This window comes from Dendrobates tinctorius, unplaced genomic scaffold (assembly GCF_039654945.1).
Source record: "Dendrobates tinctorius isolate UK_male_01 unplaced genomic scaffold, ASM3965494v1 ptg000036l, whole genome shotgun sequence".
NCBI lineage: Eukaryota > Metazoa > Chordata > Amphibia > Anura > Dendrobatidae > Dendrobates > Dendrobates tinctorius.
Window position 1 is genome coordinate 29,300,672 of NW_027361704.1, and position 72,089 is coordinate 29,372,760.

The window sequence follows — 72,089 nt, forward strand, 5'->3', positions numbered from 1 at the left end:
CAGCGGTCAGTATCTCGGCCTTGGGCTTTGGCCTTCCCGTCAACGTCCGTCAGTGTGATCAGACACTCTTTAGTCTCCACCTGTTTGCAGTGCGCTCCGTCACCCGACCTTTCTCTCACCGGCCGGCTCTCCCAGTTCACACTGTCATGAGTCCCACGTCCAGCTGGGCCAACTGGCTGGTCTGAGTCTGACCCTCTGTCACTATGTCCACCACCGGGTCTCGTGCCTATGTTACTACGATTAGAACGGCCACTTGCGGACTCTCGACGTTCTTGCCTTCGACTACCTGTCCTTTCATTCCTTGGAGGATCCCTTCGGGTCCTTACACCTTGGGTTGGAGGTGGACGCCACCTGACGTTCTCTATCTGCTCATTCATCTGCAGTCGATCCTGTCTTAGCTGCTCAATCTCCTTCAGGTACGCTACCCGATATTCCAGGAGCATGCGAAGCTTCCCAATGCTTTCCACCGAACCAACCACAATGACAGGAACCATGTCATCTTCAATAACGACTTGGATTTCACCAGCAGGTGGGATCCTCACTCTCTTCACACAGGATCGATTCACCATCTCCTGCATCACCTTTCCAAGTCTGCCAACGACTTTCCCCACCAGATTTCTGGGTACCGGAATTATGTCTTCCACAAAGCCCAGCCGACTTTGTGCTTCCCTTGCAAGCTCCAGACGTCGAGCGGCTTTCCTATTACGCTCCACGAGCATCTGTTTCGTGCGGAGACATTGTAGGTGCATCTCCTTCAGGACAGCCACCCTTCTCTCTGTGTCTTCCGTTTCTGCCAGTATCACCAACTGGTCTGTTTCTGGTACCCAGCTCACACTATAGGCCTTTACTGCCTTTTTAAAAGTCTCATGCACACCTTCGCTGGCACACGCTTCTCGCACGTCTTCGGGTACCTCCATCACGCACTTGAAGGTCATGGACTTGCTCTCATCCTGGACAGATGGCTCTGGGTTCCCCACGGACACTTCCCTCAAGGTATCTGCCAAGACCGGGTGACTGTCTTGTGCAGCTCTTGGTTCACCATCATCCTGAGATTTACAGTCTTCAGGACCCTTTTCCAAGATGGGCTTTGGCAGTTCTGCCTTGCTATCAGTCGGGCACGGCCGCTGTACGTCTTCACCCATCCACTTCTTCTGCAGAAGACCTTTTACTACTCCACTGAGTTCTTGCAGAACTTTATCTCGCTCCTCTGCCAGGTAGCGACGCTGATCCTCTCTCCTGAGAATCTCCTGTTGATGCTTCTCTTGGGCCTCTCTGAGCACCTCCATATCTTCCAACAGGGTCTTGTTCATGGTTTTACATGCTGACAGGTGACCTCTGAGCTCAGAGACTTCCTTCTCCAGCTCATCCACTCTGTGCTCAGCTGCTTGCCTTAGGACTCTTTCCCGTTCGACATGTTCTGTTACAGTCTCCTTTATCAGCTGTATCTCATGATCTTGTTCTCTTTTGGCCAGCACGTGTCTCACCACTACCTCTTTAATTATATCATCAAAGGGTACCACTGGGTCAGTCACACCAGTCGAGTGAACCCTCCAGTTACCGTCCAGCACCAATGTGTCTAGTCCAGTAGTCTCATCTCCCAGCCCACCATCTGTCTTATCACGAGACGTCAGGTCCGTCAGTTGGGCAGATGTACTTCTTCCTCTGGTCAGTTCTACCTCTGACCTGTCCATGTCAGGAGCCGTCACTGTCTCAGTGTCCGCTGGCCCCACAGTCGAAGCATCTCCATCATCCGACCAAATGTCATCAAACAAAAGAAAGTCCCGGCCCCTCTCCCAGGCATAGACTAAGTCCCGTGGTATCCCTCTACCTTGGCACTCACCACCTTTGGTCCCCTCAAACACTACTGTGTCTACTGCGTAGTTCACCGTGACCCCGTGTTTACAGTGAACCCTGACGTTTTTCTCGGTCAGAGAGAAAACGAGAGGAGTTCCTGTCAGAGTCACCTGACTCTCTGAGTCCAGCCGACCAAAGGCTCCTTCCCGGTGCAGCATCACTGTACACATCTGTGGCCCGTCATTACTACCTGGAAAGGATATTCCACATTCTGAAAAAGACCTGCACATACACTGCGGTACTCCAGACATACCTACTGAGTCACCCAGTGCTGTCACTTCTTCACACTTGGCCCCTTTCTGGACCACCACCCCGCTTTGGGTTGCCACCCCAATTTTGGTCACCGCCCCCTTTTGGAACTCCACCCCTTTTTGGGTTACCACTCCAATTTGGGTCACCGCCCCCTTTTGGGACTCCACCCCTTTTTGGGTTACCACTCCAATTTGGGTCACCGCCCCCTTTTGGGTTACCACCCCTTTTTGGGTCACCACTCCAATTTGGGTCACCGCCCCCTTTTGGGTCACCGCCCCCTTTTGGGTCACCGCCCCCTTTTGGGTCACCGCCCCCTTTTGGGTCACCGCCCCCTTTTGGGTCACCGCCCCCTTTTGGGATTTCCCCATGTCCGGCCTGCAGAACCTCTTAGGCCACAGTTCACACAGTACAGTTTGTCTTTTAACGATACCACACAAGTCCTTGCTGGCACCACCACAGCTCCTGCTGTCACTGATCACCGGCACCTCCGGCTGCTGTTCACACACATACACAGCGGCTGGTGTCACTGCAGCTCCTGCTGCGCCATCTTCGTGGACCCGCCGATCCACCGGAAGCCGCTTGTCACCTTCGTAACCCCGCCGGGTTACTGGAAGCCGCTTGTCACCCTCAAAGATAAAAAAGCCACAAAAGTGCGCCCATAGGGCCTTACCAGTGCAGGTATAATGGGTTATGCAGCAATAATACAGGGTACTCACCCTCAATAGTTGTGTAAAGCCACAACTACTGTATCCGCTTAGTCACATGCAATAAAGCTGCAGCAGGATGGTGTAGACAGACAGCGTCTGCTACCAATGCTCCCAGGGCAGATCCCTTAAAGAAAACACCAGGTCCCTGTGCTGCGAGACCTTCGTGACCCCACTGAGCCACAGCAAGCACCTTCAGGTTTTGCAGAGGAAAAGAAAAAAAAAGAAAAAGAAAAAAAAAAACACATGCACAGTCTCTCACATGTCCTGTTCGTGTGCCACTCAGGACGTACCGTCTCCACCTGAGACCGTCCAACACACAGGGCACACCGGGTGCTATTCAGGGAGCCGACCCTCCTCCCAGGGTCTCCCAACACACCAGCCTCACCAGGTCCAGGGGCTCAGCGGGTGCTCTTCAGGACATCCGTCTCCGCCTGAGACTGCCCAACACACGCCTCACCAGGTCCAAGGTCATAGCACGTGTTCCAGGGATCCGATTCCTCTCCCAGAACCTCCCAACACTGACCCTCCAGGACCTTGCTCACTGACCCCTCCAGGAACACAGTCTCTCACTGACCCCAGTGCAACACAGACTCCTGTCTGTTACCTGTGTCGGCCACACAGGTTCCTGGACGCCTCTTCTCCTCCAGAGGTATCCCACAAATTTTAATACAGTCACTTTCTCTGACCTCGGTCAGTATTACTCACGGTTGTCAGACCGTCTGCTCTCCTGGCTCAGAATCGCCAGCGCTGCCACACGTGCTTCTGGGAGTCGCTGCCCGCAGTCTGTCACCAATTGTAGGGATTTGACTCGCTCAGGTGCAGCGGGAGACAATCATGAGGCAGGTTCTTCCCAAAGTTCATAAGGTTTATTTGCTCCATAAACCATAGACAGCATAACACTGAAATGTAACCTTCACTTCAGGCAAAGGAACAGAAATGTCCGTGGCTTCAGACTCGGACTGAGAGTCTCAGCACATGCTGGGAGCTGTAGTCCTCCCCATATACACTCTCTGTAGTGTCCCACCTGGACACATGGAAGTCTGTCCACACTCTGACAGACTCCCTCCACTCTCTCTCACATGTGCCAAACACCTCAATTACATAGCCCTGTAACCACACCCACAGGTGATCACATGGCTATGACATCACCAAAGGTTGTATAGACACACAGGCTTCCCTGATACAGTGTAACAGAAAGATCAGCAGTACCTCTGCTGATCAATACACCCTGGAGCCTGCATCCCAAGGCCACCCACCTTGAGACCCACAATGGTCATTTAGGACCCTGCTCCTGTTACCACACTGAATGTGCCTGTACACCCGTCCTGGGACACCCACACAGCGCCCCCTAGCCGACACAGTGGTAACTACACCACACATGGTACGTGCCAGGTGGCACGCCTGGGTACAGGTGAAGGCACAATGGCATTGGACTCTGGACCGCTGGCAACGATCGACACGATCAAGGCATCAGGCTGCGGACATCAGCTCCGGACATCAGGCCGCAGTCATCCAGCTTACGATCTCTGGCAGCGATCGGCAGGTTCCGGGCATCCGGCAGGCAAACCAGGGTTCAGGCAAGGAGGCACGTCAGATATCCAGGCATGGTGCGTGTTAGGGAACACGCCAAGGTCCAAGGCTAGGTGCAAGGCTAGGTACGTGTGTAGGGGACATGCCAGGGTTCAAGGATAGGTGCAAGGCAAGGTGCGTGTGTAGGGGACACGCCAGGGTTCACTAAATGAGACAGGGTGCGTGTGTAGAGACATGCAAAAGCACAAGGTAACAAAGTAGAGTCGTGCACGTGCAAAGAGGCACGCCAGGGTCAGGCGAGGCAGAGTCCTGCGCGTGCAGAGAAGCATGCCAGGGACAGGTGAGGCAGAGTCCTGCGCGTTCAGAGAGGCACGCCAGGGACAGGGTTCCAGGACAGGGTTAGGGCCTGTGCGTGCAAGAGGGCACGACAGGGGACATGGCAAAGCCTGCACGTACTTTTACAGAAGCACGGGGAGGTATGCCATGGGCAGGCGAGGGCCTGCGCGTGCTTTAGAGAGCACGCAGAGCACAGTGCGGAAACAGCGTGAAGTGCAAGGGAGCACAGAGGGCACGGCTGGGGCACTGGCTAGCTGATCGGGCTGCGGCACTGACAGACGGGCAAGACTCCAGCGAACCCGGCTGAGGCATGGCATGCGACACAGCTGTCACTGACCGACGAGCATGGCTGAGGCACAAGCAGGCGGGCATGGCTGAGGCACAAACAGGAGGCTAGGAAGGCCAGGCGCATGCAAAGAGCATACGAAGAAACAGAGCAAGGGAAGACAAGACGAGAAACAAGGCAGAGCTTAAACAGAGTACAGAACCAGGGACGGAAGCATAGGCAAAAACACGGAATCAGGTCAGAGCAAGAACACAGCTAGCAGCGGAGCGTAGGCCGAATCCCAGAGCCGGGCCAAGGCAGAGCCTTGGGACTAGACATGGAAAAGAGCACAAAAGGAAAGAAAGGAGGGATGGTGCGTGTGCCAGGGAGCACTACAGAGCACCATAGGAGAGAGCGAGGCAGAGCAAGCAAAGACTGAGACCATATGGAGGAACAAGGCAGAGCAAGGCAAGGTACTAAACAAGGCATAGCGAAAACAGGCAAGGCAGAGAATAACAGAAGGACTACAAGTCCAAGCAGGACAAAGACGAACATGGCACAATGGACAAACATAAGACAAGGCACGGGACAAGAGATGGAGTACGAGCACGGAGCGTGTGCAGAGACGCACGACAGAGCAGAGTGCAAGGGCATAGAATAGAGGGAGCAACCCCACAGACCAAACAGCCATGCAGGGACACCACACAATACTCAGGCCCTGAGCATAGGAAGGGGCGGTCTAATATAGGGCATAGCACCTCCTCTTCCGGGTCAGGACCAGGGGAGAACTTCCTAGTTCAGATGCTCCAGGATCACAGAGTGCAGTCACATGATCAGGGCTTCAGACATGACGAGACGATCACAGAACCAGACAGTGCAGGATCTTAGGAAGCATCACATGATCAAGGTTTCAGACATGACGAGATGATTGAAGAACCAGACAGTGCAGGATCCTAGGAAAGGTCACATGATCAGAGTTTCAGACATGACGAGATGATTGCAGAACCAGACAGTGCAGGATCCTAGGAAAGACACATGATCAGGGATTCTAGACATGACAAGAAGATCACAGAAGGGAAAGCAGAAACGCAGGCATCTTGCAGCTCAGCAGACATGAGGTGAGTGTGCACACTGCTCTAGGGAACAAGCAGGAGAGCAGACATGAGATGCGCGTGCACACCGCTCCAGGGTCATGAGGTAAAACAGACATGGCAGACATAACAGACATGGCGATCATGACAGCACCAATACGTTGTCCTGTTGTGTTGCGGTCGGGTTAGCCGACTCTATGGTGCCTGCAGTTTAGGTGCTTCCTAAGTGGGCTGCGGGTTCTGGCAATAAAGGCTGGTTCCGTAGTGCCAATAAGACAAGCACCCCCAGTAGGACTGTGGGTTTCGGTAACTGTGGCCGGCTCGTGGCCTTGCAACTTTGTTTTTCATGGGTACCTTCTGCTACCCATCCGGGTTCCAACAACGTCAGCTGTTTCTCGGCAGTGCCTTTGACTTAGGTGCCTCCTTCTCAGTATCCGAGTTCAAGCAATGTCTGCTGGCCCTTGGTAGTGCTTTCTAGCACAGGTACCTCCTGCTTAGTAACCGGGTTCCAGTACCATCAGCTGGTCCTCGGTAGTGCCATTAGCTCTTGTTCCATCTGCTACCCATCCGTGTTCCAGTACCGTCAGCTGGTTCTCAGCAGTTCCTCAGCATTCTTGTACCTTCTGCTACATTTCCAAGTTCAAACTTTTTGAAATGGTTTTTGGTAATCACTCTGGATCTCCCTGACGACGACCTTGAAGACCACCCCAAAGAAGACCAAAAAGATGACCCTGATGGAGATGACCAAGAGGACAAAGAACATGAAGACAACCACCAAGATACAGAACAACAAGAGAGAGAAGACCAAGAAGCAGAAGAACAAAAAGCAGAAGAACATTAAGCATAAGACTAAAAATCAGAGCAAAAGATATTATCTAAATTATAAGCAGAAGAAGACTAAGCAGTGTATGCGAGTGAGTCCGTTCCTCCTCGTGGTGCCCCTGGAAAATGCCTGCTGCTGCAGGCCAAACTGAACGCGGACAAATCCTGTTGTAAATTATAGATAACAACTACAGGAATGCCTTTCACAAATAAGAATATGGTGAAGAAGAAGAATAGGAAGAAGATGAAGAAGTAGAATATGAAGAAGAATAATAGTTGAAGAAGAATATGAAGAATGTAAAAAAAGAATAGGAAGAAGGTGAAGAATAACAAGATGAATAAGGTGAAGAAGAAGTTGATGAAAAAGATGCTGCTGCTGAGGATCATGAAGGAGAAAGTGTGGGAGAAGTAAAAAAGAAGGTGAAGAGCATGGAAGTAGTGAAACATACATATCTGGCAAAATATAAAAATGTGTTGTGAGTTCATTTTCCCCTTCACCATTGAGGTCTGATGAACTCCCTCTTCTGGTGAAGGAAGGTAGTGAGGCTGATTACCAAGCACCTGAGCAGGATGATGATGACTGGGTGACTGGAATTGCTGACTGGATATAAGGCAGCCGACGCCCTTCTGCCTTGCTGGTGATTTCTCAGAGGGATTCTAGGAGACAGTCTTATTCCTGCTCCTCAAAAGCTAAGTTTTCTTTTCTGCTTTTTGCATTTGTGTTTTGGTTTTGTTTTGCCTTGTTTTTCTGGATGTCTGCCATTCCCTGCTGGGGTGAGCTGAATTCCTTTTTGCTCTGTCTTCAGAAAATACCTGAGTACTGATATAAAGAAAAAAGAGGGGGAGAAGCCAGCGCTGCTTGTGGTCAGAACGTAATACAAAAAGTGTGAAAACACACATAGGTTTCAATCTGTATTCAAAAATGAGACATTTAGCAAAAAATTGATCAATTGTTTGAGCTACCCCGCCACGTCAAGGCAGTCTCGTATGGGGAGTCCTACTCTACGTTTTTTATATTCGCTGTGCCATTACGGCCTCCTAAATGTATAAAAGCAAGACCTCATTACATGCACACTGTACCTCAAGCATTTCAGAATCGCTTCTATGGCACCAGAGAGGACAAGCGCAGGTAAAGATTAGCCAGGTCCATACAGACATTTCAGGTCCAACCTCCACACTGCCCGTCCAGCACCACATGATAAAGGACGATCCAGGCCCAGATACAGGTGCGTAATCAAATAAAGCCTAGGGCAGGGCAGGGCTGCCGTTTAATGTGAACAGCAGCCTAGATCAATCACTAAGAAAACAGAAAGAATGGCGTACATGACCCAGCGCGCACGGCTACAGTGGTGGTCAGCCACAAAACCAATATCAAGAAAAAAGAGGGGGAGAAGCCAGCGCTGCTTGTGGTCAGAACGTAATACAAAAAGTGTGAAAACACACATAGGTTTCAATCTGTATTCAAAAATGAGACATTTAGCAAAAAATTGATCAATTGTTTGAGCTACCCCGCCACGTCAAGGCAGTCTCGTATGGGGAGTCCTACTCTACGTTTTTTATATTCGCTGTGCCATTACGGCCTCCTAAATGTATAAAAGCAAGACCTCATTACATGCACACTGTACCTCAAGCATTTCAGAATCGCTTCTATGGCACCAGAGAGGACAAGCGCAGGTAAAGATTAGCCAGGTCCATACAGACATTTCAGGTCCAACCTCCACACTGCCCGTCCAGCACCACATGATAAAGGACGATCCAGGCCCAGATACAGGTGCGTAATCAAATAAAGCCTAGGGCAGGGCAGGGCTGCCGTTTAATGTGAACAGCAGCCTAGATCAATCACTAAGAAAACAGAAAGAATGGCGTACATGACCCAGCGCGCACGGCTACAGTGGTGGTCAGCCACAAAACCAATATCAAGAAAAAAGAGGGGGAGAAGCCAGCGCTGCTTGTGGTCAGAACGTAATACAAAAAGTGTGAAAACACACATAGGTTTCAATCTGTATTCAAAAATGAGACATTTAGCAAAAAATTGATCAATTGTTTGAGCTACCCCGCCACGTCAAGGCAGTCTCGTATGGGGAGTCCTACTCTACGTTTTTTATATTCGCTGTGCCATTACGGCCTCCTAAATGTATAAAAGCAAGACCTCATTACATGCACACTGTACCTCAAGCATTTCAGAATCGCTTCTATGGCACCAGAGAGGACAAGCGCAGGTAAAGATTAGCCAGGTCCATACAGACATTTCAGGTCCAACCTCCACACTGCCCGTCCAGCACCACATGATAAAGGACGATCCAGGCCCAGATACAGGTGCGTAATCAAATAAAGCCTAGGGCAGGGCAGGGCTGCCGTTTAATGTGAACAGCAGCCTAGATCAATCACTAAGAAAACAGAAAGAATGGCGTACATGACCCAGCGCGCACGGCTACAGTGGTGGTCAGCCACAAAACCAATATCAAGAAAAAAGAGGGGGAGAAGCCAGCGCTGCTTGTGGTCAGAACGTAATACAAAAAGTGTGAAAACACACATAGGTTTCAATCTGTATTCAAAAATGAGACATTTAGCAAAAAATTGATCAATTGTTTGAGCTACCCCGCCACGTCAAGGCAGTCTCGTATGGGGAGTCCTACTCTACGTTTTTTATATTCGCTGTGCCATTACGGCCTCCTAAATGTATAAAAGCAAGACCTCATTACATGCACACTGTACCTCAAGCATTTCAGAATCGCTTCTATGGCACCAGAGAGGACAAGCGCAGGTAAAGATTAGCCAGGTCCATACAGACATTTCAGGTCCAACCTCCACACTGCCCGTCCAGCACCACATGATAAAGGACGATCCAGGCCCAGATACAGGTGCGTAATCAAATAAAGCCTAGGGCAGGGCAGGGCTGCCGTTTAATGTGAACAGCAGCCTAGATCAATCACTAAGAAAACAGAAAGAATGGCGTACATGACCCAGCGCGCACGGCTACAGTGGTGGTCAGCCACAAAACCAATATCAAGAAAAAAGAGGGGGAGAAGCCAGCGCTGCTTGTGGTCAGAACGTAATACAAAAAGTGTGAAAACACACATAGGTTTCAATCTGTATTCAAAAATGAGACATTTAGCAAAAAATTGATCAATTGTTTGAGCTACCCCGCCACGTCAAGGCAGTCTCGTATGGGGAGTCCTACTCTACGTTTTTTATATTCGCTGTGCCATTACGGCCTCCTAAATGTATAAAAGCAAGACCTCATTACATGCACACTGTACCTCAAGCATTTCAGAATCGCTTCTATGGCACCAGAGAGGACAAGCGCAGGTAAAGATTAGCCAGGTCCATACAGACATTTCTGGTCCAACCTCCACACTGCCCGTCCAGCACCACATGATAAAGGACGATCCAGGCCCAGATACAGGTGCGTAATCAAATAAAGCCTAGGGCAGGGCAGGGCTGCCGTTTAATGTGAACAGCAGCCTAGATCAATCACTAAGAAAACAGAAAGAATGGCGTACATGACCCAGCGCGCACGGCTACAGTGGTGGTCAGCCACAAAACCAATATCAAGAAAAAAGAGGGGGAGAAGCCAGCGCTGCTTGTGGTCAGAACGTAATACAAAAAGTGTGAAAACACACATAGGTTTCAATCTGTATTCAAAAATGAGACATTTAGCAAAAAATTGATCAATTGTTTGAGCTACCCCGCCACGTCAAGGCAGTCTCGTATGGGGAGTCCTACTCTACGTTTTTTATATTCGCTGTGCCATTACGGCCTCCTAAATGTATAAAAGCAAGACCTCATTACATGCACACTGTACCTCAAGCATTTCAGAATCGCTTCTATGGCACCAGAGAGGACAAGCGCAGGTAAAGATTAGCCAGGTCCATACAGACATTTCAGGTCCAACCTCCACACTGCCCGTCCAGCACCACATGATAAAGGACGATCCAGGCCCAGATACAGGTGCGTAATCAAATAAAGCCTAGGGCAGGGCAGGGCTGCCGTTTAATGTGAACAGCAGCCTAGATCAATCACTAAGAAAACAGAAAGAATGGCGTACATGACCCAGCGCGCACGGCTACAGTGGTGGTCAGCCACAAAACCAATATCAAGAAAAAAGAGGGGGAGAAGCCAGCGCTGCTTGTGGTCAGAACGTAATACAAAAAGTGTGAAAACACACATAGGTTTCAATCTGTATTCAAAAATGAGACATTTAGCAAAAAATTGATCAATTGTTTGAGCTACCCCGCCACGTCAAGGCAGTCTCGTATGGGGAGTCCTACTCTACGTTTTTTATATTCGCTGTGCCATTACGGCCTCCTAAATGTATAAAAGCAAGACCTCATTACATGCACACTGTACCTCAAGCATTTCAGAATCGCTTCTATGGCACCAGAGAGGACAAGCGCAGGTAAAGATTAGCCAGGTCCATACAGACATTTCAGGTCCAACCTCCACACTGCCCGTCCAGCACCACATGATAAAGGACGATCCAGGCCCAGATACAGGTGCGTAATCAAATAAAGCCTAGGGCAGGGCAGGGCTGCCGTTTAATGTGAACAGCAGCCTAGATCAATCACTAAGAAAACAGAAAGAATGGCGTACATGACCCAGCGCGCACGGCTACAGTGGTGGTCAGCCACAAAACCAATATCAAGAAAAAAGAGGGGGAGAAGCCAGCGCTGCTTGTGGTCAGAACGTAATACAAAAAGTGTGAAAACACACATAGGTTTCAATCTGTATTCAAAAATGAGACATTTAGCAAAAAATTGATCAATTGTTTGAGCTACCCCGCCACGTCAAGGCAGTCTCGTATGGGGAGTCCTACTCTACGTTTTTTATATTCGCTGTGCCATTACGGCCTCCTAAATGTATAAAAGCAAGACCTCATTACATGCACACTGTACCTCAAGCATTTCAGAATCGCTTCTATGGCACCAGAGAGGACAAGCGCAGGTAAAGATTAGCCAGGTCCATACAGACATTTCAGGTCCAACCTCCACACTGCCCGTCCAGCACCACATGATAAAGGACGATCCAGGCCCAGATACAGGTGCGTAATCAAATAAAGCCTAGGGCAGGGCAGGGCTGCCGTTTAATGTGAACAGCAGCCTAGATCAATCACTAAGAAAACAGAAAGAATGGCGTACATGACCCAGCGTGCACGGCTACAGTGGTGGTCAGCCACAAAACCAATATCAAGAAAAAAGAGGGGGAGAAGCCAGCGCTGCTTGTGGTCAGAACGTAATACAAAAAGTGTGAAAACACACATAGGTTTCAATCTGTATTCAAAAATGAGACATTTAGCAAAAAATTGATCAATTGTTTGAGCTACCCCGCCACGTCAAGGCAGTCTCGTATGGGGAGTCCTACTCTACGTTTTTTTTATATTCGCTGTGCCATTACGGCCTCCTAAATGTATAAAAGCAAGACCTCATTACATGCACACTGTACCTCAAGCATTTCAGAATCGCTTCTATGGCACCAGAGAGGACAAGCGCAGGTAAAGATTAGCCAGGTCCATACAGACATTTCAGGTCCAACCTCCACACTGCCCGTCCAGCACCACATGATAAAGGACGATCCAGGCCCAGATACATTTTTGAATACAGATTGAAACCTATGTGTGTTTTCACACTTCTTGTATCATGTTCTGACCACAAGCAGCGCTGGCTTCTCCCCCTCTTTTTTCTTGATATTGGTTTTGTGGCTGACCACCACTGTAGCCGTGCGCGCTGGGTCATGTACGTCATTCTTTCTGTTTTCTCAGTGATTGATCTAGGCTGCTGTTCACATTAAACGGCAGCCCTGCCCTGCCCTAGGCTTTATTTGATTACGCACCTGTATCTGGGCCTGGATCGTCCTTTATCATGTGGTGTTGGACAGGCAGTGTGGAGGTTGGACCTGAAATGTCTGCATGGACCTGGCTGATCTTTATCTGCGCTTGTCCTCTCTGGTGCCATAGGAGCGATTCTGAAATGCTTGAGGTACAGTGTGCATGTAATGAGGTCTTGCTTTTATACATTTAGGAGGCCGTAATGGCACAGCGAATATAAAAAACGTAGAGTAGGACTCCCCATACGAGACTGCCTTGACGTGGCGGGGTAGCTCAAACAATTGATCAATTTTTTGCTAAATGTCTCATTTTTGAATACAGATTGAAACCTATGTGTGTTTTCACACTTCTTGTATTACGTTCTGACCACAAGCAGCGCTGGCTTCTCCCCCTCTTTTTTCTTGATATTGGTTTTGTGGCTGACCACCACTGTAGCCTTGCGCGCTGGGTCATGTACGCCATTCTTTCTGTTTTCTCAGTGATTGATCTAGGCTGCTGTTCACATTAAACGGCAGCCCTGCCCTGCCCTAGGCTTTATTTGATTACGCACCTGTATCTGGGCCTGGATCGTCCTTTATCATGTGGTGCTGGACGGGCAGTGTGGAGGTTGGACCTGAAATGTCTGCATGGACCTGGCTGATCTTTATCTGCGCTTGTCCTCTCTGGTGCCATAGGAGCGATTCTGAAATGCTTGAGGTACAGTGTGCATGTAATGAGGTCTTGCTTTTATACATTTAGGAGGCCGTAATGGCACAGCGAATATAAAAAACGTAGAGTAGGACTCCCCATACGAGACTGCCTTGACGTGGCGGGGTAGCTCAAACAATTGATCAATTTTTTGCTAAATGTCTCATTTTTGAATACAGATTGAAACCTATGTGTGTTTTCACACTTCTTGTATTACGTTCTGACCACAAGCAGCGCTGGCTTCTCCCCCTCTTTTTTCTTGATATTGGTTTTGTGGCTGACCACCACTGTAGCCGTGCGCGCTGGGTCATGTACGCCATTCTTTCTGTTTTCTCAGTGATTGATCTAGGCTGCTGTTCACATTAAACGGCAGCCCTGCCCTGCCCTAGGCTTTATTTGATTACGCACCTGTATCTGGGCCTGGATCGTCCTTTATCATGTGGTGCTGGACAGGCAGTGTGGAGGTTGGACCTGAAATGTCTGCATGGACCTGGCTGATCTTTATCTGCGCTTGTCCTCTCTGGTGCCATAGGAGCGATTCTGAAATGCTTGAGGTACAGTGTGCATGTAATGAGGTCTTGCTTTTATACATTTAGGAGGCCGTAATGGCACAGCGAATATAAAAAACGTAGAGTAGGACTCCCCATACGAGACTGCCTTGACGTGGCGGGGTAGCTCAAACAATTGATCAATTTTTTGCTAAATGTCTCATTTTTGAATACAGATTGAAACCTATGTGTGTTTTCACACTTCTTGTATTACGTTCTGACCACAAGCAGCGCTGGCTTCTCCCCCTCTTTTTTCTGAGTACTGATATAGTCTTTTTGAAGCCTAGCGTCTTCAGGGATTTTTTCCCTATCAGTCTGTTGGCTCTTGTTTTGGTAGGGTTTTGGCGGATTGCAGACAGCAGCTTTTCTATCCTGTCCTATTTAGTTAGCTTGGGCCCCATCATTTGCTCAGCCTATCTTTCTATCTGTGTGAGTGTTTTTTCATCTTGCTTCACTGTCATTATATGTTGGGGGCTGTGTTGTGAGTTCATTTTCCCCTTCACTACTGAGGCCCGAGGAACTCCCTCTTCTGGTGAAGAAAGGTAGTGAGCCTGATTGTCAAACACCTGGGGCTGATGATGATGACTGGCTGAGTGGAGTTAATGACTGGATATAAGGCTGCCGACGCCCTTCTGACCTGCGGGTGATTTCTCTGTGGACTTCTAGGAAACCAGTCTGATTCCTGCTCATCTAAAGCTAAGATTTCTGCTTTGCCTTTTTGTATTAGTGTTTTGTTTTCCTTGCTTTTCTGGATTCTGCCATTCCCTGCTGGGGTGAGCTGAATCTCCTTTTGCCTGTTGCTCTGTCTTCAGAATATTCCTGAGTACTGACATAGTCTTTTTTGAAGCCTAGCGTCTTCAGGGCCTTTTTTACTGTCAGTTTGTTGGCTCTTATTTTCATAGGGTTTTTCACGGATTGCAGACAGCAGCCTTCCTGTCCTTTCCTATCTAAGCTAGCTTGGGCCCCATCTTTGCTCAGTCTATCTTTCTGTCTGTTTTGTTCTTTCTTCTTGCTTCACCGTCATTATATGTGGGGGGCTGCCTTTTGCTTTGGAGTCTGCTCTGGGGCAGTTTAGATTTCCCTTTCTGTCTTTAGGCTATGTAGTCCTCCGGCTGTGATCGAGGGGCCTAGGGCATCGTAGGAGCCCCCCACGGCTACTGCTAGTTGTGTTGATAGGTTCAGGGGTCTGCAATCCGATAGCTGCCAACTTCTCTGGTTTTCTGGACTTAGCTAGCATTTCTATTTTTGCCTCCTACGGTGACTCAATCATAACAGGGCTGCCTATTGCTTTGGGGTCTGCTCTGGGGCAGTTTAGATTTCCCTTTCTGTCTTTAGGCTATTTAGTTCTCCGGCTGTGATCGAGGGGTCTAGGGCACCATAGGAACCCCCCACGGCTACTGCTAGTTGTTGATAGGTTAAATTACTGTTAAATATCAGTATCCGTTACCCCTTATTTCTGATCTATTCTCCAGAGTTAAAGGTGCTTGCTGGTTTACCAAGCTTGACCTCAGGGGGGCGTATAATCTTATTCGCATTAAGCATGGGGATGAATGGAAGACGGCGTTTAATACTCCGGAGGGACATTTTGAGTACCTGGTGATGCCTTTTGGGCTCACTAATGCCCCTTCTGTCTTCCAGTGCTTCATGAACGATATTTTCCGAGATTTTGTCGATAAATTTTTGATTATCTATCTGGATGATATTTTGATCTTCTCCAAGGATTGGGATTCTCATGTGGAACATATTCGGACTGTGTTCCGGATCTTGAGGGAGAATTCCCTGTATGTCAAAGGATCTAAATGCCTTTTTGGAGTACAGAGGATTTCTTTTTTGGGATTTATTTTGTCCCCGTCAACTATTGAAATGGACCCGGCCAAGGTACAGGCCATTTACGATTGGGTTCAGCCCACTTCTTTGAAGGCCCTCCAGAAGTTTTTGGGTTTTGCTAATTTTTATCGGAAATTTATAGCAAAATTTTCTAGTATTGCCAAGCCATTGACTGATTTGACTAAGAAGGGTGCTGATTAGAGTTGAGCGAAACGAGTCGAAAAAATTCAAAAGTCGCCGACTTTTGGCAAAGTCGGGTTTCATGAAACGAAACCCGACCCTAGGATGAGGTCGGCGACTTACGCGCCAAAGTCGCGTTTCAAAAGTTTGTTTTGCACTCTTTTTCAGCCAATCAGGATCCACGGACACTGTGGGCAACGTGATGACATAGGCACGGGTCACCACCATCTTTCAGAAGGGCATGCAAGTGATTGGCTTGCTTTGGTGGGCGTCACAGGGGGTATAAAAGGGCGTGCACGCCGACCGCCATCTTACTTCTGCCGATCTTAGTATAGGGAGAGGTTGCTGCTGATTCTGTAGGGAGAGCGTTAGGCAGGGAAGAAGACAAAAAAACTGCTTCTGCTGCTAGCGATTTGGCCTGCACAACACACCAGTCACTGTGGGTGCAGTGCAAGGGGAGGCTATATAGTGGTGTATCAGTGGTGTTGGTTGTTGGGCTGCCTTCTAAGGCTTCCTGACATTCCTGCATTGCTGTTTACCCACTGCTCCGCAAACTGCTTTTTTAAAAGCAATCCCAATTTTTTTTTTTTTTTGTCCTGCTGAGAAGACAAAAAAACTGCTTCTGCTGCTAGCAATTTGGCCTGCACAACACACCAGTCACTGTGTGTGCAGTGCAAGGGGAGGCTATATAGTGGTGTATCAGTGGTGTTGGTTGTTGGGCTGCCTTCTAAGGCTTCCTGACATTCCTGCATTGCTGTTTACCCACTGCTCCGCAAACTGCTTTTTTAAAAGCAATCCAATCTCCCTTATCCTCTAGTCACTTTTGTCACAGCTGTGCCATCGAGCCTGTCACATAGCGCTCATATATTCATTGGACCTCACACAATCCAAAAGTGTCCAGTGTCCAAAAGTGTGTGCAGAGATTCAAAATCTCCCTTATCCTCTAGTCACTTTGGTCACAGCTGTGCCATCGAGCCTGTCACATAGCGCTCAGATATCAGTGGGCCTCACACAATCCAAAAGTGTCCATCCAGTGTCCAAAAGTGTGTGCAGAGATTCAAAATCTCCCTTATCCTCTAGTCACTTTGGTCACAGCTGTGCCATCGAGCCTGTCACATAGCGCTCAGATATCAGTGGGCCTCACACAATCCAAAAGTGTCCATCCAGTGTCCAAAAGTGTGTGCAGAGATTCAAAATCTCCCTTATCCTCTAGTCACTTTGGTCACAGCTGTGCCATCGAGCCTGTCACATAGCGCTCAGATATCAGTGGGCCTCATACAATCCAAAAGTGTCCAGTGTCCAAAAGTGTGTGCAAAGATTCAAAATCTCCCTTATCCTCTAGTCACTTTGGTCACAGCTGTGCCATCGAGCCTGTCACATAGCGCTCAGATATCAGTGGGCCTCACACAATCCAAAAGTGTCCATCCAGTGTCCAAGTGTGCAGAGATTCAAAATCTCCCTTATCCTCTAGTCACTTTTGTCACAGCTGTGCCATCGAGCCTGTCACATAGCGCTCAGTTATTCATTGGGCCTCACACAATCCAAAAGTGTCCAGTGCCCAAAAGTGTGTGCAGAGATTCAAAATCTCCCTTATCCTCTAATCACTTTGGTCACAGCTGTGCCATCGAGCCTGTCACATAGCGCTCAGATATCAGTGGGCCTCACACAATCCAAAAGTGTCCATCCAGTGTCCAAAAGTGTGTGCAGAGATTCAAAATCTCCCTTATCCTCTAGTCACTTTTGTCACAGCTGTGCCATCGAGCCTGTCACATAGCGCTCAGATATTCATTGGGCCTCACACAATCCAAAAGTGTCCACTGTCCACAAGTGTGTGCAGAGATTCAAAATCTCCCTTATCCTCTAGTCACTTTGGTCACAGCTGTGCCATCGAGCCTGTCACATAGCGCTCAGATATCAGTGGGCCTCACACAATCCAAAAGTGTCCAGTGTCCACAAGTGTCTGCAGAAATTCAAAATCTCCCCTGTCCTATAGACACCTTGTACCTTGTTTTACATTACTATATAGTTTGTTGGATTTTGTCTACATTTCTACCAAAAATGAGGAAGGCTGGTGGAAGAGGCCGTGGAATTGGGCGGGGGTTGGCAGCTGGTAATGATGGTGTTGGTGGTGGATCTGATGGTAGTGGCAAGAGCAAAATAGGACCGAATGCAGGAGGTGCTGACCCTGCGTCATCGTCTGGCTACATAAGGCCTCGAACGCTTAGTTTTCTAGGAGTTGGCAAACCGCTTTTAAAGCCAGAGCATCAGGAAAAAGTTTTGTCTTACATTGCTGACTCAGCCTCCAGCTCTATCGCCTCCTCTTCTTCAGTTGTAAAAAGTAAAAGCACTGAGTCGTCATTGGAGGCTCATGTTCATGAACCACACCTTTCCTTGTGTCCTTCACCCCAACCAAGATTGAAGGATGACGCAGGCCATACTACTGATTACTCCATGGAGCTGTTTTCACATACCATGCCTGGATTATCAAGTGAAATGGTGAATTACCCAGGCCAAGATGAATCTGACATGGAGTGCACTGATGAACAGCCGCTGATGGATGATTCTGCTGGTACATTCACTCAGAGCACTACATTGTCCTCGCAGTGTACAGAGCCAGATTCTGACCCTGATGAGACTCAGGTGCCCCTTCCCGCACACTATACCACCATACACGGTGACACAGAGGAAGGTGCACATGACATAGAAGAGGAGGTGATGGATGACCCAGTTGTTGACCCAGATTGGCATCCATTGGGGGAAGAGGGTGCTGCTTCCAATAGCTCAGATGAGGAGCATCCACAGCAGACATCGACATCGCAACAGCTGTTATCTGGCAGGCCCGTAGCACTCCAAAGACAGGTTCCAAACATCAAAAGAGTTGCTGGACAGCTTGTCCAGAGGGTCAAAAGATCACAGCGTGCTAGGCCGCAAAATGTCTGCCAAAGTAGGAAGAGTGCAGTGTGGCACTTTTTTGAACAAAATCCTCATGATCAGGCCAAGGTTATCTGTAAGAAGTGCGCAAAGACCTTTAGCCGAGGGAAAAATCTGAAAAATTTGAATACCAGTTGCATGCTTAGACATTTAACCAGCATGCACTTGCAAGCGTGGACACAACACCAAACCTCAAGTGCCACATGTGCAACTGATCAAAACGAAGGTAGTCAGCAACGCTACATTGTTTCCCCCACTGTAAGCCCACCGGTTAGCACAGCAGCAAATGTTGAGGTGTCGTTGCAAGACCACAGCAGTCAGGGAATCCCACTGTTATATCAACGAAAGACTGATTCTAGGCCATCAGAAAGAACACCAACTCCATCACCATCATCAACCCTCTCTCAGTCCGCCCTGTCCACCGCTACTTCCACCATATGCAGCTCTCAAGTCCAGCTCACTCTCCCAGACACTCTGAGTAGGTCAAGAAAGTACTCAGTCTCTCATCCGCGTACCCTGGGTTTGAACGCCCACATTGCCAAACTAATCTCGTTTGAGATGATGCCCTTTCGGTTGGTGGAAAGCACAGCTTTCCGCGAACTCATGGCCTATGCAGTACCACGCTATGACCTACCCAGTCGCCACTTCTTCTCTCGCAAAGCCATCCCAGCCCTCCACCATCATGTGAAAGACCGCATTGTCCATGCACTCAAGCAGTCAGTGAGCGGAAAGGTGCACCTCACAACTGATGCATGGTCCAGTCGGCATGGCCAGGGCCGTTACGTGTCCATCACTGCGCACTGGGTTAATGTGGTGGATGCAGGGTCCACAGGGGACAGCGGTGGTGGGACAGTGCTGCCTAGCCCACGGTATAGGAAACAGTTGGCTGTAGGCGTTCGACCCTCCTCCTCCTCCTCCTCCAGAAGCGAAAGCTCGTCCACAGAGCGCAGTCGTACGAGCACTCCATCTGCAGCTGCCACTGTTGCACATGATGTGTCCCCCTATCGAGCAGCTAGTGGAAAGCGTCAGCAGGCTGTGTTGCAGATGATGTGTTTGGGCGACAGACACACCGCCGAGGTGCTGGCCAAGTACTTGAAGCGACAAACTGAGTCATGGCTGGGCAGTGTACATCTTGAGGCAGACAAGGTAGTTAGTGATAACGGCCATAATTTTGTGGCAGCCATTGCCCTTTCAAAACTCAGCCACATATCTTGCTTGGCTCACACCTTGAACCTGGTGGTGCAGTGCTTCCTCAAAAATTATCCGGAGTTAACAGCCATGCTCCAGAAGGTGCGAAGACTGTGCGCGCACATCCGCCGGTCGCCTGTACACTCCGTTCGTATGCAGAAGCTGCAGCGATTGCTCCACCTTCCCAACCACCGCCTCATTATCGACATTGCAACAAGGTGGAACTCCACCCTGCACATGGTGGAGCGGCTGTGCGAGCAGAGGCAGGCCATAATGCATTTGTGGGAGGATACACGGCCAGACACTTTGAGAGCAGACATGGAGTTGACAGGTGTGCAGTGGTCGAAGCTGAAAGACCTTTGTAAAGTCCTTCAGTGTTTTGAGGAATGCACACGGCTAGTAAGCGCAGACGACGCCATCCTAAGCATGAGCATCCCACTTATGCGTCTGCTCATGCAAACTTTGACGCACCTTAAGGAGCAGGCGTCTGCAGCCAATGTTGATGAGGAGGAAGAGGAGGAGGGAATCCTTGATGACATTCAGCCATTGTCTGCTCAGGGACCTCTCCTGGACGAGGTGGAGGAAGAAGAGGAGGAGGATGATGATGGGGATGATTACTTAGGGGAGGAGGATGCATCTCGTGGGGCAAGTGAAAATGTTGGCAAGGCAAGGTCTGGTACAGGGTTTGTGCGTGACTGGAGGGATGTGGATTTGCCAGAAAGTGCTCCTCCACCCAGCACTCGCAGTGCATCATTGACACCGGGAACATTGGCCCACATGTCAGATTATGCCTTGCGGATCCTAAAAAGGGACCCCCGCATTGCCAAAATGATGAACGATGACGACTACTGGTTGGCCAGCATCCTGGATCCACGCTATAAAGGCAAATTACAAAACATCATGCCACAGGAGAACCTTGACCTAATATTGGCTAATAAACAAGCAACTCTGGTAAATCGGTTGCTTGAGGCATTCCCAGCACACAGCAGCGGTGATGGTTCTCACACGAGCCGTACGGGCCGGGGGCAGCTTGGCAGAGGTGTTCGTGGTGCACACAGCAGAAGTGGCGTTGGAGACAGGGGTTTCATGACAATGTTGTGGACTGATTTTTCAAATACCGCTCACACAACTGGTTTTTGGAATAAATTCTCGGACTTTTGTGCGCTGCCAGATAAATTCACCAATCCAATATTTAGGAAAAAGATTAATTCATTTATTTCCCAACGCGTTTCGAAATGTATACCATTTCTTCATCAGGGGATGACAATATATGATCAAACAGAACTGTCACAGGTTATATACAGCATGATTTCAAAAAGAGGCGCCAAAAAGGTCACATGTCATCAGGTGCAAATGTCAGGGTTCAAAGTATCAAGGTTGAACTAATGTACTGATTAATCTCAATTCATTAAAAGCAATGTTTTTATTATAGGAAAAAATGAAAAAAGGAGAAAAAAAGAGAAGAAAAGAAGATCGAAAAAAGTTTTTATATGCTAAAAAAAGTTTTTTGTGCTAAAAAAAAAAACGAACTCATGACAACTAAACGAAACTTTTGACAAAGAAATGTATATCTTAGTGCACTGAACCACAGACAGGTCATACCTGGCGGAGAAGAACTAGTGGAGAGAAGATAAAAAGTTATAATAAAAAGTTATACTAAAAACTGATGTGTATAATTTATTAGACAATAAAAGAGGCTTACTTTTGCTTTTTTTAAAAATTGTATGAACCATCAATTAAAAAAATATATATGTATATATATGTGTCCGTGGAAGCTCTCACATGTCACTTAAAAAAGGAGAGTTGATTTCATTCACAAATGTTCAGACTATCAGATAGCAAGAGGGGAAAGACACTGACCACGGAGAACCCGCACAGCGTTTGATGAAGGAAACCAGGATCGCTACCCGTATTATCCCTCATACAGATGGAGAGAAGGATAAAGGAGGGGAAAAAAGGAAAACTCATCTTTTGTACAGGAATATGAAAACGTGCATATAAAATATATAGTAAATATATATAAAGGAATAAATTAATTCATTCACATTATAGAGGTAAAATACATGTAATAAAAAAGAAAATATATGTAATAACAAAGAAATAAAAAAGACATGGAATAAAAAAGTCGCACATAAAAAAGGGGGTAAAACATACCAAATTGGATAAAATTAATTCTGAATAACAGGTACATACTTCATAAAAAATTATTAAAAGAGAAAATCATCAAATTTATTCTATTCTAAAGAAAAACTTCTGAAATTTCGTTTAAACCAAATGGTTTGAGTGTATTTAACCTATAGATCCAAAATACTTCTTTTCTATTTAATTGCTCTAACCTGTCAGGAAAATTAACAGGAATGTGTTCAATTGGGCTAATTTTTAGTTCACTTGGATCCTTATTATGTTTTATAGTGAAATGTCTAGAAAGACCATGTTGTAAAAAACCTTTTTTGATGTTACATCTATGCGAGTTAACTCTTAAATGTAGCGGTTGGGTTGTTCTACCCACATATTGTTTTCCGCACCCACACTCAATGAGATATATCACAAATTCAGTAGTACAACTCAAGTAATTCTTAATAGGAAAAATTTCATTGGTGATAGATGATTTTACAGATTTAACTCTATGAGTAATAATATTACAACAGAGACAGTTTCTTCTTCCACATTTATAAATCCCTTTCAAAGGGGCCTGAATTGGATTCAATGTTAAATCAGTTTTTGGTCGACTAGGGGCCACCAATCCCTTGATGGTTGGTGCCCTTCTAAATGTTATTCCTGGATTATTAGGTAGAAATTTTTGCAATATAGGATCATTTAAAAGTATATACCAATTATCACATAAAATTTTACGTATCCTTGTGTGTTCGGCACAATATTGAGTAATAAAATTTGTCATGAATTTTTTATTATCAGGTTTGACTATTTTTTGTCCATGAATAAGTGTCTTGTGGTATATTGACACATCTATTGTAAGCACTTTTAATCAGATTATTGGGGTATTTTTTATCCATAAATCTATTTTTTAAAATATCAGCTTGGTCTTTAAAATCCTCAAAGCTAGAACAATTTTTTCTAATCCTCTTGAACTGATTATCTGGGATATTTCTCAGCCATTTTCCATAATGTCCACTATCAAAGGGAATGTAACTATTAATATCCACATTTTTAAAAAAGGTTTTGGTTAAAATGGTGTTATCCTTGATAAAAATAGTTATATCTAAAAAATTAATACTCTCATATTCATAAACTGAGGAAAATGATAGTCCCCAGTTATTGTTATTAATGTCATGAATAAAGTTATTGATGCTACTATCAGAGTTATCCCAGATAAAGAAAAGGTCGTCAATAAATCTCTTGTACATGATTAAATTATTGCACCACTTGGTATTAAAAATGTAAAATTCTTCAAAAACCCCCATAAAAATATTTGCATATGTCGGTGCGACCTTCGAGCCCATCGCGGTCCCGAGCTTCTGGTGGTATAGATATCCATCAAATGTAAAATAATTATTTCTCAAAATAAAATCCATGCCTTTTAATAAAAACTTCTTTTGATCTTTAGACAACCTATTGTCTCTTACTAAAATCTTGTTAAAACAGGCTAACCCCAAGTTGTGTGATATATTTGAATATAGTGAGGACACATCCATAGTGAGTAAAAGATAGCCTGATTTCCATTGGATTTGTTGTAGAAATTGGATAAGATGAGTAGAATCTCTAATGTAGCTTTTTAATAGTGGAACATTAGTCACCATAATTCTATCGATATAATGGGATAGGTTACTTGTTAAAGAACCTATCCCTGAAATAATCGGTCTGCCTGGGGGGTTTACCAAACTCTTATGAATTTTTGGTAGGTGATAAAAGAAAGGAATTCGTGAATTTTGAACAGTAAGAAATTTTAATTCCTTTTTGTTAAAAATATTCGTTTTTTTGCCATCCTGGATTAATATATCATAGTTTAATTTTATTCTTGGGATGATGTCAAATGAGTTTTTACTATAATATTTTTCATCAGATAGTATTCTCATTGCTTCATTAAAATAATCAGATCTATTCTGAATAACTATCCCTCCTCCTTTATCTGCTGACCGAATTATAATATCAGTATTAGTCTTCAATGCCTGTAATGCCAATTTTTCACCCCTATTTAAATTATTTTTATAATGATATTTGTCTTTAATAGATGTAATTTCTTTAAATTTCTTTTGTACAACATCATTAAATACATTCAAAAAATGACCCTTATTTTCAATGGGATAGAAGTTAGACTTGACAGGTACGTCCAAATGAAATCCAGTTTCAATAATTTCATTATTTAAGAAATCACTTTCTTTAGACATATTATCATCTTTGGAGTTTGATGTCTGATTTGATTCTTTTAATAAGAAGTGTCGTTTTAATGTTAATTTCCTAATAAATACTTGTAGGTCTAGGAAAAGATCAAAGTCGTTGGTTTTATGCATAGGACAGAAAGTTAAACCTTTGGAGAGAACTTTCTTCTCTTCTGTTGTGAGGAGATATGAAGATAGGTTAAAAATATTATTTTCATGATTATTTTTGTTTCTTATTTTATTTTCCCTTTCTTTTTTTCTCCCCCCTCTGCTTCCTCTGAAGGACCTTTTCTTTTTCCATTTTTTGGAGAAAAAAAGTTTTTTATATCTTTGATCTGTGTGCTTTTCAGTGCTCGTGGCAAAAAAGGAACAGTGGCTGTATTATTCGTGTTGGAATTGTCAATTAAAGTCAATTCACCGTTAGTTGTATTAGATAAATCGTCATCATAAATAGAGAAATCCAATAGTGATATCGGTGTGGATTCAGGAAATTCTATAAGGGACGGTGATGCAATTTCTATCGGAGTGGGTGTAATAATTTTACTCATATCTGTATTTGGATTTATTGTGTCAATGAGATTACTATTGGTTTTATTTACATTTAATCGTTTCATTTGTTCCTTAATGTTCTCAAGGTGGTTAATGGCTTCAACAAGCGGTGCCGTCATTTTAGTGGTCTTAATGGGTGGTGGTTTTAAAAAAATATTTTTATCTATATCTCCATTTGTCATCACTTCAATATTAGTAACAGTTTTTTTACTCATATTTTCCATATCACATTCATTATTACCCTCCACAGTACCTCTTTTATTATTAACAGTATCTACCGTTTTAGTAGAATTTAGTACTTCTATTGGATTCACTTTTGCTTTCTTTTTATTATTATCAATATTTTCCACTGGTATAGTGATATCCATTTCAGCAGAGACAGTCTCATTTTTATTCTTATTTTTTTCATTTTTTTTCATTCATTTTCCTATAGTCCTCCCTATCTCTCTGTAGTTTTTTTGATTTTTTAAGAACTGTTTCATGCTCTATTTGCATAATATGTGTTGTAACATTCGAGTTAATTTTCTTAAACTCTGGATGTTTTAGAAAAGGACTCAATTTATTGGATATATCTAATACCTTACTTGTTGCTAGTTCTGCAAGTTTAGACCGTTTTTTGTATAAAAGTAGGATCATCCTGTGCATACAATTGTTTAAATTAGTGTCCCATTGCTGCGTGAATTCTGGGTCTTTGTCAAATGGAGAGTCAAAGACTAACCTTAGTCCACGTGGACAAATGTTCTCCTCTAGATAGATTGATAAAAAGCGAGCATCCAGGCTGTAATGTAGTTCTTCCTTGATGGCTTCTTTAAAGTTCAAAAAAGTTTTTCGAAAAGTCCTAGTTTCTTCTTCACTAAATGAATTAGTGATATCTTCTATGTGGTTCGAGAATCCAATGTTGCCAATAGTTTGCAGGATCAGTCTTTCCCTTGAAGAAAGTCTGCTTTGAAAGTATTCCATTCTGTCTCAAAGGAACGGACCCTCTGCTGCTGCACGTTCCTATACACCGGCGGTGCTATCCAGGAACCGTCAGAGAAATTCTAAAGTGTCAAAACTAAAGGAACACAAAAAGCGCAATAGGGTCTTATCCGGTTTAAATGCTGGAAAAGTAATTTAGATTGTACTCACCCTTTTTAAGAGAGGTTCAAGCATGTAGGATCAGTAATCTGCTTGCTGCACGTCCAAAGGTCAGCTCTGTGACCGCTTACAATCAGTTTTTGGAATAAATTCTCGGACTTTTGTGCGCTGCCAGATAAATTCACCAATCCAATATTTAGGAAAAAGATTAATTCATTTATTTCCCAACGCGTTTCGAAATGTATACCATTTCTTCATCAGGGGATGACAATATATGATCAAACAGAACTGTCACAGGTTATATACAGCATGATTTCAAAAAGAGGCGCCAAAAAGGTCACATGTCATCAGGTGCAAATGTCAGGGTTCAAAGTATCAAGGTTGAACTAATGTACTGATTAATCTCAATTCATTAAAAGCAATGTTTTTATTATAGGAAAAAATGAAAAAAGGAGAAAAAAAGAGAAGAAAAGAAGATCAAAAAAAGTTTTTATATGCTAAAAAAAGTTTTTTGTGCTAAAAAAAAAAAACGAACTCATGACAACTAAACGAAACTTTTGACAAAGAAATGTATATCTTAGTGCACTGAACCACAGACAGGTCATACCTGGCGGAGAAGAACTAGTGGAGAGAAGATAAAAAGTTATAATAAAAAGTTATACTAAAAACTGATGTGTATAATTTATTAGACAATAAAAGAGGCTTACTTTTGCTTTTTTTAAAAATTGTATGAACCATCAATTAAAAAAATATATATGTATATATATGTGTCCGTGGAAGCTCTCACATGTCACTTAAAAAAGGAGAGTTGATTTCATTCACAAATGTTCAGACTATCAGATAGCAAGAGGGGAAAGACACTGACCACGGAGAACCTGCACAGCGTTTGATGAAGGAAACCAGGATCGCTACCCGTATTATCCCTCATACAGATGGAGAGAAGGATAAAGGAGGGGAAAAAAGGAAAACTCATCTTTTGTACAGGAATATGAAAACGTGCATATAAAATATATAGTAAATATATATAAAGGAATAAATTAATTCATTCACATTATAGAGGTAAAATACATGTAATAAAAAAGAAAATATATGTAATAAAAAAGAAATAAAAAAGACATGGAATAAAAAAGTCGCACATAAAAAAGGGGGTAAAACATACCAAATTGGATAAAATTAATTCTGAATAACAGGTACATACTTCATAAAAAATTATTAAAAGAGAAAATCATCAAATTTATTCTATTCTAAAGAAAAACTTCTGAAATTTCGTTTAAACCAAATGGTTTGAGTGTATTTAACCTATAGATCCAAAATACTTCTTTTCTATTTAATTGCTCTAACCTGTCAGGAAAATTAACAGGAATGTGTTCAATTGGGCTAATTTTTAGTTCACTTGGATCCTTATTATGTTTTATAGTGAAATGTCTAGAAAGACCATGTTGTAAAAAACCTTTTTTGATGTTACATCTATGCGAGTTAACTCTTAAATGTAGCGGTTGGGTTGTTCTACCCACATATTGTTTTCCGCACCCACACTCAATGAGATATATCACAAATTCAGTAGTACAACTCAAGTAATTCTTAATAGGAAAAATTTCATTGGTGATAGATGATTTTACAGATTTAACTCTATGAGTAATAATATTACAACAGAGACAGTTTCTTCTTCCACATTTATAAATCCCTTTCAAAGGGGCCTGAATTGGATTCAATGTTAAATCAGTTTTTGGTCGACTAGGGGCCACCAATCCCTTGATGGTTGGTGCCCTTCTAAATGTTATTCCTGGATTATTAGGTAGAAATTTTTGCAATATAGGATCATTTAAAAGTATATACCAATTATCACATAAAATTTTACGTATCCTTGTGTGTTCGGCACAATATTGAGTAATAAAATTTGTCATGAATTTTTTATTATCAGGTTTGACTATTTTTTGTCCATGAATAAGAGTGTCTTGTGGTATATTGACACATCTATTGTAAGCACTTTTAATCAGATTATTGGGGTATTTTTTATCCATAAATCTATTTTTTAAAATATCAGCTTGGTCTTTAAAATCCTCAAAGCTAGAACAATTTTTTCTAATCCTCTTGAACTGATTATCTGGGATATTTCTCAGCCATTTTCCATAATGTCCACTATCAAAGGGAATGTAACTATTAATATCCACATTTTTAAAAAAGGTTTTGGTTAAAATGGTGTTATCCTTGATAAAAATAGTTATATCTAAAAAATTAATACTCTCATATTCATAAACTGAGGAAAATGATAGTCCCCAGTTATTGTTATTAATGTCATGAATAAAGTTATTGATGCTACTATCAGAGTTATCCCAGATAAAGAAAAGGTCGTCAATAAATCTCTTGTACATGATTAAATTATTGCACCACTTGGTATTAAAAATGTAAAATTCTTCAAAAACCCCCATAAAAATATTTGCATATGTCGGTGCGACCTTCGAGCCCATCGCGGTCCCGAGCTTCTGGTGGTATAGATATCCATCAAATGTAAAATAATTATTTCTCAAAATAAAATCCATGCCTTTTAATAAAAACTTCTTTTGATCTTTAGACAACCTATTGTCTCTTACTAAAATCTTGTTAAAACAGGCTAACCCCAAGTTGTGTGATATATTTGAATATAGTGAGGACACATCCATAGTGAGTAAAAGATAGCCTGATTTCCATTGGATTTGTTGTAGAAATTGGATAAGATGAGTAGAATCTCTAATGTAGCTTTTTAATAGTGGAACATTAGTCACCATAATTCTATCGATATAATGGGATAGGTTACTTGTTAAAGAACCTATCCCTGAAATAATCGGTCTGCCTGGGGGGTTTACCAAACTCTTATGAATTTTTGGTAGGTGATAAAAGATACGGGTAGCGATCCTGGTTTCCTTCATCAAACGCTGTGCGGGTTCTCCGTGGTCAGTGTCTTTCCCCTCTTGCTATCTGATAGTCTGAACATTTGTGAATGAAATCAACTCTCCTTTTTTAAGTGACATGTGAGAGCTTCCACGGACACATATATATACATATATATTTTTTTAATTGATGGTTCATACAATTTTTAAAAAAAGCAAAAGTAAGCCTCTTTTATTGTCTAATAAATTATACACATCAGTTTTTAGTATAACTTTTTATTATAACTTTTTATCTTCTCTCCACTAGTTCTTCTCCGCCAGGTATGACCTGTCTGTGGTTCAGTGCACTAAGATATACATTTCTTTGTCAAAAGTTTCGTTTAGTTGTCATGAGTTCGTTTTTTTTTTTTAGCACAAAAAACTTTTTTTAGCATATAAAAACTTTTTTCGATCTTCTTTTCTTCTCTTTTTTTCTCCTTTTTTCATTTTTTCCTATAATAAAAACATTGCTTTTAATGAATTGAGATTAATCAGTACATTAGTTCAACCTTGATACTTTGAACCCTGACATTTGCACCTGATGACATGTGACCTTTTTGGCGCCTCTTTTTGAAATCATGCAGTATATAACCTGTGACAGTTCTGTTTGATCATATATTGTCATCCCCTGATGAAGAAATGGTATACATTTCGAAACGTGTTGGGAAATAAATGAATTAATCTTTTTCCTAAATATTGGATTGGTGAATTTATCTGGCAGCGCACAAAAGTCCGAGAATTTATTCCAAAAACTGATTGTAAGCGGTCACAGAGCTGACCTTTGGACGTGCAGCAAGCAGATTACTGATCCTACATGCTTGAACCTCTCTTAAAAAGGGTGAGTACAATCTAAATTACTTTTCCAGCATTTAAACCGGATAAGACCCTATTGCGCTTTTTGTGTTCCTTTAGTTTTGACGCTCACACAACTGGTAATACTACATCGATGGAAAGTGACAGGAGACAGCAGTTGTCAACTATGGTTACAAACTACTTTTCCTCCCATATCGATGTTCTCCCACACAGGTCATTCCCCTTTGACTATTGGGCCGCCAAACTGGACACCTGGCCTGAATTGGCCCAATATGCCTTACAGGAGCTCGCTTGCCCAGCTGCAAGTGTGCTATCGGAAAGAGTCTTCAGTGCAGCTGGATCAATCCTGACAGAAAAAAGGACCCGTCTGTCAACCCAAAATGTGGATGATCTAACCTTCATTAAAATGAACCACGCATGGGTTTCCAAGGATTTTGTCCCACCTTCCCCTGATGACACATAGGGTGACAGAAAAATGGCTTGCTTTGGTCCACCTCTTCCTGGTACTTCACCTATTTCGCCTTTTGCATCAGCTGAATGTCCAACATCAACATATGCCACTTTCTAAAACTCCCTAACTGTGCTGCCTCCCCCCCATGGCCGGGGTCACCACCTAGCGCACGACACCGTGCGAGTGCCGTTGCCCTGGACAGGTGGGTAGGCCGACTCTTGGGCGCGAGCACTGGCACAGGGTCCCTCATAGTGCAATCAAGTTTCTCTGACGGTGGTGGTGCACACCCGCCGTCAGACACACCGCTGTACTATGAGGGGCCCAGTGCCAGTACCGACGCCCACGAGTGGGCCCCCCTTGCTTGGGCAGGGCCCCAGCATTTGCAATCTTTACCTCTCCCTGCTCCTCCGCTGTGTAATCTGGGCCGTCAAATCCATACTGTGCCTGACACCGTCTGAGCCTGCCTCCTGATGTATAGACATATATTTTGAATGTGTACGCTATCCATACATGTTATCCGGGGATACGGTACCCTTTCTAACCTTTGTTTAATCACGTGCAATCCATACTGGGCCTAACACCGTCTGAGCCTGCCTCCTGAGACATATATTTTGAATGTGTACGCTATCCATACATGTTATCCGGGGAAACGGTACCCTTTCTAACCTTTGTGCAATCACGTGCAATCCATACTGGGCCTAACACCGTCTGAGCCTGCCTCCTGATGTATAGACATATATTTTGAATGTGTACGCTATCCATACATGTTATCTGGGGATACGGTACCCTTTCTAACCTTTGTGCAATCACGTGCAATCCATACTGGGCCTAACACCGTCTGAGCCTGCCTCCTGAGACATATATTTTGAATGTGTACGCTATCCATACATGTTATCCGGGGATACGGTACCCTTTCTAACCTTTGTGCAATCACGTGCAATCCATACTGGGCCTAACACCGTCTGAGCCTGCCTCCTGATGTATAGACATATATTTTGAATGTGTACGCTATCCATACATGTTATCTGGGGATACGGTACCCTTTCTAACCTTTGTGCAATCACATGCAATCCATACTGGGCCTAACACCGTCTGAGCCTGCCTCCTGAGACATATTTTGAATGTGTACGCTATCCATACATGTTATCCGGGGATACGGTACCCTTTCTAACCTTTGTGCAATCACGTGCAATCCATACTGGGCCTAACACCGTCTGAGAATGATAGATGGGGCCCACCATACACTGGAACATTCCAAAGGTGGACATCAGACACTGGAGCAGCATTTACAGGGCCCATTATACACTAGAGCATTAGAAATGGGGCCCATTATGTTTGGAGCATTATTTGGGCCCATAAGACAGTAGAGCTTCATCCATGGGGACCAACATATACTGTAGCATTATGTGGAGCTCATCATATACTGTTTCAAACATTATATGGGACCAATGATTCTGTATGGAGAAATAGATGGGCCTCGTCATGAGATGTAAAAAGTGAGGTATTTTTCATTGTACTATACCGCTATTTCTCTGCCGTATCGGAGCATGATGAGTTGTGGTATGTGTTAAAGGGGCGCTCTTTCGCCCAGGGCACATGAAAACCTGGAGCCAGCCCACCCCCCCCACAGTCTGTAGCCAAATAACCCCCATTTTTCAGTGCGTAACTTGTATTATGAAGTTAATTAAGGTTGACAAGCTTAAGTAAGAAGAATTGATGCTTTTGGCATTCAAATGGGCACTGTTGGTGTGTTTCCTGTCCTCCTCTCACTGCCGACTTTTATTCCCCATTGACTTACATTGGGTTTCGTGTTTCGGGATGACCCCGACTTTTCCCTATAATCGGACGATCTTGCTCGACCCGACTTTTGGAAAAGTCGGGTTTCACGAAACGAAACGCGACCCTAAAAAATCAAAAGTTGCTCAACTCTAGTGCTGATGTGTTAAATTGGTCTCCGGAGGCTGTTTCTTCCTTTCAGGAGCTGAAGCGAAGATTCACCTCCACCCCGGTTTTGCGGCAACCTGATGTCTCACTTCCGTTCCAGGTAGAGGTGGATGCTTCTGAGATTGGTGCAGGAGCTGTTTTGTCCCAAAAGGATCCTGTAACATCTAAAATGAATCCCTGTGCTTTCTTTTCCCGAAAGTTCTCTCCATCTGAACGTAACTATGATGTGGGGAATCGGGAACTGTTAGCCATGAAATGGGCATTTGAGGAGTGGAGACATTGGTTGGAGGGAGCTAAGCATCAAGTCGTGATCCTCACTGACCACAAGAATTTGATTTACCTGGAGTCGGCCAAACGCTTGAACCCTAGACAAGCTAGGTGGGCCTTGTTTTTTACACGTTTTGATTTTGTGGTCTCTTTTCTTCCTGGCACTAAGAATGTCAAGGCTGACGCTCTCTCTAGGAGCTTCTTTGCTGATTCTCCTGTGGTGACCAAGTCTGCTACCATCTTAGGCGAATGGGTAGTTCTTTCTGCCATCTCGCCCGATTTGAGATGTGCTCTGGAAGAGTTCCAGGAGGACAAACCTGAGCGTTGTCCCAGTGGAAAGTTGTATGTTCCTGACCAGTGGAAGAAGAGAGTGATGTCTGAAGTTCATTGCTCTGCATTGGCTGGTCATCCAGGTATTTTTGGTACTAGAGATCTGGTGAGTCGGTCTTTTTGGTGGTCCGCCTTGTCTCGTGATGTCAGGAATTTTGTGCAGTCCTGTTGGACTTGCTCCCGGTCTAAACCTTGTTCTCGCTCTAGTGGGTTGTTGATGCCTTTGCCTGTCCCCAAGAGGCCATCTACCCATATTTCAATGGATTTCATCTCTGATATGCCTGTCTCTCAGAGAATGACTGTTATTTGGGTGATTTGTGATAGGTTCTCTAAGATGGTTCATCTTGTACCACTCCCTAAGTTGCCATCTTCCTCTGAGTTGGTGCCCCTGTTTTTGCAACAGGTGGTTCGCTTGCACGGGATTCCTGAGAACATTGTATCTGACAGAGGAGTTCAGTTTGTGTCTAGATTTTGGAGGACTTTCTGTTCCAAGCTGGGAATTCAGTTGTCCTTCTCCTCTGCTTTTCACCCTCAGACCAATGGGCAGACGGAGAGAACAAACCAGACTTTGGAGTCGTATTTGAGATGTTTTATTTCCGCTGATCAGGATGATTGGGTTTCATTTTTGCCCTTGGCCGAATTTGCTTTAAATAATAGAGCTAGTTCTGCCACTTTGATGTCACCTTTTTTTTGTAACTTTGGGTTTCATCCTCGATTTTCTTCAGGGCAGGTGGAGCCTTCTGCCTGCCCAGGTGTTGACACTGTGGTGGAGAGAATGCACCAGATCTGGGACCAATTGGTGGATAAGTTATCTCTCTCCCAGGAAAAGGCCCAGCGGTTTTCCAACCGACATAGGACCATTGGTCCCCAGTTTAAGGTTGGTGATATGGTTTGGTTATCATCAAAAAATATCGCTATGAAGGTGGCTTCTCCTAAGTTTAAGCCTAGATTTATTGGACCTTACAAGATTTTGGAGATTATTAATCCGGTCTCTTTTCGTTTGGCTCTTCCTGTCACATTTAAAATCCATAATGTGTTTCATAAGTCCTTGTTGAAGAGGTTTGTTGAACCAGTTGTTCCTGGGGTGGCACCTCCAGACCCTGTATTGGTTGAAGGTAACATGGAATATGAGGTAGAGAAGATACTGGATTCCCGTCTGACTAGACGGAGACTCCAGTATTTGGTTAAGTGGAAGGGTTATGGTCAGGAGGATAATTCCTGGGTCTCTGCCTCTGATATTCATGCCAAAAGATTGGTGCGTGCCTTTCATCGGGCTCACCGTGATCGCCCTGGTGGCGTGGATGAGGGTTCGGTGACCCCTCCTCAAGGGGGAGGTACTGTTGTGAGTTCATTTTCCCCTTCACCATTGAGGTCTGATGAACTCCCTCTTCTGCTGAAGGAAGGTAGTGAGGCTGATTACCAAGCACCTGAGCAGGATGATGATGACTGGGTGACTGGAATTGCTGACTGGATATAAGGCAGCCGATGCCCTTCTGCCTTGCTGGTGATTTCTCAGAGGGATTCTAGGAGACCAGTCTGATTCCTGCTCCTCAAAAGCTAAGTTTTCTTCTCTGCTTTTTGCATTTGTGTATTGGTTTTGTTTTGCCTTGTTTTTCTGGATTTCTGCCATTCCCTGCTGGGGTGAGCTGAATTCCTTTTTGCTCTGTCTTCAGAAAATACCTGAGTACTGATATTCTTTTTGAAGCCTAGCATCTTCAGCGCTTTTTTTCCCTATCAGTCTGTTGGCTCTTGTTTTGATAGGGTTTTGGCGGATTGCAGACAGCAGCTTTTCTATCCTGTCCTATTTAGTTAGCTTGGGCCCCATCATTTTCTCAGCCTATCTTTCTATCTGTGTGAGTGTTTTTTCATCTTGCTTCACCGTCATTATATTTTGGGGGCTGCCTATTGCTTTGGGGTCTGCTCTGTGGCAGTTTAGATTTCCCTTTCTGTCTTTAGGCTATTTAGTTCTCCGGCTGTGATCGAGGGGTCTAGGGCACCGTAGGAACCCCCCACGGCTACTGCTAGTTGTTGTTGATAGGTTCAGGGGTCTGCAATCCGATAGCTGCCAACTTCTCTGGTTTTCTGGACTTAGCTAGTATTTCTGTTTTTGCCTCCTACGGTGACTCATTCATAACAAAAATGGTTGACATAGTCAATATCTTTGTAACTCCAAGCGTCTTAAAAAAAATAATTAATTCCTGCTATTCCATTTGATTGGGCTAAACCTCTATGCCTTTAATGTCTCCTCCACCTCCCTCAATACATTCTACATTATTATTAGTTGTTTTTCTTCATGTAGATTTAACCTACAAGGAAAGAAAGGGTTTATTTTAATTCCGATATTTCTGTCCCATTGATTTGCATTGGTATCCGGTATCGGAATCGGCGATATCCGATACTTTTTGGGTATCGGTCCGATCCAATCCAATCCGATATTTCACGATATTGGATGGTATCGCTCAACACTACTTTACACACAACAGTTTTTCATATATTTTTGTAGTAAAGGAGCAACTAGGGTATCACCAAGATAAACGGGGAGAACAATTCATGAAAATACTGTACCTGATGGGATTAGATCCCAGCACTCAAGTATTCAAAGTAAAAGTGCTAATTAATCAGTCACTGAACATAGAATGAGGCCGAGCCCTCAAACATCCTGAGCCTCAGTAGAATCTAACACAGAAAGAGTGTGTAAGGAGATGAAGAAATGAGAGATTTCCACAGTTTGAAGCCTAATAGAGTATTGGCAAGCAGGCACCGCCATCTGCTGCTCAAATGTTGTAGGACAAGAGAAAGTAGGAAGAACTGCATCAGCAGGAACTGTAGGACGAAATACAGTACATGGTTCCTTAGGGGAAGAGATTGAAGGAGAAACCAGGTCAGGTGACAGCTGTGATGCAATTATTAAATGACCAAATTATAAAATGACCAAAGGGCAGAGAAGTGGAGGAGCCGGTACTTGGACCAGTAGCAGGACGATGCTGCGGATTTAGCTTTTAGCCACCATAACTGAGTAACCAGATCCGAGTGAAGAACCGAGTAACCAGACCTGAGAGAAGAACCTGTTATACCATGATGACTCCGGAGTGGACCCTCTGGGTCATGGCACCCACCTTCCCTGAGCGAGCTGGCCTAATGAGGACCATCCCCTATACTGGGAGTGTCAGGGGCAAGCCCAAGGGGGTAAGATACCACGACTGTTAGAACCAGGTGGCCGGCTCACAGGAGACAGGAATGAGTGTGTTTGCAGGATGCAATGGATAGTGGACAGGAGAATACAAAGCATGGTCTCAGGAGTACGCAGGGTATAGGGCCGTACAGAGCGTGTACACCAGAGTGTGCTAGATACTGAACCGTGCAAGGCGGGTGTATGAGAGCGCGTACGGCCGAGCACACCTGGGAGCGGGCAGAGCAGGATGCGTGCAAGGAAGCACACCAAAGTAAGAGACAGACAGGGCACAGAGCAGAGCATAGGTACTGAGCAGGTGCCAGGAGGCACGGCAGAGCAAAGCACAGAGACAGGGCAAAAGGCAGAGGACCCGAGTATAACACGCAGTCAAGCAAGGCCCGAAGCGACCAAGCCAGGAAGCACAACAATAAACAGGCACCTCCCACAGGGGGAGGTAGCCTGAAATAGCACATGATCACCTGGACTTCCGGGTCAGGTCCTCCAGGACATAGAGAGGATGAGACCAGAGACAGAGCTGAGAAGAGGGCGCGTGCGCACAGGAGCGCAGCACAACCATGGGACTAAGTGCAAGAGGTGTGCATGCGCACCCGACGAGACCCCCAGTGGGCGCAGCACTGGAAGAGGTGACTTGGACCCAAGGCCCCGCCACCAGGTGGGAGTGGTGTGACAGAACCGATCAACTAGATCTAAGTTGAGTGACCAGAATAGAGGAACCTGAGTCAGGGAAGAGGGAGACAGCTAGGCCGTAGGAGAGAGACGTTTGTGTGAGCTGTAACTTCTGGTGTAGATGTACCATACAAAGAGAACTAAAGCTGTGTTTCAGGGGACTACTGAGGCCCTTGCAACGGATGTGCGAAGCAACTGATTGATGACGAGCTTGTATTCTAACAGCATAGTACCATACACTCTATTTAGGGCCAGTATGATAATTCGTATTGCCAAAGAGAGACAGAGAGTGATGACTGTAATGAGCCCAATAGTACTATGATGCACTTCTGGGTGATGTAATAGTTCCAAGACACCCGTAACGATAATAGCCGTTTGCTTGTAACATTAGAGCAACAGTGCGTGAATAGAATGATATTAATACCTGCTATATAGTAGTATCGCATTGAACGGGGGCCCCGAGTGAGAGGGGGGCCCTCCAGCACCGCATGCAGGGGCGCAGCTATAATGATTTGAGTAGACAGCAGGGGGCCGCGGCATTATGCGCTCCTCTACCCGCAGCACCTACAATTTAGCCTCTTCTGCACGCTGGTGCTGCGGTTGTGCAAGAGGCTTGTTGTAATTGATGAAGTCACAGGAGGGAAGGAGTCAGGGCCCCCTGATCATGTGACCCCTGACTCCTCCCCTCCTGTGACCTCATCACAGGTCCTGAGCACAGCCCTAGCCCTTGTTTTACGCAGGACTCTGCTGTGCTGGTTGTCATCGTGCTGGATGAGGGGAAGTAAGTGTATGTGTGGGGTCAGGGGAGTTTACAGGGTGGATGTAGCAGAGCTGTGTGTGTACGAGGTGTACGGAGCAGAGCCGTGTGTGTGTACGAGGTGTACGGAGTGGAGCTGTGTGTACAAGGTGTACAGAGCAGAGCCGTGTGTGTATGTGAGGTGTACGGAGCGGAGACGCATGTGTGTGAGGTGTACGGAGCGGAGACGTGTGTGTGAGGTGTACGGAGCGGAGACGCATGTGTGTGTTTATTCCATCACTTCATCCCTTTTACATGGGCGCCAAGGGCCATGGACCGGGTCACCGCTGCTGTGACATTCCCCTCTGAGAGACCGGCCCAGTACCGAGTACCCCACAGCCCTGGGAGGGCGACCCATTTTGGCATCACGAGCAGGATTTGGCCAGTCCTGTGTGCCAGAGACTGTGTTGTGCGCCACAGACTGTCGGCGCCATAGCCGCCATTACCCCGCTGCCTGGCGCGCGCGGAAAGCATAAGGGGCGGGCCGTCGTGGGCAGAGCCAGCCAAAAAGCGCGGAAAAAGTGAAGTGCCGCGTGGGAAGAGACCGGCACGCAAGAAGTGAGAAGCCGAGGCCTGCAGGCCCGGTGTCCCCCGATCGTCCAGCCAGTGGAGCGGTAGCCGGTAAGCCAGCGCAACCCAGGGACTGGCCAAACGTTACCTGGGGGGGAGGAGAATGTCTGAGGCAAGAGCAGATGCAGCGGTGGACACCACCGCACCCCCCACAGCGCTGCAAGATGCAGGGGCCAGCGCAGCTGCGGCTCCAATGGCACCGCAGAATCCAGCAGCCAGCGGTGCCTCCAGAGCACCGCAAGAATCAGCGCCCACCGCAGCAGTCCCCATAATGTGGTTGTCCATGCCCTATATACCGGGAGCAGCCTGGCTACCGCAGTACTCAGAGGAGTCACGTACCCTGATTTAATTTAAAGAGAGACTGTGCAGTTTGTTTGCGGTGTATCCTCTGTCTGAAAACCAAAAAGTGAACATCCTTATTGGGCAGCTAACTGGTGCAGCACAGAGGGAAGTAAAAGCCTGGCAGGACGCTGATAAAAAGACGGTTAAGAAGATCCTGGCTAAGCTAAGAAGCACCTTTGACACTCGCCTGCAGCTGAAATAAAAATGAGATTCTTTGGGTGTAAGCAGAGAGCGCAGGACAGTATACGGGACTATGCTCTTAACCTGCAGGAGGCGCTGTGAGCCATAAAGCAGATTGACCCAGACAGTGTGAAAGATGGAGACAGACTGTTAAAGGAGCAATTTATTGAGGGACTCCTATCCAGTACCCACAGAGCACAGCTGCGCATCATAGCCCTACAGAACCCTGATCTAGACTTTGCAGACTTCAAAGACAGGGCTATCCGGGTGCTGCAAGAACAAAATGTCAGCCATCCAGCGCCCCCTAGGCGCCCAGCGATCACATACCATCAAGAAGCAGCATCTTTCCCTCTCATCCCGGTGGAGGCTGATGCACACACTCTGGACAAAGACCCTTCTGCCGAACTGCATCTTCAGGTCCAGGAGCTGACAAAAAATATAACTGCACTTGCCAAAACTGTGCAGTCCCTGCAGGTGTCATCCAAGGAGAAGATCCAGCTGGCATCCAGTCCAGAGGATGTCCCATGGCTACGGAAGAAGAGGACCCCGCCACGGCATGGGAGAGACAACGATCGCTATGACCAGGACGGACGTCCCATCTGTCGTCACTGCCACAAGGCAGGCCACATTGCAAGGTTCTGTTATTTAAGCGAGCAACCCCTGGGGCAGAGGGCCAACCCCCAGGAGTAGGACCACAAGGCCCAAAGAACTGGCGAGCCAAGTATGTTGGAGGGCGACCGGTCCTCCAAGTGGTGATTGATGGCATCCCCATGAACGCTTTGCTGGACACTGGCTCTCAGGTGACAACTATGCCATATATCCTTTACAAGCGGTATTGGGCTGACTCTGAACTTACCCGTGGCCCAAGTGATGAACTCACAGTAGTTGCCAGCAATGGTCAGTCTTTACCGCAAGTAGGATGTAAAGAGATTACCATTAAAGTGGGGCGAGTAGAGTTAAAATCTCAAGGTCTGATAGTTGTAGACATTGATCGACGAGAATGTAATCCAATTATGACCTTAGGAGGTACTAACGTGATTGAAAATTGTCTTGCCGAGGTTATTGTTTTGTTGCAACAGGTGGCTGAGACTGCTGGTTCCAGTGAACGAGTCTTGCAGAAGGAGATCAAGGCCCTGATGCAAAGACAGCAGGTAGAACTCTCTGGCGGAGAAATTGGCAGTGTCAGAGTGAGTGATTCTTTCCCCATTGCGATACCCCCCAGATGTGAAATGCTAGTTTGGTGTCGGGCAGCCATAGGCCTCTGAGGAAAAGATTACCAAGCCTTGGTAGAGCCAGTGTACTCTCATCTGACCAGGTGAAGGACAATGGCTCTGTGAAGCAGCTGGAGGAGTGTCAGCAGCTGCAGGTGGGAACTGACTCCACCCCTTCATACCAAAAGAGTGTGGTTTACTGAGTGACTCAGGAGTATGAGCGGGTATTCAGTAAACACCCTCTAGACTTTGGGAAGGCAAAAGGGGCTCAACACCATATCCCCACTGGAGATCATCCACCCATTAAAGAAAGGTACCGGCCTATACCACCAACACAATATCAATGTGCCAAAAGTATGTTGCAGAAAATGAAGGAGGCTGGGGTAATCAGAGACAGTTGTAGCCCCTGGGCAGCCCCAATAGTCTTTGTGAAAAAGAAAGATGGTACCATGAGAATGTGTGTTGATTACAGAAAAATTAACAGCATTACACATAAGGATGTCTACCCATTACCCAGAATTGAAGAGTCATTAGCCGCACTTAAAACTGCTAACTATTTTTCCACCTTAGGTCTCACTAGTGGGTATTGGCAGGTTCCCGTGGCAGAGGCAGATAAGGAGAAAACAGCGTTTACTACACCAATGGGTCTCTACGAGTTCAGCTACATGCCATTCGGGCTCTGCACCGCCCCAGGAACATTTCAACGGCTAATGGAGTGCTGTCTTGGACACAAGAACTTCGAGACAGTTCTGTTATACGTTGATGATGTCATTGTTTTCGCGAAGACTTATGAAGACCATCTGAAGCAACTGGCTGAGGTGTTTGAAGCTCTGTCCAACTTTGGCCTGAAAGTGAAGCCTTCCAAATGCCACCTCCTGAAGCCCAAGGTACAGTACCTCGGTCATGTAGTGAGTGCCGAAGGTGTGGCACCGGATCCAGACAAAGTCACTGTCATCCGAGACTGGCAGAAGCCCAGCAACCTTCATGAAGTATGTCAATTCCTCGGGTTGGTAGGCTACTACCGAAGGTTCATCAAAGGCTTCACTGAAATAGCCACGCCTATGCAAAATCTTCTGGTGGGCCAGCCCAAGAAAGCCAGGAAGAAGAGTCCTACATGTGAATGGAATGAGGAACTGGAGAGGTCTTTCACTCGATTGAAGATGGCTCTCACAGGAGATGAAGTTCTGGCCTACCCAGATTATGACCAACCATTTGTTCTGTATACTGATGCCAGCAACGTGGGACTGGGAGCAGTACTGTCATAGGTACAGAATGGCAAAGAAAGAGTGATCTCCTACGCCAGCAGGAAGCTTCGTCCCACTGAAAGGAACCCTGACAACTACAGTTCCTCCAAATTGGAGTTCCTCACCATAGTCTGGGCTGTGACTGAACAATTCAAGCATTGCCTAGCTTCAGCCAAGTTTACCATCTTCACAGACAACAACCCGTTGACTCACTTGGAAACTGCAAAACTAGGCGCACTGGAGCAACGATGGATGGCCCGGCTGTCTAACTGTGAATTTACCATCAAGAACTGAGCGGGGCACAAGAATGCCAATGCTGATGCTCTGTCCAGAATGCCTAATCTGCCAGATGCAGGAGAAGGCACTCGAAGAAATAGAGTTACCTGCCTCCCACCGGCCAATTGCGGCCCAACGTGCCCAAGGAGTGAGAAACAGACGGTCTGTCGTGAAAGAGGCCACCCTAAATCCATTGACTCATCATGACTGGGCAGAAACGCAGGATAGCAACCACGCAGTCCACCTGGTAAAGGAGCTATTGTCACAAGCTGACTCACGCCCAGATCCAGATGCTCCTGAAGAAACCCAGCAGTTGTGGAAGGAGAGAGGCAGGCAGTTCCTCTATGAGGGAAAGCTGTGCCGGAAGAGGTGTATCAACAGAAATCAGAGAAATAGGAAGCTGTAAATGCTCTATCCCTACATAAGACTCGGAGGCACAACAGCGACGTGTGAGCCAGAAGAGAAAGGCTACAGCTGTCTGCCATAAGAGGGAGTTCTAAAGCGAATAAGCAAGTGGAACTTCAGTGTAACACAGTACTGCAAGTACCTAAAACTAAGTGCTAGGAAGGAGACTACACAACCCATCTGCATAGAGAGATTCTTAAGTTGCTTCCAGGCTAGCCAGCTCCTGTGCCATCTGTAATCTGGACCCTTGACTGCATTTGCCTAGCAAAGTAAAGGTAAAGAAACTGCACCCTTTTGTTTCCTTGCCTTCTTCCTGCAACCCTATCAGCACTGCTTCATCCCTGTGCCAGGCACTGCACCCTCTTCCTCAACACCTATCTTCACTGCCCTGGGATTACTGCCCTACCTGTGGAGGGCCACAACATCACTGCTGCACCACACCATCTGTCCCAGGGGATCTGTCTGCTGCGTCGGCTTAATATCTTCATTGCCGAACACCACAGGTGGCGTCGCGAATCATTCACTCATAAACTTTATTCCATCACTTCATCCCTTTTATATGGGCACCCAGGGCCACGGACCGGGTCACCGCTGCTGTGACATTCCCCTCTGAGAGACCGGCCCGAAACCGAGTACCCCACAGCCCTGGGAGGGCGACCCATATGAATTATGCTTCCTCCCGGTCAGTAAGTACGGCCTCGCTTCCATACACTTGTATGGAAAGGAACTAGATGACATCAAAGGGCCTAAGTAAAGTAATATTTCTGTATGCTGCTGAAAAATTCATTGCATTGAAAAAATAGTCCATACTATACTTTAAACAAAATAAATTACAAATTAAATTAGACATTTATGAAATTCACAGTGGAAAAGTGAGTAGCTTCATTAATGTAAGAAGCTTCTCCTACAAATCATATTAGAAAGCTTCTGCTTTGTATTTCATGCCCTTATATTACATAGCAATTATGAGAGTATAATCCTTGTACAGTGGGAGAAGATATAGCTTCGAGCAACAGAATAATGAGATCATGAAAGTATATGTAAGTAAACAAGATGGGTCAGAAATAGCTTTCCTGTACTTCTACTCTGAATATCATTATAAGTGAAATATAGTTGCCTCAAACAAGTTGTATTGATACAGAAGAAGAAAAAAAGACAAGAAAATGTGACCCATTTTGTAAAGTCATTTGTTAAAAAACTACAATAAATATCTACAGGCAATTAACACAAAAGAAAGTACAATAAGCAATCTTGGTTAAAAATACATTTCATTTTGAACAATTTAAACCTACAATACAAGTATAGAAAAAAAATTATTGGTAAGACCACTACACATCTAAAGAACTATAAAAAAAAAAACACAATTAAAAACCAAAGTCATCTTCCGTTTTTTCAGTTGGCCCAAAAAAAACACGTCAAAGAGTTTGTAGGGGTGGGCAATCAACCAAAAAAAAGAATAAACAATCATCACCACAAATAACTTCCCCTGCTCCTCAACAACAAAGAATTTTTAATCTTAGTGACCATAAACTTGCAGATAATGAAGTGTGATTATTGAACAAAAGCCTAAAATAGGCCTCCAGTGCAGGATTTAATAAATTCCAAGCTTTTGTGGGTATAAAAATGTTTATGAGAAAATTGGCCATCAAAAAACATATGAAGAAAAAGGTAAAAACTATAGATTCTGAGGGGGCCTTACAAACTGTTGATCCATAGCAACATACTGGATTAAGGAATAAATCAAACTTTAATCCCATTCAGGAATATTCAGAAGCTTTTGATGCCTTCCAAAATAATGTAATACAGGACATAAGGAAAACAGAGAGCCATTAGGCAATTGCAGAACAATAAAAATATTACTATTAGGCCTATTGATAAGGGGGTGGTATTGTTGTTCTGAATACAGATGACTACCAAAAGGGGGCTTTACGCATTTCATCTGATACACGGACGTATGAGCTAGTCGACCATGACCCCTCAGACTATTACATCTTGGAAATGGGTGAACTTTTGAAAAGGGGGTATGAAAAAGGTTTTCTAAATAAACAGGAGAGAGATTTCATTTGCACCCAACATACACGTATACCTTATTTTTATTACCTACCAAAGGTGCATAAGAATTTAGTCAATCCACCAGGAAGACCCATTATATCGGCCATCTACAAAGATTGATCCCCTTAATTCCAGCTTATTTAAAGGACAGCACCCATATACTAAGACTCCTAAAGGAGGTGGAATGGCAAGACCATTATATTATGGGAACTCTAGATATCACTTTATTGTATACTATCATTCAGGATAAAAAAGGATGTGAGGCAGTTCAGCACTTCATATCTAAAAATGATATGGTTCCAAAGGACCAGATTGCGTTTATCTTAGATTGTATTAAATTTATATTGACTCATAATTAGTTTAGGTTCGGGATGAACTACTACTCCCAGAAGTGGGGTACAGCCATGGGCACCAGGTTCGCCCCCAGTTATGCGAATCTCTACGTGGGAAAATGGGAGCATGAGACCATCTACCCGGGTGGAGATCTGCGGGCGAACCTGGTGCTATGGCGTCGTTTCATTGATGATATATTTTTTATTTGGCCTGGTGGTGACGTTTTATTAAATTAATTTTTAAGTGAGTTAAATAAGACTTGAGAATTTTTATTGAAAATAACACTATTCAGACTCAACTGTACCATAAACCCACGGACTCTAATAATTTTATTGCTCTAGATAGTTGCCACCTTCCGAATTGGCTCCTTAATGTTCCTAAGAGTCAGCTCATAAGAGCTTATAGAAATTGTTCTGGAGAACAGGACTTCATTAAAGAGGCTGAATCTATTAACATCAGGTTTCAACATAAGGGCTATGATATGGACTCCCTTATAAGAACTACAGAATTGGTGGGTAAAATGCAAAGGGAAGAGCTTTTGAACCCTAAAGAAAAGGATAAGGACGATTTTTACTCTAGAGAGGAAATTGCGATTATCTTTCAATATAATTCCAATGTCAAAATAATTAAAAATATTGTCAGGAAACATTGGAATATTTTACAAAATGACAAGATTGTGGGTGAAGTATTACCACCACATCCGAGACTCGTTTTCAGAAAATCCAACAATTTGGGGAATATGATTGTACCTTCAATTCCAAGAAATCTAACGAGAAATAATATAGGTGAATCAAGACCCCCTAGCGTTTTTTTTCATGTAAAAAATGTGGTCCGTGTAAAAAATTAGGCACGAGAAAACAAATGGTAATTGCCAACAAATACATTGAATTTAATATTATGGATTTTATCACTTGTGAAACTAAAGGAGTCATCTACGGGATCACATGTCCATGTGGGAAAATGTATATTGGCTGGACTATACGTCCAATGTGCATAAGGATTGCTGAACATCTTCGAAATAATACTAAGAAGTTCACTGGTCACCCTTTGTCTAACCACTTTTTTATACACCATGGAGGTTCTATTAGAGACATTAAGGTAACTAGGATCAAAATTGTTAAAAAAAAGTTGGAGAAAGGGTAACTATATCAACCAGATGTCCAAAGAAGAAAGAGAGTGGATATTTAAAATGAATACTTTAATGCCAAATGGACTAAATAGCGAAATAGAATTATTTGCTTTTAATTTTTAATATTCCTCTGCATGTGGGGCAGGTATTAAGGCCAGTGGTGCAGCGTGGGGGGGCGGGGAGGTGGTCCGCCCCAGGCGGCACGTGTGTGGGGGCGGCGCGGCAGCAGCAGCAATTCCTCTCCTCTGTGGGAGAAGCGCACCATGGAGGCACAGTGCAGCAGCTGTAATGACATGACGACATGACAGGTCAGGTACAACATGAGCATAAGCGGCAGTTACTGCTGTGTCATCACCCGACAGCCCGGCCCTGTGAGCCGGAAACACGCTGCTGGGTGACGACTACCTCTCCATCCACGGGAAGGGAGAGGTTAATGCTGCTCACTCACACTGCGGTACAGATAACCTGGGTGTGTCCCGGGGTCGGCACCTACTGCTGGGGCAGGGCTTCTCAGGGAGTGACCGGACACAGGGTCCAATCATGGACAGAGTAGCTGAGTGGGTGTGGCCGTAAATAAAAAATAGTCCAAAGTCTCCCGGAAGAAGATAAAATAAGCGACGAGCGAGAGAAGCTTCTACCTGACAGGTGCGTATCCCTGCGCTCCCGTGCCCTGTGGCACCGTGGGTGGGTCACATGACCGCACTATACCGCTGACCCTAGAGATGGCCTTTCCTCCACTCACATTTACCTGCTGCGCCATGCAGTGCTTCCCTCCTCCTGATATCTGCACCTCTCACATGATGGTGCAGGATAGAGGTCAGGAGGACCTTTTTCTCCCAGATAATGATGATCACTGGTGATCGTGGATAAATCTACGGATTGTAAATGACTGGGTCCCTATAAATGTCCCATCAGCAGCAGTGACCCCAGAGGCGGTGAGGTGTCTCTGGGGTGTGCACCTTCTGAGTGTCTTGTCAGACTGCCACTGGTCTACTGATTGAGGAAGCGCTAAGTGCTGGCACATCCACAGTGGTCCACGCTCTGGTGTGCATGCGCTGACCCTGAGCGTGGTTGTGGGCCATCACAGCCAGCACAGATCTCCATACTCGGTGGTGCAGTCACGGTGTGCATGTGCCAGCATCCAGTTCTGCCACACAGGCCGTAGAGACTAGTCTAGAAATGTAGAAATAATAACAGCAGGGTTAGTAGCAGACTAAAAATTAAATCTTTGAGTGTAGTGTGGGCTCTTCGGATGCTTCCGGATTATCAACGACCAAAGGGGCGGCAAATTTTTCGACCGCCCCGGGCGCCACAAACAGTTGCTACGCCACTGATTTAAGCGTTATCTTTGAAACAAGGACCATCCCTGACAAAGGAAGCTGTAGTCTTTTGAAACGCATAGGAAATTTGGTCCTTCTAGCGCTCCTTAGCCGATCACGTGACCTATCACGTGATTGTGACGTCACGCAAGGTCCTGTTCCTTGCCGGCTTTCAGCCTTTACATAGCATGTCTGTCGCTGTGCTGCGATGTGATTTTGCTAACAGGGTGGACCAGCGTCGGACTGGAACACCTTGGGCCCACCAGAGAAAATCATTCTTGGGGCCCACTATGTAGCTGCATAGAGTTAAATACCAGACCACCAATTATGCGGTAAAACACGCTAATATCCGGGTATAATATAAGGTTGTACATGTCTTAATTATGTAGCAGGAGTTGGGGTAGCCCCCTCATAGAATATAAAGCAGCCCCCTCACATAGTATAATGCAGCCATCTCATAGAATATAATGCAGCCATCTCATAGAATATAATACTGCCCCCCTCATAGGGTATAATACTGCCCCCCTCATAGGGAATAATGCACCCCCTCATAGGGTATAATGCACCCCCTCATAGGGTATAATGCACCCCCTCATAGGGTATAATACTGCCCCCCTCATAGGGTATAATACTGCCCCCCTCATAGGGAATAATACTGCCCCCCTCATAGGGAATAATGCTGCCCCCTCATAGGGTATAATACTGCCCCCCTCATAGGTAATAATGCACCCCCTCATAGGGTATAATGCACCCCCTCATAGGGTATAATACTGCCCCCCTCATAGGGTATAATACTGCCCCCCTCATAGGGAATAATACTGCCCCCCTCATAGGGAATAATGCACCCCCTCATAGGCAATAATGCACCCCCTCATAGGGTATAATACTGCCCCCCTCATAGGGAATAATGCACCCCCTCATAGGGTATAATACTGCCCCCCTCATAGGGTATAATACTGCCCCCCTCATAGGTTATAATGCACCCCCTCATATGGAATAATGCTGCCTCCTCATAGGGTATAATACTGCCCCCCTCATAGGGTATAATACTGCCCCCCTCATAGGGTATAATACTGCCCCCCTCATAGGGTATAATGCTGCCCCCTCATAGGGTATAATGCTGCCCTCCTCATAGGGTATAATGCACCCCCTCATAGGGAATAATGCTGCCCTCCTCATAGGGTATAATGCTGCCTCCTCATAGGGTATAATGCTGCCCCCTCATAGGGTATAATGCTGCCCCCTCATAGGGTATAATGCTGCCCCCTCATAGGGTATAATACTGCCCCCCTCATAGGGTATAATACTGCCCCCCTCATAGGGTATAATGCTATACAGATATATAGATATAGAGTTAGATAGATATAGATAGAAAGATAGATGTAGAAATAGATAGATATAGAGATAGATAGTAGATAATGGATAGAAAGTAGATAATGGATAGATATAGATAGAAAGATTCATAGAGATAGATATAAAGATAGATATAGAAAGAAATATAGATAGATAGATCGATAGATAGATAGATATAGAGATAGATAGCTATAGATAGAAAGATATAGAGATAGATAGATAGATATATAGATAGAGATAGATAATAGATAGAGATATACAGATATAGTAATAATAATATAGACATATATAGATAGATATAGAGATAAATATATATAGATAGATGGCTATAAATAAAAATAGATATAGAGAGATAATAGATATAGAGATAGATAGATATAGAGATAGATATAGAGACAAATAGATATAGAAAGATAGATATAGAGATAGATATAGAGATAATAGCTAGATATAGAGATATGTATAGAGATAGATAGATAGATATAGAGTTAGAAAGATAGATAGATAGAGATAGCTAGATAGATAGATGGATAGATAGATATAGATAATAGAGATAATAGATAGATATAATAGATAGATATAGAGATAGATATAGAGATAGATGGATAGATCAATAGATAGATAGATAAAGAGAGAGAGATGGAGATAGAGATAGATAATGAGATATAGAGATAGATATAGAGATATAGTGTTAGATAGAAAGATAGATATAGAGATAGATAGATATAGAGATAGATATGGATATAGAGATAACAGATATAGAGATAGATAGATAGATATAGAGATAGATAGATATAGAGATAGATAGATAGATATAGAGATAATATATAGATAGATATAGAGATAATATATAGATAGCTATAGAGAGAGAGATATAGAGAGAAACAGATATAGATATAGAGATAGATAGGTAGATAGATATAGAGATAATAGATAGATATAGAGATAGATAGATATAGATATAAAGATAGAGACAGAGAGAGCGGTAGATAGAGAGAGATAGATATAGAGAGAGATAGATACAGAGATCGATAAATAGATAGAGAGATAGATATAGATAATAGATAGAGATAGATAGATAAAGATAGATAATAAATATAGAGATAACAGATAGATATAGAGATAGAGTAAGATAGAAAGATATAGAGATAGGTAGATATAGATAATAGAGATAGCTAAATAGATAGACATAATAGATAGATATAGATATAGATAGATATAGAGATAGATAGAAAGATAGATATAGAGATAGATGTAGAGATAGAAAGATAGATATAGAGATAGAGCGATAGATAGAGATAGATAGATATATAATAGATAGAGATAAATAGATAGATAGATAAAGATAGATAGATATAGAGATAGATATAGAGATAGAAAGATAGATAGATATACAGAGAGATAGATATAGAGATTGAGATAAATAGATAGATAGATATTGAGAGAGATATAGAGAGAAATAGATATAGATATAGAGATAATAGATATATATAGAGATAGATAGATATAGATATAGAGAGAGATAGATACAGAGAAAAGATATAGAGATAAATAGATAGAGAAAGATAGATAGATATATAGATATAGAGATAGAAAGATAGATAGATATACAGAGAGATAGATATAGAGATAGATAGAGATATATAGATAGATATAGAGATAGATATAGAGAGAAATAGATATAGATATAGAGATAGATATATAGATATAGAGATAGATATAGAGATAGAGCGATAGATAGCGAGAGATATAGATATAGAGATAGATAGATACAGAGAAAAGATATAGAGATAGATAACGGATAAATAGATAGATAGGTATAGAGATAGATAGATATAGATATTAGATAGATATATATATAGATAAAGATAGATATAGATGGTAGCTAGATAGATAATAAATATAGAGATAATAGATATAGAGATAGATAGAGTAAGATAGATAGATATAGAGATAGATAGATAGACATAATAGATAGATATAGAGATATATATAGAAAGATATAGAGATAGATAGATATAGAGATAGATGTAGAGATAGAAAGATAGATATAAAGATAGAGCGATAGATAGAGATAGATATAGAAATAGATAGATATAGATAATAGATAGAGATAGATATAGATAGATATAGATAATAGATAGAAAGATAGATAAAAGAGAGATAGAGAGATATATAGAGATATATAGAGAGAGACAGATAGAGAGAGCGAGAGAGATATAAAAACAAAACAAAACACAATACTCACCTCTCCTCCTCGCTCCCACGCTGATCCCGGCTTCAGTGTCAGGAGCTGCCCCCGTCTGCCAGACACACAGTGGGTGCGCGATGTAGTGACGTCATCGCGCACTGGCTGTGAGTCAGGAGCAGAGAGGACTGAGGGCGGCGCCGGCCCTGATGCAGAGCAGCTTACTGGGCTGGGGGCGGGGCCTCTGGGGGTGGAGACCTGAAATGATATTCACTGCTTCGCAGTGAATATTCATTTCTCTTTAGCAGGGGGGACAGGGGCTCCTGCCTCCTGACAGCCGCTGCTGCTCCGCTGGCAGGGGCCCCCATAGCAGCTGCATGGTGTGGGACACACCACTGGCTGGGGGCCCCTGGAGCAGCGGGGCCCTAGGCAACTGCTGGCCCTGTATGCCAGCAGGTGCCAGGGCCCACCAGATGCCAGGGCCCACCGGAGAATCCTCCGGTTCTCCGGTGGGCCAGTCCAACGCTGGGGTGGACGATTGTCACCGGCCAGGGCATTGTCATTTACCTGCCATCACATTAGGGGCACTCTATCATTTAACCCTTGACACCAACTTTGGACGTTTTTTCACTTGGATTACAACGGGCCATTTCTTCAGGACAAGGACCTTCGGCTTCCAGTGCGAGCAGCTTGAATTGGGATTACAGAGCACCGTCTGAACATGGTTTTATTCTGGTGTTGAAAGGTATTTGTCCGGGTAACATAATTTTGTTTTATCTTAAAACCTCCCTGAGCTTATTTCTCCAGGCATATTTGTGTTTTATTCTCATCTATTACTTTTTATGGGTATTGCATGTCAAATTTGAGGGTGTTTGTCTTTGGACTTTAGGACACTTTTTTAGGCAAATATTTATATATTTATAACAACCTACAAAACTGTCTCACCAGTTAACCACTTCAGTGAACACTGTAAAAAAATAAAAATAAAAAACGAGGCAAAAAAATTATGCTTTTCCATCACACTGCTGAGTAAAAAGTGGAAAAAATGCGATGAAAAATGTAAATAAAAATGTAATTGCTGAAAATGCCATCTTGTCTCACAAAAAACAAGCTGCTATACAGCTCAATCAGCTGAAAAATAAAAAAGCCATAGCTCTCAGAATAAAGCAATGCAAAAATATTTTTTTCTATAAAATAGCTTTTATTGCGTAAAAGTGCTAAAGCATAAAAAATGATATAAATGTGGTATCGCTGTAATCATACTGACCCAAATAATAAAACTGTCTTATCAATTTTACTATATGCAGAATGGCACAAAAAACCTCCCCAAAAACAATTCCTGAATTTTCTGTTTTTGTTCATTCTGCTTACCAAAAATCGGAATAGCAATGTCATGTGCCCAAAAATGGTACCAATAAAAACATCAACTCATCCCGCATAATACAAGCTGTCCCATGACTCTATTTGAAGAAATCTGAAAAAATTATAACTCTCAAAATATGATGTTGCAATTTTGCAATTAAAACTGTCTTTTAGTGTGACAGCAGCCAAACAAAAAAAAACTCTATAAATCTGGTATAGCTGTAATCGCATTGATCTGAAGTATAAAGTTGTCTATAATCACATACCGTACAAGGAATGGCATAAAAAATAATTAAAACCAATTCTTCACCTGTTGTTGATTTGTTCATTCTGCCTCCCAAAGATCGCAGTAAGGCTCATCTCACATTTAACATGTGCTCTGCACTGAGTGCTTACACTGGGGTTTCCATGTAACTCTATGAAATGCATAATTCAGATGGAACCCTCGTCAGAAGATTCCCTATAATGAGGCAGATGACGACACTGTGGATGCAGTCTGACCTGTCATCCGGCAGTGTCCATCATTATAGGTGTACATAAAAGTGCCGTCAAACACAGTTTTGTGCATTTCTAAAAAGAAGGACAGCGCTGAACAGAGACCAGACGGAGTCCAGAGTAAAGGGCCTGTCACACTAAGCGATATCGCTAGCAATATCACTATAACGTCACTGGTTTTGTGATGTTATAGCGATATTGCTAGTGATATCGCTATGTCTGATACTTACCTCCGACCACTCCCCCGCTGGTTTTCGCTGATCGCACGAGAACGGCCTGGGCCGTTTCTCGCCGTCAGCTTCCTGCTGGGCTTTCTGTGGCGCCGACGAGCGACGCAAGGACACGGGTGGGAGGACGTCAGGATCGCAGCGTCTGACTGGTAAGTAGCGACCCCCGACCGCTGCTATGTCGCTGGTGAGATCTGCCTGTGTGGCAGCTCACTAGCGACCACTTAGTGATGCACCAGCGATCCATATCATTGTCGGGATCGCTGGTGCATCGCTTAGTGTGACAGTACCCTTACTCTGCTGCCTCATTATAGTGAATGGATCCCTCGGGGGTTTCAGCTGAATCACGCCACTCAGAAATTTAGATGGAAACCACAATGTAAGTGCTCAGCGTAGATGCCAGATAAAAGTGATCCAAATTGATCAAAAAGTGCCAAAAACACATTTAGTGTCCACATGATTGACACCTCTTTATCAGAAACAACGCCCTGTGCTATTGCTTTTATGAATAACACTTATAAAGATAATACTAAAATACAAAATTATCAAAGATATATAGGTATATTTATTTGTCTAATAATCAAAGCAAAGTATAAATATTTAACATAATACTGTCATGAAGCATCTTCCTTTCACGACCCAGACTTTATGTTAGCAATCTCAACTGAACCACATCTTATAATACTAAGTGAACTGAATGATCTTGCTAAAGATTTGGATCTGCCTAAGGCCACGTTCACATGTTCAGTATTTGGCCAGTATTTTGCATCAGTATTTGTAAGCCAAAACCAGGAGTGGGTGAAAAATGCAAGCATGGTGATATTTTTCTATTATACTTTTCCTCTGATTGCTCTACTCCTGATTTTGGCTTACAAATACTGATGTAAAATACTGACTAAATACTGAAAGTGTGAATATGGCCTAAGAGTAAGGCTGAGCAATTTGGTTCCCGGCTACAGCATTGGAAGTGGTGGATCTCCTAGTGGGCGATGTTTGGATTTCTTTGTACCACAACCACGATAAAGATCTTGTCCAATACTTCTTCATGGAGGGTGATCATGTGGTATGCAAAAACATCAACAGTTTATTGGAAGCTCTGAAGATAAGTCATAAGCTAGAGGATTGGATGCTCTTTATTGATTTGTCCAAAACAAGCCGAAATGCTGTTTTGCTGTATAATGGCTTGTGCTATCTTCAATTCCAGTTGGTTATGCAATCCACATAAAGAAACATATGACAACATAAAACAGCTGTTGAAGTACCTGAATTATGATCAACATTTGTTGACCCTCTATGGTGACTTAAAGTTGGTTGGTCTCTTACTTGGTCTTCAAGGTGAATACACAAAGTTCTGCTGCTTTCTGTGTGAGTGAGACAGTTGTACAAGATAATGTCACTACAATAAAAGAAACTGGTCTCTCCGTCATTCACTTCAGCCAGAAAGTATAAATGCCCTGCATCTATCACTTGTTGTCCCACACAAGATTTTACTACCACCAGTGCATAGCAAGCTGGGCCTAATGAATAAATTTGTAATGGCAATGAATAAAAATGCAAAATCATTCAAGTATTCCATTGATAAATTTCCAAGGTCGAGGGAAGCAGAGATAAGGAAAGAGTCTCTATTGGACCTCAGATTTGGAAGCTTCTTCAAGATGAGGAGTTTCTTTGTTGAATGGCAAGAAAATGGCTGCATGAGCAGCATTCGCGTTAGTGTCAACTAATCTTTTGGGAAACTCAAGAGCAGATAGCAATGAAGAGTTGGTGGAAAATCTAAAAACAGATAAAGATCTTGGCTGTAACATGTCCATAAAGATTCATTTCTTACATTCATCTATACTGTTTTCCTCCAAATTGCGGAGCAGTGAGCGATGAACATGGTGAGTGATTTCACCAAGATATTATGGCTATAGAAGAAAGATATCAAGGAAAACGGAATCCATCAATGCTTGCAGATTACTGTTAGACAATTGTAAGAGATCATCCGATGCAGAAGCACAAGGGACAAGTAAAAAAACAGTTGTCACTAGTGATGGGCGGACTCGTGGATGTGTGACAGTGTGGGAAACATTGGCTCTGATCGTTGGTAAGTTTGTTACTGCTGGTCAGGGAGCTGCTATGCCCACGCTGTCACACAGATGACAGCATGTAAACCAGGAGCTCTTATCAACAGTAAAAAGATTACCTCCAGTCACAGGCATTCTCATCATTTTACACCTGGTCTGGCTGATAGCAGCGAGAGCAAACAAGGTTGATAGGGAGTATTCACCATCCATCGCCTGTGCAATAAATAATTTTTTTCTTTAAAAAGAATGATGAACCTTGCCTCTACTTTTGCTAATCAGCGCAAATAAAGCTGACAGCTGTGGGCTGCAACCTCGAGCTGTCAGCTTTATATTGGCTGGTTATCAAAAAGAGAGGGGTTAAAAAAAGTTGTTTAAATAAATTATTTAAATAAGCGGCATGGTGTCTCCCCATTTTTGACAACCAGTCAAGCTAAAGCAAACAGCTGGGGGTTGGTATTCTCAGACTGGGAAGGTGCCATGGATACTGGTCATCCCACAGCTGCCCCAGAAAAGGCGCAACTATTAGATGCGCCAATTCTGGTGCTTTGCCCAGCTCTTCTCACTTGCCCTGGTGTGGTGGCAAGTGGGGTAATATTTATGCAGTCAATATCAGCTTTGAGCATTGTAATTTCATTTGCCATCAAGGCCTTAGGTTAGTAATGGAAAGGCATCTATAAGATACCCTCATTACCTGCCCCATAGTCAAATGTAATAAAAACACAGAGTGAAGTTCTTTAATTGAAATAAAAACACAGACTCCCTTATTTGAAATGAACACTCCCCAACCTCTTTCACCTATTTATTACTGTAAAATTAAAAATAATAAAACACCATATTTGTCACTTGTCCGACTACAAATCATTTGTTCCATGAAGAGGCCAACTCTGCACATTGGGTTCACCACTGAGCTGCTGCATGATTCGATTGCTCGGCCATGAATTCAGAAAACGCTGAGCTGAGCCTGACACCTCAGCTTCCATGCATAGCATTGATGTCAAAAGGTGACTGAAGTTCATTGGTTATGAACTCCAGTCACCTTTGGTGTCAGCACTCGGCTCTGAAGTGGAGTTCTCATGTTTAACTCAGAATCTCCTGGAATCGCAGCTGAGCAGTCTCATTATGCTTTACTCCTATACAATCGTGGGGTAAAAAAAAAATTATCTTCATCAAAATCGCACCTGCACTTGCTGAGTATCAGAGATGCTGCTGTGCAGAACCCCGCTGCCACCATTTTGATGAAGATCATTTTATTTTTACCCCACGATAGAATAGTAAGAAAGCATAAATGCATATAGGCAAATTAGGCATGTATCATGCTACAGAGCAGACGCCAAAGCAGGTGCCATCTTGATTAAGTTGAATTTGTTTTGTACCGTCATAATAGTATATGCACTATGTAAATTAGTGGAAGGAAGGATCATTGACCTGTTATAAGCCAATTCAGATGAATATGTAAGCAGAGCACCATATAAAGCTCCATTCATAGCCCCATCCACAGGCTGTCCTGAAGCACCAGAATCTCATTCAATAGAAGTGATAATCCAGCTCTTTGTTCCTTTAAAATCCATCATTTATTGAATTAAACTTTAAAATCCAGCATCATGACATACAGAATAAGTGTCGCCAACTTCCCCAGGGATCCATAAGCAGATGTGTTTCGAGGTTAGTGGCTCTTATTCAAACCATGGCATAAAGGCAGAAGAGGGAATATATGGCAATATTTACAGACCTGAAATCCCATATTCATTTTCTCAGCTGGTCACGGTTCGTGCAGAAGTAAATAACGGATAATTTGCGGTGAGGCATGGGACCCTCGATTTCCTCAACACGCGGAGCAAAAGGTTCTTCTGTACATATTTAGTGCGATTAAATATATGGGATTCATTTAAACCATATAACAGTAAAAGGATAACTTAGAGGTGAGTTGATGTGTACAAAAGCTACTCACAGTCCAGGGTTACTTAAAGGGACATACCCAGTCTGGACCGGGTCACTACATACTCCCCCTCTTAAGGTGAGCTGTCCTCGGCAATTGTGCGAGTAGAAGGCTACTAAGAAAGGAAGGCAAAATACATGCAATGACAAGTAATTACAAGGCGAAAATATTCAGACATATGGAAGAAAAAACTGTAGAACAAGATTGTGGTGGTGCCAATGTGGAATAGAATCTCTTTCTGCAATATACTATTGTCCATATGAAAGGCTCTAGAATGGCACTTTTAGAAGCAAGAGGAAAAAACATATCTAGTCCAGGACGATAGATGAGATAATACAAATAACAAACAAGGTGCTTGGTATTACCCAGGTATGGAGACTTGAATATTGCTAAACTGACTAAGTACAAGAAGATGTACACTTGAAACAGAATATGGTTCTATAGTTCCTTATATAAATAATAATAATAATCTTTATTTATATAGCACCAACATATTCCGCAGCGCTTTACAGTTGAACAGTTTCAAACACAACAGTCATAAGTAACAACGTTAACAATACAATAATTAAATCGAAATAAGACGACCCTGCTCGTGGGAGCTTACAATCTACAATGAGGTGAGGGAGATACAAAGCACAGGTTTGTATTTACAATGATGTATTTACAATGATGTATTTACAATGATGGTCCAGCCATCTTCAGGGGGTGGGGGTTAGATGGAGATAGTGAATGGGCTACACACACACAAACATAAAATGACTTTGATTACTGAATGTGATAGGCCGCTCTGAACAAATGTGTTTTGAGCGAGCGCCTAAAACTATGCAAATTGTGGATGGTCCTAATATCTTGGGGTAGAGCATTCCAGAGGATTGGCGCAGCACAGGAGAAGTCTTGGAGTCGGGAGTGGGAGGTACGGATTAGGGCAGAGGTTAGTCGAAAGTCATTTGCAGAGCGCAGCGGTCGGTTAGGCCGTTAGACAGAAATGAGGGAGGAGATGTAAGGGGGTGCCGCACTGTGGAGAGCTTTGTGGGTGAGAACAAGTACTTTGAATTGTATCCTGTAATGAATGGGTAGCCAGTGCAACGACTGGCGAAGAGCGTACGCGTCCGAGTAACGATTAGCCAGATGGACAACCCTGGCTGCTGCATTAAGGATGGACTGGAGAGGAGAGAGTCGAGTGAGAGGGAGGCCAATTAATAGAGCGTTACAGTAGTCCAGGCGGGAGTGGATCAGGGCGACAGTGAGGGTTTTCGTTTCCATGGTGAGAAAAGGGCGGATTCTAGAGATGTTCTTTAGGTGTAAGCGGCACGAGCGGGCAAGAGATTGTATATGGGAGGTGAAGGAGAGATCAGAGTCAAACATAACACCCAGACAGCGCGCCTGCTGTCGGGGTGTTATTATGGTGCCACCCACGGAGAGGGAAATGTCAGATTTAGGGAGGTTAGTAGATGGCGGGAGCAGAAGAAGTTCAGTTTTGGAGAGGTTGAGTTTCAGATAGAGAGCAGACATGATGTTGGAGACTGCAGACAGACAGTCAGTGGCGTTCTTTAGTACAGCGGAGGTAAGGTCAGGGGATGATGTGTATAGTTGTGTGTCATCAGCATAAAGATGGTACTGAAAGTCAAATCTGCTGATGGTCTGTCCAATTGGGGCCGTGTAGAGAGAGAAGAGAAGGGGGCCAAGGACTGAGCCCTGAGGTACCCCGACAGTGAGAGGAAGAGGAGATGGAGTGGAGCCAGAAAACAGAACACTGAAGGAGCGGTCAGAAAGATAGGAGGAGAACCAGGAAAGAGCAGTGTCCTTAATGCCTAGTGACTGGAGCCTAGAGAGTAGGAGAGGGTGGTCAACAGTGTCGAAAGCTGCAGAAAGGTCGAGAAGAATGAGCAGAGAGTGGTCACCATTACGTTTTGCTGCCAGAAGGATATAAACCAGCTACACTTGTGGCATGGGTGGTTTTTATAGCATCTACCCCAGAACTTCAGAGCAATAAGAAAAGGAGATTGTGCCTTTTAAAGCTCTTCTTTTTTATTTCTTATCAAGCCCAATATAAGACACTAGCTATGAACCCGTTCTACGCCCGGCATTTTTATTGGTATATGGTCTCCTATCCTGCTATGTGCTGCCCTCCTCCTATCCTGGTACGCATGGCACCCCTCATTCCTATCCTGGTATGCATGGTACCCTCACCCCCCCAAACCTGGTATGCATGGCACCCCATTCTTCATCCTGGTATGCGTGGTCCCCTCACCCCCTATCCTGGTATGCATGGTACCCTCATCCCCAATCCTGGTATGCATGGTCCCCTCACTCCCTATCCTGGTATGCATGATACCCTCATCCCCAATCCTGGTATGCATGGTCCTCTCACCCCCAATCCTGGTATGCATGGTCCCCTCACCCCCTATCCTGGTATGCATGGTACCCCTCATCCCCCAATCCTTGTAAGCATGGTACCCCTCATCCCCCAATCCTGGTATGCATGGTCCTCTCACCCCCCTATCCTGGTATGCATGGTCCCCTCACCCCCTATCTTGGTATGCATGGTCCCCTCACCCCGTATCCTGGTATGCATGGTACCCCTCATCCCCCAATCCTGGTATGCATGGTCCTCTCACCCCCCTTTCCTGGTATGCATGGTCCCCTCACCCCCTATCCTGGTATGCATGGTACCCCTCATCCACAATCCTGGTATGCATGGTACTCCCTCATCCCTATCCTGGTATGTATGGTCCCCTCACCCCCTATCCTGGTATGCATGGTACCCTTCATCCCCCTATCCTGGTATGCATGGTACCCCTCATCCCCCAATCCTGGTATGCATGGTCCTCTCACCCCCCTTTCCTGGTATGCATGGTCCCCTCACCCCCTATCCTGGTATGCATGGTACCCCTCATCCCCCAATCCTGGTATGCATGGTACCCCTCATCCCCCAATCCTGGTATGCATGGTCCTCTCACCCCCCAATCCTGGTATGCATGGTCCTCTCACCCCTCTATCCTGGTATGCATGGTCCCCTCACCCCGTATCCTGGTATGCATGGTACCCCTCATCCCCCAATCCTGGTATGCATGGTACTCCCTCATCCCTATCCTGGTATGTATGGCCCTCTCACCCCCTATCCTGGCATGCATGGTACCCCTCATCCCCCAATCCTGGTACGCATGATACCCCTCATGCCCCAATCCTGGTATGCATGGTCCTCTCACCCCCCTATCCTGGTATGCATGGTTCCCTCGCCCCGTATCCTGGTATGCATGGTACCCCTCATCCCCCAATCCTGGTATGCATGGTACTCCCTCGTCCCTATCCTGGTATGTATGGTCCCCTCACCCCCTATCCTGGTATGCATGGTCCCCCTCATCCCCCAATCATGGTATGCATGGTCCCCTCACCCCGTATCCTGGTATGTATAGTACCCCTCATCCCCCAATCCTGGTATGCATGGTACCCCTCATCCCCATATCCTGGTATGCATGGTACCCCTCACCCCCTATCCTGGTATGCATGGTACCCCTCATCCCCCCAATCCTCGTATGCATGGTACCCCTCATCCCCAAATCCTGGTATGCATGGTCCCCTCACCCCGTATCCTGGTATGCATGGTACCCCTCATCCCCCAATCCTGGTATGCATGGTACTCCCTCATCCCTATCCTGGTATGTATGGTACCCCCTCATCCCCCAATCCTGGTATGCATGGTACCCCCTCATCCCCCAATCCTGGTATGCATGGTACCCCCTCATCCCCCAATCCTTGTATGCATGGTACCCCTCATCCCCCAATCCGGGTATGCATGGTCCTCTCACCCGCCTATCATGGTATGCATGGTCCCCTCACCCCCTATCCTGGTATGCATAGTACCCCTCATCCCCCAATCCTGGTATGCATGGTACCCCTCATCCCCCAATCCTCGTATGCATGTTACCCCTCATCCCCCAATCCTGGTATGCATGGTACCCCACATCCCCCAATCCTTGTATGCATGGTACCCCTCATCCCCATATCCTGGTATGCATGGTACCCCTCACCTCCTATCCTGGTATGCATGGTACCCCTCATCCCCCCAATCCTCGTATGCATGGTACCCCTCATCCCCAAATCCTGGTATGCATGGTCCCCTCACCCCGTATCCTGGTATGCATGGTACCCCTCATCCCCCAATCCTGGTATGCATGGTACTCCCTCATCCCTATCCTGGTATGTATGGTACCCCCTCATCCCCCAATCCTGGTATGCATGGTACCCCCTCATCCCCCAATCCTGGTATGCATGGTACCCCCTCATCCCCCAATCCTGGTATGCATGGTACCCCTCATCCCCCAATCCTGGTATGCATGGTCCTCTCACCCGCCTATCATGGTATGCATGGTCCCCTCACCCCCTATCCTGGTATGCATGGTACCCCTCGTCCCCCAATCCTGGTATGCATGGTACTCCCTCATCCCTATCCTGGTATGTATGGTCCCCTCATCCCCCAATCCTGGTATGCATGGTACCCCCTCATCCCCCAATCCTGGTATGCATGGTCCTCTCACCCGCCTATCATGGTATTCATGGTCCCCTCACCCCCTATCCTGGTATGCATGGTACCCCTCATCCTCCAATCCTGGTATGCATGGCACTCCACATCCCCCAATCCTTGTATGCATGGTACCCCTCATCCCTCAATCCTGGTATGCATGGTACCCCTCATCCCCCAATCCTGGTATGCATGGTACCCCTCATCCCCCAATCCTAGTATGCATGGTACATCTCACCCCCTATCCTGGTATGCATGGTCCCCTCACCCCATATCCTGGTATGCATGGTACCCCTCATCCCCCAATCCTGGATGCATGGTACCTCTCATCCCCCAATCCTGGTATGCATGGTACTCCCTCATCCCTATCCTGGTATGCATGGTACCCCCTCATCCCCAAATCCGGGTATGCATGGTAACCCCTCATCCCCCAATCCTGGTATGCATGGTCCCCTCATCCCCCAATCCTGGTATGCATGGTCCCCTCATCACCCAATCCTGGTATGCATGGTACCCCCTCATCCCCCAATCCTGGTATGCATGGTACCCCTCATCCCCCAATCTTGGTATGCATGGTACCCCCTCATCCCCCAATCTTGGTATGCATGGTACCCCTCATCCCCCAATCCTGGTATGCATGGTCCTCTCACCCGCCTATCATGGTATGCATGGTCCCCTCACCCCCTATCCTGGTATGCATAGTACCCCTCATCCCCCAATCCTGGTATGCATGGTACCTCTCATCCCCCAATCCTCGTATGCATGGTACCCCTCATCCCCCAATCCTGGTATGCATGGTACCCCACATCCCCCAATCCTTGTATGCATGGTACCCCTCATCCCCATATCCTGGTATGCATGGTACCCCTCACCTCCTATCCTGGTATGCATGGTACCACTCATCCCCCCAATCCTCGTATGCATGGTACCCCTCATCCCCAAATCCTGGTATGCATGGTCCCCTCACCCCGTATCCTGGTATGCATGGTACCCCTCATCCCCCAATCCTGGTATGCATGGTACTCCCTCATCCCTATCCTGGTATGTATGGTACCCCCTCATCCCCCAATCCTGGTATGCATGGTACCCCCTCATCCCCCAATCCTGGTATGCATGGTACCCCTCATCCCCCAATCCTGGTATGCATGGTCCTCTCACCCGCCTATCATGGTATGCATGGTCCCCTCACCCCGTATCCAGGTATGCATGGTACCCCTCATCCCCCAATCCTGGTATGCATGGTACTCCCTCATCCCTATCCTGGTATGTATGGTACCCCCTCATCCCCCAATCCTGGTATGCATGGTACCCCCTCATCCCCCAATCCTGGTATGCATGGTACCCCCTCATCCCCCAATCCTGGTATGCATGGTACCCCTCATCCCCCAATCCTGGTATGCATGGTCCTCTCACCCGCCTATCATGGTATGCATGGTCCCCTCACCCCCTATCCTGGTATGCATGGTACCCCTCGTCCCCCAATCCTGGTATGCATGGTACTCCCTCATCCCTATCCTGGTATGTATGGTCCCCTCATCCCCCAATCCTGGTATGCATGGTACCCCCTCATCCCCCAATCCTGGTATGCATGGTCCTCTCACCCGCCTATCATGGTATTCATGGTCCCCTCACCCCCTATCCTGGTATGCATGGTACCCCTCATCCTCCAATCCTGGTATGCATGGTACTCCACATCCCCCAATCCTTGTATGCATGGTACCCCTCATCCCTCAATCCTGGTATGCATGGTACCCCTCATCCCCCAATCCTGGTATGCATGGTACCCCTCATCCCCCAATCCTAGTATGCATGGTACATCTCACCCCCTATCCTGGTATGCATGGTCCCCTCACCCCATATCCTGGTATGCATGGTACCCCTCATCCCCCAATCCTGGATGCATGGTACCTCTCATCCCCCAATCCTGGTATGCATGGTACTCCCTCATCCCTATCCTGGTATGCATGGTACCCCCTCATCCCCAAATCCGGGTATGCATGGTAACCCCTCATCCCCCAATCCTGGTATGCATGGTCCCCTCATCCCCCAATCCTGGTATGCATGGTCCCCTCATCACCCAATCCTGGTATGCATGGTACCCCCTCATCCCCCAATCCTGGTATGCATGGTACCCCTCATCCCCCAATCTTGGTATGCATGGTACCCCCTCATCCCCCAATCCTGGTATGCATGGTACCCCTCATCCCCCAATCCTGGTATGCATGGTCCTCTCACCCGCCTATCATGGTATGCATGGTCCCCTCACCCCCTATCCTGGTATGCATAGTACCCCTCATCCCCCAATCCTGGTATGCATGGTACCTCTCATCCCCCAATCCTCGTATGCATGGTACCCCTCATCCCCCAATCCTGGTATGCATGGTACCCCACATCCCCCAATCCTTGTATGCATGGTACCCCTCATCCCCATATCCTGGTATGCATGGTCCCCTCACCCCGTATCCTGGTATGCATGGTACCCCTCATCCCCCAATCCTGGTATGCATGGTCCTCTCACCCCCCTTTCCTGGTATGCATGGTCCCCTCACCCCCTATCCTGGTATGCATGGTACCCCTCATCCACAATCCTGGTATGCATGGTACTCCCTCATCCCTATCCTGGTATGTATGGTCCCCTCACCCCCTATCCTGGTATGCATGGTACCCTTCATCCCCCTATCCTGGTATGCATGGTACCCCTCATCCCCCAATCCTGGTATGCATGGTCCTCTCACCCCCCTTTCCTGGTATGCATGGTCCCCTCACCCCCTATCCTGGTATGCATGGTACCCCTCATCCCCCAATCCTGGTATGCATGGTACCCCTCATCCCCCAATCCTGGTATGCATGGTCCTCTCACCCCCCAATCCTGGTATGCATGGTCCTCTCACCCCTCTATCCTGGTATGCATGGTCCCCTCACCCCGTATCCTGGTATGCATGGTACCCCTCATCCCCCAATCCTGGTATGCATGGTACTCCCTCATCCCTATCCTGGTATGTATGGCCCTCTCACCCCCTATCCTGGCATGCATGGTACCCCTCATCCCCCAATCCTGGTACGCATGATACCCCTCATGCCCCAATCCTGGTATGCATGGTCCTCTCACCCCCCTATCCTGGTATGCATGGTTCCCTCGCCCCGTATCCTGGTATGCATGGTACCCCTCATCCCCCAATCCTGGTATGCATGGTACTCCCTCGTCCCTATCCTGGTATGTATGGTCCCCTCACCCCCTATCCTGGTATGCATGGTCCCCCTCATCCCCCAATCATGGTATGCATGGTCCCCTCACCCCGTATCCTGGTATGTATAGTACCCCTCATCCCCCAATCCTGGTATGCATGGTACCCCTCATCCCCATATCCTGGTATGCATGGTACCCCTCACCCCCTATCCTGGTATGCATGGTACCCCTCATCCCCCAATCCTCGTATGCATGGTACCCCTCATCCCCAAATCCTGGTATGCATGGTCCCCTCACCCCGTATCCTGGTATGCATGGTACCCCTCATCCCCCAATCCTGGTATGCATGGTACTCCCTCATCCCTATCCTGGTATGTATGGTACCCCCTCATCCCCCAATCCTGGTATGCATGGTACCCCCTCATCCCCCAATCCTGGTATGCATGGTACCCCCTCATCCCCCAATCCTTGTATGCATGGTACCCCTCATCCCCCAATCCGGGTATGCATGGTCCTCTCACCCGCCTATCATGGTATGCATGGTCCCCTCACCCCCTATCCTGGTATGCATAGTACCCCTCATCCCCCAATCCTGGTATGCATGGTACCCCTCATCCCCCAATCCTCGTATGCATGTTACCCCTCATCCCCCAATCCTGGTATGCATGGTACCCCACATCCCCCAATCCTTGTATGCATGGTACCCCTCATCCCCATATCCTGGTATGCATGGTACCCCTCACCTCCTATCCTGGTATGCATGGTACCCCTCATCCCCCCAATCCTCGTATGCATGGTACCCCTCATCCCCAAATCCTGGTATGCATGGTCCCCTCACCCCGTATCCTGGTATGCATGGTACCCCTCATCCCCCAATCCTGGTATGCATGGTACTCCCTCATCCCTATCCTGGTATGTATGGTACCCCCTCATCCCCCAATCCTGGTATGCATGGTACCCCCTCATCCCCCAATCCTGGTATGCATGGTACCCCCTCATCCCCCAATCCTGGTATGCATGGTACCCCTCATCCCCCAATCCTGGTATGCATGGTCCTCTCACCCGCCTATCATGGTATGCATGGTCCCCTCACCCCCTATCCTGGTATGCATGGTACCCCTCGTCCCCCAATCCTGGTATGCATGGTACTCCCTCATCCCTATCCTGGTATGTATGGTCCCCTCATCCCCCAATCCTGGTATGCATGGTACCCCCTCATCCCCCAATCCTGGTATGCATGGTCCTCTCACCCGCCTATCATGGTATTCATGGTCCCCTCACCCCCTATCCTGGTATGCATGGTACCCCTCATCCTCCAATCCTGGTATGCATGGCACTCCACATCCCCCAATCCTTGTATGCATGGTACCCCTCATCCCTCAATCCTGGTATGCATGGTACCCCTCATCCCCCAATCCTGGTATGCATGGTACCCCTCATCCCCCAATCCTAGTATGCATGGTACATCTCACCCCCTATCCTGGTATGCATGGTCCCCTCACCCCATATCCTGGTATGCATGGTACCCCTCATCCCCCAATCCTGGATGCATGGTACCTCTCATCCCCCAATCCTGGTATGCATGGTACTCCCTCATCCCTATCCTGGTATGCATGGTACCCCCTCATCCCCAAATCCGGGTATGCATGGTAACCCCTCATCCCCCAATCCTGGTATGCATGGTCCCCTCATCCCCCAATCCTGGTATGCATGGTCCCCTCATCACCCAATCCTGGTATGCATGGTACCCCCTCATCCCCCAATCCTGGTATGCATGGTACCCCTCATCCCCCAATCTTGGTATGCATGGTACCCCCTCATCCCCCAATCCTGGTATGCATGGTACCCCTCATCCCCCAATCCTGGTATGCATGGTCCTCTCACCCGCCTATCATGGTATGCATGGTCCCCTCACCCCCTATCCTGGTATGCATAGTACCCCTCATCCCCCAATCCTGGTATGCATGGTACCTCTCATCCCCCAATCCTCGTATGCATGGTACCCCTCATCCCCCAATCCTGGTATGCATGGTACCCCACATCCCCCAATCCTTGTATGCATGGTACCCCTCATCCCCATATCCTGGTATGCATGGTACCCCTCACCTCCTATCCTGGTATGCATGGTACCACTCATCCCCCCAATCCTCGTATGCATGGTACCCCTCATCCCCAAATCCTGGTATGCATGGTCCCCTCACCCCGTATCCTGGTATGCATGGTACCCCTCATCCCCCAATCCTGGTATGCATGGTACTCCCTCATCCCTATCCTGGTATGTATGGTACCCCCTCATCCCCCAATCCTGGTATGCATGGTACCCCCTCATCCCCCAATCCTGGTATGCATGGTACCCCTCATCCCCCAATCCTGGTATGCATGGTCCTCTCACCCGCCTATCATGGTATGCATGGTCCCCTCACCCCGTATCCTGGTATGCATGGTACCCCTCATCCCCCAATCCTGGTATGCATGGTACTCCCTCATCCCTATCCTGGTATGTATGGTACCCCCTCATCCCCCAATCCTGGTATGCATGGTACCCCCTCATCCCCCAATCCTGGTATGCATGGTACCCCCTCATCCCCCAATCCTGGTATGCATGGTACCCCTCATCCCCCAATCCTGGTATGCATGGTCCTCTCACCCGCCTATCATGGTATGCATGGTCCCCTCACCCCCTATCCTGGTATGCATGGTACCCCTCGTCCCCCAATCCTGGTATGCATGGTACTCCCTCATCCCTATCCTGGTATGTATGGTCCCCTCATCCCCCAATCCTGGTATGCATGGTACCCCCTCATCCCCCAATCCTGGTATGCATGGTCCTCTCACCCGCCTATCATGGTATTCATGGTCCCCTCACCCCCTATCCTGGTATGCATGGTACCCCTCATCCTCCAATCCTGGTATGCATGGTACTCCACATCCCCCAATCCTTGTATGCATGGTACCCCTCATCCCTCAATCCTGGTATGCATGGTACCCCTCATCCCCCAATCCTGGTATGCATGGTACCCCTCATCCCCCAATCCTAGTATGCATGGTACATCTCACCCCCTATCCTGGTATGCATGGTCCCCTCACCCCATATCCTGGTATGCATGGTACCCCTCATCCCCCAATCCTGGATGCATGGTACCTCTCATCCCCCAATCCTGGTATGCATGGTACTCCCTCATCCCTATCCTGGTATGCATGGTACCCCCTCATCCCCAAATCCGGGTATGCATGGTAACCCCTCATCCCCCAATCCTGGTATGCATGGTCCCCTCATCCCCCAATCCTGGTATGCATGGTCCCCTCATCACCCAATCCTGGTATGCATGGTACCCCCTCATCCCCCAATCCTGGTATGCATGGTACCCCTCATCCCCCAATCTTGGTATGCATGGTACCCCCTCATCCCCCAATCCTGGTATGCATGGTACCCCTCATCCCCCAATCCTGGTATGCATGGTCCTCTCACCCGCCTATCATGGTATGCATGGTCCCCTCACCCCCTATCCTGGTATGCATAGTACCCCTCATCCCCCAATCCTGGTATGCATGGTACCTCTCATCCCCCAATCCTCGTATGCATGGTACCCCTCATCCCCCAATCCTGGTATGCATGGTACCCCACATCCCCCAATCCTTGTATGCATGGTACCCCTCATCCCCATATCCTGGTATGCATGGTACCCCTCACCTCCTATCCTGGTATGCATGGTACCACTCATCCCCCCAATCCTCGTATGCATGGTACCCCTCATCCCCAAATCCTGGTATGCATGGTCCCCTCACCCCGTATCCTGGTATGCATGGTACCCCTCATCCCCCAATCCTGGTATGCATGGTACTCCCTCATCCCTATCCTGGTATGTATGGTACCCCCTCATCCCCCAATCCTGGTATGCATGGTACCCCCTCATCCCCCAATCCTGGTATGCATGGTACCCCTCATCCCCCAATCCTGGTATGCATGGTCCTCTCACCCGCCTATCATGGTATGCATGGTCCCCTCACCCCCTATCCTGGTATGCATGGTACCCCTCGTCCCCCAATCCTGGTATGCATGGTACTCCCTCATCCCTATCCTGGTATGTATGGTCCCCTCATCCCCCAATCCTGGTATGCATGGTACCCCCTCATCCCCCAATCCTGGTATGCATGGTCCTCTCACCCGCCTATCATGGTATTCATGGTCCCCTCACCCCCTATCCTGGTATGCATGGTACCCCTCATCCTCCAATCCTGGTATGCATGGCACTCCACATCCCCCAATCCTTGTATGCATGGTACCCCTCATCCCTCAATCCTGGTATGCATGGTACCCCTCATCCCCCAATCCTGGTATGCATGGTACCCCTCATCCCCCAATCCTGGTATGCATGGTACATCTCACCCCCTATCCTGGTATGCATGGTCCCCTCACCCCCTATCCTGGTATGCATGGTACCCCTCATCCCCCAATCCTGGATGCATGGTACCTCTCATCCCCCAATCCTGGTATGCATGGTACTCCCTCATCCCTATCCTGGTATGCATGGTACCCCCTCATCCCCAAATCCGGGTATGCATGGTACCCCCTCATCCCCCAATCCTGATATGCATGGTCCCCTCATCCCCCAATCCTGGTATGCATGGTCCCCTCATCACCCAATCCTGGTATGCATGGTCCTCTCACCCGCCTATCATGGTATTCATGGTCCCCTCACCCCCTATCCTGGTATGCATGGTACCCCTCATCCTCCAATCCTGGTATGCATGGCACTCCACATCCCCCAATCCTTGTATGCATGGTACCCCTCATCCCTCAATCCTGGTATGCATGGTACCCCTCATCCCCCAATCCTGGTATGCATGGTACCCCTCATCCCCCAATCCTGGTATGCATGGTACATCTCACCCCCTATCCTGGTATGCATGGTCCCCTCACCCCCTATCCTGGTATGCATGGTACCCCTCATCCCCCAATCCTGGATGCATGGTACCTCTCATTCCCCAATCCTGGTATGCATGGTACTCCCTCATCCCTATCCTGGTATGCATGGTACCCCCTCATCCCCAAATCCGGGTATGCATGGTACCCCCTCATCCCCCAATCCTGATATGCATGGTCCCCTCATCCCCCAATCCTGGTATGCATGGTCCCCTCATCACCCAATCCTGGTATGCATGGTACCCCCTCATCCCCCAATCCTGGTATGCATGGTACCCCTCATCCCCCAATCTTGGTATGCATGGTACCCCCTCATCCCCCAATCCTGGTATGCATGGTACCCCTCATCCCCCAATCCTGGTATGCATGGTCCTCTCACCCGCCTATCATGGTATGCATGGTCCCCTCACCCCCTATCCTGGCATGTATGGTACCCCTCGTCCCCCAATCCTGGTATGCATGGTACTCCCTCATCCCTATCCTGGTATGTATGGTCCCCTCATCCCCCAAACCTGGTATGCATGGTACCCCCTCATCCCCCAATCCTGGTATGCATGGTCCTCTCACCCGCCTATCATGGTATGCATGGTCCCCTCACCCCCTATCCTGGTATGCATGGTACCCCTCATCCTCCAATCCTGGTATGCATGGCACCCCACATCCCCCAATCCTTGTATGCATGGTACCCCTCATCCCTCAATCCTGGTATGCATGGTACCCCTCATCCCCCAATCCTGGTATGCATGGTACCCCTCATCCCCCAATCCTGGTATGCATGGTACATCTCACCCCCCTATCCTGGTATGCATGGTCCCCTCACCCCCTATCCTGGTATGCACGGTACCCCTCATCCCCCAATCCTGGATGCACGGTACCTCTCATCCCCCAATCCTGGTATGCATGGTACTCCCTCATCCCTATCCTGGTATGCATGGTACCCCCTCATCCCCAAATCCTGGTATGCATGGTACCCCCTCATCCCCCAATCCTGGTATGCATGGTCCCCTCATCCCCCAATCCTGGTATGCATGGTCCCCTCATCCCCCAATCCTGGTATGCATGGTACCCCCTCATCCCCCAACCCTTGGCTGCATGGTACCCCTCATCCCCCAGTCCTGGTATGCATGGTACCCCTCATCCCCCAATCCTGGTATGCATGGTCCTCTCACCCGCCTATCATGGTATGCATGGTCCCCTCACCCCCTATCCTGGTATGCATGGTACCCCTCGTCCCCCAATCCTGGTATGCATGGTACTCCCTCATCCCTATCCTGGTATGTATGGTCCCCTCATCCCCCAATCCTGGTATGCATGGTACCCCCTCATCCCCCAATCCTGGTATGCATGGTCCTCTCACCCGCCTATCATGGTATTCATGGTCCCCTCACCCCCTATCCTGGTATGCATGGTACCCCTCATCCTCCAATCCTGGTATGCATGGCACTCCACATCCCCCAATCCTTGTATGCATGGTACCCCTCATCCCTCAATCCTGGTATGCATGGTACCCCTCATCCCCCAATCCTGGTATGCATGGTACCCCTCATCCCCCAATCCTGGTATGCATGGTACATCTCACCCCCTATCCTGGTATGCTTGCTCCCCTCACCCCCTATCCTGGTATGCATGGTACCCCTCATCCCCCAATCCTGGATGCATGGTACCTCTCATCCCCCAATCCTGGTATGCATGGTACTCCCTCATCCCTATCCTGGTATGCATGGTACCCCCTCATCCCCAAATCCGGGTATGCATGGTACCCCCTCATCCCCCAATCCTGATATGCATGGTCCCCTCATCCCCCAATCCTGGTATGCATGGTCCCCTCATCACCCAATCCTGGTATGCATGGTCCTCTCACCCGCCTATCATGGTATTCATGGTCCCCTCACCCCCTATCCTGGTATGCATGGTACCCCTCATCCTCCAATCCTGGTATGCATGGCACTCCACATCCCCCAATCCTTGTATGCATGGTACCCCTCATCCCTCAATCCTGGTATGCATGGTACCCCTCATCCCCCAATCCTGGTATGCATGGTACCCCTCATCCCCCAATCCTGGTATGCATGGTACATCTCACCCCCTATCCTGGTATGCATGGTCCCCTCACCCCCTATCCTGGTATGCATGGTACCCCTCATCCCCCAATCCTGGATGCATGGTACCTCTCATTCCCCAATCCTGGTATGCATGGTACTCCCTCATCCCTATCCTGGTATGCATGGTACCCCCTCATCCCCAAATCCGGGTATGCATGGTACCCCCTCATCCCCCAATCCTGATATGCATGGTCCCCTCATCCCCCAATCCTGGTATGCATGGTCCCCTCATCACCCAATCCTGGTATGCATGGTACCCCCTCATCCCCCAATCCTGGTATGCATGGTACCCCTCATCCCCCAATCTTGGTATGCATGGTACCCCCTCATCCCCCAATCCTGGTATGCATGGTACCCCTCATCCCCCAATCCTGGTATGCATGGTCCTCTCACCCGCCTATCATGGTATGCATGGTCCCCTCACCCCCTATCCTGGCATGTATGGTACCCCTCGTCCCCCAATCCTGGTATGCATGGTACTCCCTCATCCCTATCCTGGTATGTATGGTCCCCTCATCCCCCAAACCTGGTATGCATGGTACCCCCTCATCCCCCAATCCTGGTATGCATGGTCCTCTCACCCGCCTATCATGGTATGCATGGTCCCCTCACCCCCTATCCTGGTATGCATGGTACCCCTCATCCTCCAATCCTGGTATGCATGGCACCCCACATCCCCCAATCCTTGTATGCATGGTACCCCTCATCCCTCAATCCTGGTATGCATGGTACCCCTCATCCCCCAATCCTGGTATGCATGGTACCCCTCATCCCCCAATCCTGGTATGCATGGTACATCTCACCCCCCTATCCTGGTATGCATGGTCCCCTCACCCCCTATCCTGGTATGCACGGTACCCCTCATCCCCCAATCCTGGATGCACGGTACCTCTCATCCCCCAATCCTGGTATGCATGGTACTCCCTCATCCCTATCCTGGTATGCATGGTACCCCCTCATCCCCAAATCCTGGTATGCATGGTACATCTCACCCCCTATCCTGGTATGCATGGTCCCCTCACCCCCTATCCTGGTATGCATGGTACCCCTCATCCCCCAATCCTGGATGCATGGTACCTCTCATTCCCCAATCCTGGTATGCATGGTACTCCCTCATCCCTATCCTGGTATGCATGGTACCCCCTCATCCCCAAATCCGGGTATGCATGGTACCCCCTCATCCCCCAATCCTGATATGCATGGTCCCCTCATCCCCCAATCCTGGTATGCATGGTCCCCTCATCACCCAATCCTGGTATGCATGGTACCCCCTCATCCCCCAATCCTGGTATGCA